Genomic DNA, 72,089 nt, shown 5'->3' with positions numbered 1-72,089 from the left:
GTTGGACGACGACAAGCCTGGACACTTAATTTTGGTCGCTCCCGACAAGGTTGGACGACGACAAGCTTGGACAACGACAAGCTTGGACACTTCTCAATTTATCCTCTTGCGCCAGACTCGAACGAATTCCTGAGGTGTCCAAGCATGTCGTGGTCGATCCCGACAAGCCTGGATACATCTCACTTTGGGTCGTTGACGACAAGGTTGGACGACGACAAACCTGGACACATTCCTGGGGTGTTCAAGCTTGTCGTGGTTGATCCCGACAAACCTGGACACATCTCATTTTGGGTCGCTGACGACAAGGTTGGCCAACGACAAGCCTGGACACATTCCTCAGGTGTTCAGGCTTGTCGGGATCGATTTTGGATCGCTGACAAGGTTGGCCAACGACAAGCCTGGACACATTCCAATGGGCCGATTTGGTGCATTCAAAGCACGTAGATCTGACAAATACAACTGTTTATTCACTTGTACGGGTGTACAAGGGCAGTTAGTGTTATCAATGTACAAGGGCAACTATTCTCTCTGATTATACTGCAGTGTTATTTTTATACAACCGTGATATTCATAAAAATCGTAAGAAGTACCACAGACATGAGGGTTCAAACCTATTCGAGCCATCAGGCTTTGGGGCCGCTACGTTTCGACGACACCGTATCGGTGCCAGCTCAGTTCGGCGAAAATTTTATGTACAAGGGCACACATCCCATTTAATAATTATTTAAGTAAATTATTTAAGTAAAACGAAAATTTTGTAAATAATAATAATCTCTTATAATAAAAGAAAATTAATTTAAAATAATTCGATAATCCTCTAGTAGAGGGCAGTAGCTGACTGACGAGAATCAGCCAATAGCGATATAGATGCGAGCCATGCAACTCTATATTGAAGGGGGGGCGCGGTGGCTCAGTGGTAGAGCGTTCACCTCCGGTGCTTGGGGTCCCTGGTTCGATCCCAGCTCGCGCCGTGTGGACATTGTGGTGGACAAACACCGTGCTCGTGGGTTTTCTCGGGGTTCTCCCGTTTCCTCCCACTTTCTTCATTCCACCATTTCACTCATTTCTCATTATCACCGTCTCCTTTAGCCTAACCGGCATAACCGTGGGACGTTAAACTTAAAGATTTCATTTCATTTCATTTCATTTCTATATTGAAGGTCATGTATGTATGAACTGGAAATGCCTTAACTGGTAGAGTTTGTTGGAACAGACATTTCAAATTGAGTCGTTGACGACAAGCCTGGACACATTCCTGGGGTATCCAGGTTTGTCGCGGTCGATCCCGACAAGCCTGGACACATCTCATTTTGGGTCGTTGACGACAAGATTGGACGACGACAAGCCTGGATACATTCCTGGGGTGTCCAACCTGTAATGGACCCGTTTGGTTTCCATTACAGTATAGGGCTATTTTCTTTGTATGTGTCATTATTGTTTACCTTTACCATTGGCAAAGGCATATTAGTTATTGTTAATATTGCATTCATGCCATTATTTTGTTGTTTAGTTATATAAGTTAATGTTGGGTTATATTTAATCTGTGCCGCCGCTGTATTGGCGTTAATGACCAAGAAATTATAGCCAGTTATCTTCGCTTTCTTCTGTTGAATTGAGATTTTCTGTTTTGTTTTCGCAATTAGTGATTGAAATAGAACTATTTTTAATTAACTTTATTATTTAGTTTTAATAACTGTATGTTAAATCTATTTTGTTTATTACAAACTAAATACAACTATTATTTAAAAAGTAGTTCACAGGAAACCAAAACAATATGATACGTAACCAAATGCAGTTGAGTTTGTTCCTCTACTCGCTATCTTAACTTAGATTTTAGGGAAATTGTTTTTCTGGCAACACTGTAATTTCTGTGGATTGCAACACTGAACATTCTTCAGGTTCGTATTTTCTGTTGTGGAATAGCATTATCTATGATTGTGGTAACTTGCATTTCATTATCTCCTTTCACTGATGAATAATCAAGCAAAAGAAAAATGGTAAATTTCGTATTATTTTTAGTAAGGCAGGCTCTTAATTGATGACATGTACTGAAAAAATATTAATTATATGTATTGGTGGATGACTCATATCGAGAACAGGAATGCTGTTTTGTAACTTAATGTGGAGAAATTTGGATACATGTATAAATGTTTGCATCATTATGATCGTACTGGTATAACCGTGTTAAGTGTAGCCGATGTGATGAGACAATAGTTTCCTATATACAGTGACGGTAATAAAAGCAGCCCAATAATCCGTGGTTGTATTTGATTTCCATCTTTATCTTATGGAACGCACTGTGTATTTATTCCTGATGTACTTTACTCAATTCTAGTTTCCCGCTTCCTTTCCTTGTTAGCCTGTCCTAAGTTGGCAACGAATCAGCTCTCGGAAGTCCGATGCTGCGATATTTCTAGATGATTTCATGATAAGCAACACATATTGTGGAATTGCCTGCACCGTACCAGAACGGTGTAAGAAAGGGCACTACAAACCTTGTCGTGGTCGATCCCGACAAGCCTGGACACATCTCATTTTGGGTCGCTGACGTCAAGGTTGGCCAACGACAAGCCTGGACACATTCCTGAAGGTGTCCAGGCTTGTCGGGATCGACCCCGAGATGCTTTGACATATCTCATTTTGGGTCGCTGACGACAAGGTTGGCCAACGACAAGCCTGGATACTTTTTGTGTCCAGGCTTGTCGTCGTCCAACCTTGGCGCGGTCCCGTCTTCTACACTTATCATGAGAGCCTAGCAGGGTAAAAGTGAGGGGAAAAGCGGGAGAATACTGTCCTGCACTTTCCAAAAAAAAATCTTCGGCGTCCCCACTTTCAAAAAAAAAAAAAAAAAAGGCAAAGATATGCACGGGGAATGGCGTGACATCATGCGTTCCCCTTCCTTTTTAGATCCACTTTTACCACTGGGGCCTAGGTTGCAAAGGACCTGAGTAAGTGCACGTTCATTGCACATTATATAGAGAACTTTTTGCCTCAATCAATGACAGATTTACATGTTTTCAGTGATGCATGTGGCGGTCAAAACCGCAATCATACAATGAAAAAAATTATTTCCAACCTGACCGTGTCAAAGCGTTTCACTACTATAGAGCAATATTTTCCTGTCAGAGCTCATTTTTTCACCATGTGACCAAATTTTCGCTGTAATCAAACGAGAACTCAAACGACACGATCGCATTTATTTACCAGCACAGTACAACCATATGATCGCGAATGCAAGGACTGATACTCCATTTCAGGTTTATGAGGTAGTCAATAAGAAATCTTAAACATTGGTAGCAACCGTTTTACACGAAAACTCCAGGCAGTATCAGGGGCGGATCCAGGATGGACTTCTGGGGGGGGGCTTGTAATACTGCTACTTAGAGCTACTTTTAAGAGCTCCAAACTCTGGGATGAGTTTTATTTATATATAAAATAAGAAAGTTTCCTATTCTGGGGGGCAATCACCCCGATCGCCCCCCACTGGATCCGCCTCTGGGTAGTATTATGGACAAATCAGTGAAATTCTAAATAAGTAAATACAGACACTTTGTTTATAGGGGAAAGGACCCAAATTTCGTCCCCATTTTTTTTTTTTTTTTTTTTTTTTTTTTTTACTCCTATTGGAACAATAAAAGGTTTAGACACATAGAGATTACATGCTATGGTAGTTTGGACACTTAGCTAAGACATGCCGTATTGGATTTTGGAGAGAGAATAATTAAATAAAAGAACTGCTCAAAATATTAAAAAGTACGAATTTTTGATTTTCAAAAAAGGGTTCCTAATTTCGTACCCCAGTATTTTGAGAAAAAATGTGTAAGTTTCATTTCTAAGTGTACAAATTGCTTTATTTATAAAGGTACTACACAAAAAACGCCAATACATAAGAAATAGGCGGAAACTGGAAAATAATGCATATAAAAATGAAAATTAGGCCTATGAGTTTCTTCGAAAATAATGTCCACTATTGTAATACCTTGCCGCATGCAACGTCGCTTACAAAAATCCGTTAATACTTAAGAAATTCTTGGAAAATAAAATATTACGCCTATAAAAATGGCAATTAGGCCACTAGCTTTTTTAAAAATAATGTCCACTTCGTAATAGCCTGCTACTTGCAACGTTACTTACAGAAAATAAATAAATAAAAACTGCATAAGAAATACTCAGAGAACGAAATATTATGCTTCACTAAACTGCATTGAGGATTCTTTTTAAGAATTTAAACTAGGCATACATCCACATAAATGATTTACTAGGAGAAGTAGAACATAATTCGTGACACCATTGAAAGCACTGTGTACACCGTATCCACTTTTTCCCCCTTTCTTGTCTGTGGAGAAGGACTTCCCAAAAATGTTACAGTCAACATCTTCGTTCTCGCTGTCTTCATTGTCAGTCGATACTAATGGGGTATCTTCGTCCTTTTCTTCTTCTTCATTTAGTCATCATCTCGGTTTCTTGTTCTTCACAGATAGAGTATTTGCTCGCTTCCTAGGTCTAAGTGATCTCTGCTGAGACTCAAGGCTTAACATAGAGGTGCTTGGTTCAGTAGACCTAGATATTTTAGGCTACTTTCTGCAGAACTTTCCAAAAGAAGTCTTTTCGTGTCCCTTTCTAAAGGTTTATTTACATCAGTAGATACTCAACTAGAAATATTTTTTTCTTTTCATCCATCTTCAGACGTTTGTCATGTGAGGAGATCCGGTTACAAGGGCATCTGAAATTAGATGGGAAACGAATCATCACATTCCATTATATTAACATCTAAATCGAGACGAGAGAGAAACATTTGTTCCAAATTTCGTCCCGGGAATAAGGGGACGAAATTAGGAACTCATCCATTCTCCAATATGACGACAAGTGCACATAGCACTCGTGCTTCAAACAATTACAACTTTCCAATCTAAAAATAGGTATTATAATCTATTTGTAGACAGAAAATTGTGGTGCGTTTACTTCCTTTGGTTCTAAGAGTGTTGTCACAACCAGGAAAACAAAACATCCTTCCTTCAGATAATTATTAAATAACAGAACAATCACTACAAAACAAAATGACTTCTCACACCTATACGTTCAGCCCACAATTTCCCCCTTTACGGAAATTTCAGTTAGGTGCCACCTGCTTGTGGCACTTATCAACGTAGATAAACCGAGGGACGAGATTAGGCGCGGGGACGAAATACGGTACTTTTCCCCTAAAGCAGAATCTCCAGGTTATGTCCAAGCTCATGAATTTATTAATGGACTAACAACTGACATTTCTCAATTACTAAAAAGTAATGTCACAAACGTTCTACTGCGAACGTCGAAGGCATACGATGGGCAAGTTCCAATCAATAAGAAGATCAACGATGTTTCACAAATCATCAAATACCTACCTGACTCATACAAACAATTTTATAGAATGATTTATTTGTTCATGGAAGACCACTGACCAAGAAACTGTAGAAGACGAAGATGCAGACGACTAAGACCCTCTGTAAAACCATTCTACTATGACAACGTATTTTGTTCAGTTGTCTATTGTGTTACTTTCTTGCTGTACGAACAGGGGTAAGAGTGAAAGGGAATGCGGGGGTACGTCGTCCCCCACTTTCTAAAAAATCTAATGGGCAAAGATAGGTACGGGGGGTGGCGTGACGTCATGCGTTCCCTATCTTTTCAGATCACTTTTACCCCTGTGTATGAATAACATGTGCTGTACAGAACAACGAACGGTGACGATAAGTGTTCGAAACCTAACCTACTACCTACGTGTGGTAGTTCGGATATATATAACCAGTGGCGTATTTAATTGGGGCTTCCGGGATTTAGCCTCCCCGAAATCTTATTTACTATTTTAAAGTGAATGGAATATCTTGCAGAATTTTCACGTTTCCAAGAATAAAGTTAGCAAAGACCCCCGAAAAAATATCGTAAATACGCCACTGCATATAACCAAGATTAACATACAACATTGCACTCAACATGCATATTTTCATAGCTTTCTATCATCACCTGCATATTACATACTGTACCATACACACAATTACAATTACGTTCAACTCTAATTGATTGGAAAAAGAGAATGTTTCCCAGTTTTAAGCTTTTCTAACCAATTGCAGTGCTGCAATACAAGGTGGTTCTTCTTGTTTTAGTGTTTGTTGGTTATTTTGCTACAAGTAATCAATTATACACTTCTTGAAACAAATGCAAACAACGCCTCTGGATGATTTTTTCTTTGTGTTTTTGAAAACTTAGGTCTAAAGCAGTTATTTCCCTTTTCCAATCAATGGTTCAATAATGATAGTTTTATTATGAAAGTGCAGAAGCAAATGTCGAGTTAAGAAGTTTTGACGAGGTATGCGAAACCAGTAGATTCTCCGTGGGTGCGCTCCTGGTGCTCACACCAGTTAATAGTAGGGGAGCTTACGGGAAGTATCCTGCACTTTGTGTTAAAAAAACAAAACATCCTTCCTTCCGCTCGGATACTTTATTCCCCTGATCCAACTAAGCAGGATTCGATGTGGCACCACTCCGACAGGTGGCCAGAATCCAATATGGCGGCTATCAAAGATGGCCGCCTCTGCGAATTCATCGTGTTGGTTTTAGAGGCCTATATCTCCTGAACTAATAGTCCAATCTTCACGATTCAAAAAGTAAACGACGTAGAAAATAACAGGGTCTAATAAATTAGTAAAAGCTTTTACCTAACACTGAAATTAACCCCTACAGAAATTATTTAATTTGGAACTTTGCATTTCTTATTATGGAATATACTCGTATTTTTTAAAATAACATGTAAACGGCTGGGATTATCGAAAAAGATGTCGTATAACTTTTTAAAGAGCATTAAATTATCTTTCGTTTGGTGTATAGTTCATTCAGATTGGTTAATAAACAACGAAGTAATGACAATTTAAAGATTCTCGTTGAGACGATTGATTTCCCCAAATTTCGAACGAGAGTTCATTTACCGTAATAAAACATCACTGATGGATGCGGCATTGTACGAAACAAATCATTCTCTTGTGATGTGTTCTTCATAAGTCCCATTTTCACCAGAGCACAAGGCAGCCTGACCCAGCAGGGTTATATGAATCCAATATGGCGGCTATTAATTATGATCCATAAAGATAAGTCTTTTTCGAAATATTGATTGAAGTATCTAGATTTATAAACAAGTACGACAAAGTAATAACAAACGTTTTTCTCTCCTCCATCCTTCTGCCTCACAGAGTAAGTATGGGAAGGAATGAACTTCAAATCATGTTTCGAAATACATCAAAAGAAAGAAATACATCTTAAGTAATTTTATTTCATTTCTGTTTGTTTTATTCTTTTGAAGGGAAGAATGAAGCACCAGAGATTTTTCATGGGCGAAAAGAATGGCTTGGTACATTCTACTAATCTTTCTTGCACAAATTCCTTGCACACATTAGGCCCTATTTCTTCTGCTGAATACAGGGGTTCAGATTCTGGAAGCAACATTAACAAGTCCACTATTTTCTTCAAACGGATTCCCCAGTTCGATGAAAACTTCTTTCATCTTTTCAACAGACGATATAAATCTTTCTTGCATCGACGAGTAATTTTCATGGTGCTTATTATCAGGATCGTATTCATTATATGACATTTTGAATTCATTAATTAGTCAACTAATTTCTGATCCCGCTGTCATCCATTTGACAAGAGCATTGTCGTCGTGTAAGAGACCAATCGCCCTGCCATCCCCTTTTATAATTTTGTTATTCTGTTCGTGAGCCTGATCTATAGCTATTGCAAAGAAAGATCTTGTCTTTCTTATCACAAAGTAACCCATTTTGAAAGCATTGATAATCTCAGGACGTGTTTCTTCCAACTTCTTCAAATCTAAAATGTGAACGGGAAGCCAACGAGCATAGTTTAGGTGGTCCATTGCGAAAAAACATTCTGCCATTAATTTTAGTGTTTCAACGTAGAGCTTAAAATTTCCTTGACGTATGGCTCTGATGCAAATTAAGAGTAAAATCACGAGACGGTAATATATTATCCAAAACTTAAACGTTGAACAAGAAGATTCCTTTTCAGTGCACCAGTCATTGAAAGATTGCCCTGATGAAGAATTCTGATATGCATCACCCAGCAAATGATGTAAAATTGTTAGAGTAATCTGATGAGCAAAACGAGCTTTTGTAATGTGAGTTACTTTCAATAAACTGTCAGCGGTTCCTGATGTTGCTACATCTGACTTACATAAAATTTCTATCCAACCACTTCCTTCTACCCATTTGCCTATAAGAGGCAGGAAGGCTTGTTTGATGTGTAAACCTCCCAGCATCAGAATTTGATGATCTTCGCCACATAACTCTGGCCAATTCCATTAATTCACTTCCCCAAGGCAAATAGTGGTTGATCCATTACAAGAACCGGAACTTGTCCTTTGTTGAGTTTGTCTGTAAGTTCTCGTACAACATTCATTTCGTGCGTATCATAGCAACAGATTTAGTCTTCCTTAAACAACGGAAGCAGGCAGCACATACTTTGCATTTGCAGAGTTTCAGTTTTCGAGGCATGGTGTACAGACAAAGTGCAAGTAGTATTATTTTTTAAGCATGCTTCAAGCCAACACTCCTCGTTTTTTTTCTTCTGCGAAAAATCCATTTCGTGGAAGACCTTTCTTATAAACTGCGGGTCTGTTGAGGTAAAACTGGTCCCTTATTAGTGATATAAGCAGGAGGTACTAGAGCATAATTAGCGGGGAAAGCAGGAGCAGTTCTCATTTTTATATTCACATTATCCAGTGAGACATGGTCACGTCGAATGCCAGGATTATCCTTAGAAGGATGCTGGAAAATAGAAATGCTCGTACCGTGAAAAGAATCCTTTGATGTTGTGCTACAAGGATTGTAGTCAACATTATGTAATGCTGCAACGGATAAAATGCCCCGACGAAGAGTGGAAGGACACACCATTTCGTCATTTTGATTTATCAAGCATTGAGAAAGACTTGAAGATATTTTTTGTACACATGTAGACGATATACAAATGCCTAGTGAATGCAATTCATTTATGAGAGATTTTTTTAGGAGTTTTAGCATAGAGAGGTAGAGGTGGCTCGCAAATTGCGTTTATGCCTTGCTGCATCTGTTTCAATATCGCCTGCTTTTTGATGGAAGTTGCTATCAGGGGTGACAAATTAACCACAAAGTAACATATTATTGAAGGAGGAACAGAATCTTCCTGGCAGTGATTCTCAAATTTTCCTGCAAAATGACTCTTGTGGTTTGCCATATCCTTTCGAAGCATCTTAACAACACGACTTCGTGCCATAGCATCTTCATCAATGTCTTTCTCCAGCTCACTTATTATGTCAGATCCTTCTGAAAGCAAAACATACTCTTTGCCGGACAGATGAGCTGTTAGCTCTGGCCTGTGACGAAGAATCCTTTCACGAAATCTTGTACTATGAACTTCTATTTCTTCTGATTCAGGCTTCTTCATAATTGTCATTAACCGTGTTTTGTACAAATTAAGAAGATCGCTCATTTTGTTAACAAGTCCTTTGGAATCGCTTTCTCGAATAGATTCAGTAATATATGTAAGTACATCGGCAAAAGCAAAACTTCCACATAATGTCCGATCGTTCTCTATTCATCTTCAGTATGTTTTCTGTCTGCCTTATTATAAAAGCTAGATGAACAGTTTGCATGATACTTTGCTTCTTGGGCAATCAAATCCCCGGCACTACAAATTCCTATAATTCTTTCATCGCCTAATTTCTCAGTGCACTCTGCGACACGAACAGAAGATCTCTTTGTGGCAACTAAGCAAAATTTTCTCGCAGGTTTAGCACCACGCTCATAGAAAAAAACGGATTTCGTCTTTCAGTGATTTATTTTCGGACTTACGCGTTCTTTTCTTTAAGGGAGCTGAGTCGTCTTCTTCTGTTCTCCGTGGATGATAAAATCTTGTGCTCAAGTCTAATTTGTCCTTACTGTAATGTTTATAACAATTTTTATGATATTTTTGGCTGAAATTTTTCGAAAATGTTTGCCACATCATTACCACTTGTGGATTTCGTTATCACAGGGCGGAAGTAAGTTGGTAAAGTAATTAATTTTGAAAAGGCTTCCAGATTCCTACCTAAGGTAAAATATCCTGAGTTTCGTCTGCTTGGATCCTTATTGTCTTTAGGAACTACAAGAAACTTGGTATCACCTTTTGGCAGAGTACGCACTTATTCTAATATATTACAGAACTCACCTCCATTGAACTACCTCCAACAACTTTTACCTTTTTCGAGGAAGTTGCTATCTTCCTACGATCATTAAACATAATTAATTTAGACCCACTTCATTTGAGACTATTTATCTCACATAGCCAATAAATTACTTTACAATACTTTTAGTTACAATAATTGTGGTATTTTATACCTACATAGAAAAGTGCATTTAGGACCCGTACTTAGTCTAGTGGCTTGCGCGCTTGCCTTCTGTGCACGTAATTCCGGGTTCGATTCTCAGTGAGGGTAGAGTTGAACGAAAGTGGTTCAAGTGTAATCGGATTCCACTATAATCAGTAGGTCCTCGTTTTCTTTAGCCACCAAGACGTACACGTGGGACGTTAAACTCAAACAAACAAAAAGTGCATTTAGTATTATCAAAATTAATATTAAATTACTAGTTTATCAAAAAATTTGGTACAATACCTACACTAGAAAACTAAACTGAAAGCGATATTTAAAAGTAAATGAAGACTGTCGAAGATGATAAAACAAGTATATAAGGATTAAGATAAATATGATGTTTTCATGAATATATAAATGACTTTTCTCATATAACCTAAAGTGAGAGACCATTCCTATCGGGAATCGAGTTTGAACCATCTAGTTGCCGGCCAGGTATTGTACCACTTAAACTACCGAGACCGTACACAATTTTTCTGCTGATGTTGATTCCTCTGGCTACCTCTTATAAGAAAATATTTCAAATTCCACGATTTGCATATATAGATTCATAGATTTAAATTTCTTTCTTGTAGTGAAGTGCTTTCGCTTTCAATACTAAAAAATTGAGTTTGTTTGGGAAACGCCGGGGTCGATCTCCAGTCAGTCTATGTATTGTCCAATGACGTTTTTAATCACCAAACATCAAGAAATCATACAAAGTAAAAGAAAACTTAATTAACAGTGCACTAGATAATAACAATCTGTATTATATACAGTGATAAAACTTACCCGAATAACCATTCTATTAGAACTGGAATAGGCAGGAACAGCTTTACTTGTCACTTCTTTGTATTGATCAAATGCAGTTTCAACACTCACTATCGTCAACTAAGTTAATCTGACTGCAGCCGTAGATGTGAGTCCAATCATCGAGACAAAACAGTGTTTCTTTCAGAAACAATGTTCCGCGGGGCACTACTGATACTATTCTATTTATTATTATACAGGGTGAGGCACGTAAAACCGGCCCGTCGTAATATTCTGGTATATTGTGTTTTTGGCAACACTTAAATAATCTACCTTCCTACCAAGAGATGGCGTGTCGAGGTCGGGTCGACTTACGTGACCTGCAGCAGTCACGTGCAGCCGCAGCCAGTGAAACTTGTCGAAACCAGTTGAGAAAAAGGCCTCGTTGTGTTAAGCCGGGTGAGTGTCAGTGTGTGATAATGCCGTATTCGATACCCGAGCGTGTTGCCATTGTTGAAGGGTTCATTCTCACTGGATCTTTTGTGAAAACAAAGAATTTGTTTCGGGAGAAATTTCCAGGACGTTCTGTGCCAGCAAAAAGCACCATTCAGGAATTGATTGAAAAATGGCGGCGTACAGGATCGGTTCAAAATGCTCCCAGGAACAGACGACCGTCTGCCTGCACACCTGAATTAAAGATGCAGGTATAGGAGATAATGACAAGAAGTCCTCGAAAGTCAGCCAGGAGATTGAGTCAACAGGTTCATGCGAGTGAGAGAAGTTGCAGACGTGTTTTAAGGGGACTGAAGTTAAAACCGTACCGGATAAGTGTTGTGCAAGAACTGAAGGAGCCTGACCTGCAGAAGAGGGTGCATTTCTGTTCATGGCTGTTGAGCAATGTTGCCAGTGGTTTCTTGGATCTACTAATGCTCATCATGAGTGACGAGGCGTGGTTCCACCTGTCTGGGTACGTAAATTTCCAAAATAACCGGTATTGGTCGACAGAAAATCCACACGCAATCCACCAGGTACCCTTGCATGATAAGAAGATTGGTGTTTGGTGTGCCATTTCCGCCACACGCGTTATTGGGCCCATATTCTGAGACGACAGTGAACAGTGACGTGTATATGGGAATTCTGGAGGAGTTTTATACACACTTGACCGAAGAGGAGCGTCAGTTATGTTACTTTCAGCAGGACGGTGCAACATGCCACACATCAGCTGCATCATTGTCCCTTGTGCATGAGATGTTTACACCAGACAGGACAATCAGCAAAGGCTTGTGGCCTCCTCGGTCACCAGACTTGTCCACGTGTGACTTTTACTTATGGGGACTGTTAAAGGGAAGAGTTTACGAAACAAATCCACACACAATTGAAGAACTCAAGACCAGGATCCAGGATGTCACCAATAGCATTACAACACAAGAACTGACAAGGGTATATATGAATCTCCTCAATCGTGCTCACATGTGTGTTGAAGTGGGCGGAGGACACTTTCAGCACCTGCTGTGAAGGTGAGTAGTCATATTCAATACATTACATTTCATTTATGTGTTGTAGTTAATCATATTCAATACATTACATTTCATTTTGTGTGTTCACTTTACGGGCCGGTTTTACGTGCCGCACTCTGTATTATAGATGTATTATTTTGGTCTGCTCCGGAAAGGGGGGAGCAATGCTCCGCAAAAAACAGGTCTGGAAGAAAAACTGAAAACAATAGGCTAAAAGATGACTTCTTGGTAACACAAAAATTGCGTAGGCGCCTCAAACTTCGCCTTTTTGTGAGATTCCGAACTATTCCCGCCGAAACATTACACGGGATTTACGTCGTTGTTACTTTCAATAGAAATACTTCGACAATAGTGCTGTTGTTATTACTCCAAGTTTTTTAAACACACAGTTCTATTTGATTCTTTTAATGTATTTCGAAACATGATTTGGAGTTCATTCCTTCCCATACTTACTCTGTGGGGCAGAAGGATGGAGGAGAAAAAAACGTTTGTTATTACTTTGTCGTACTTGTTTATAAATCTAGATACTTCAATCAATATTTCGAAAAAGACTTATCTTTATGGATCATAATTAATAGCCGCCATATTGGATTCATATAACCCTGCTGGGTCAGGCTGCCTTGTGCTCTGGTGAAAATGGGACTTATGAAGAACACATCACAAGAGAATGATTTGTTTCGTACAATGCCGCATCCATCAGTGATGTTTTATTACGGTAAATGAACTCTCGTTCGAAATTTGGGGAAATCAATAGTCTCAACGAGAATTTTTAAATTGTCATAACTTCGTTGTTTATTAACCAATCTGAATGAACTATACACCAAACGAAAGATAATTTAACACTCTTTAAAAAGTTATACAACATCTTTTTCGATAATCCCAGCCGTTTACTTATTTTTTTTTAAAAAAAATACGAGTATATTCCATAATAAGAAATGCAAAGTTCCAAATTAAATAATTTCTGTAGGGGTTAATTTCAGTGTTAGGTAAAAACTTTTACTAATTTATTAGACCCTGTTATCTTCTACGTCGTTTACTTTTTGAATCGTGAAGATTGGACTATTAGTTCAGGAGATATAGGCTTCTAAAACCAACACGATGAATTCGCAGAGGCGGCCATCTTTGATAGCCGCCATATTGGATTCTGGCCACCTGTCGGAGTGGGGCCACTTCGATTCCTGCTTAGTTGGATCAGAGGAACAACATATCCTTGTGGCACTTTTTTAACACAAAGTGCAGGGTTTGGCCAATTTTTTTGCCTTAAGCTCCCCTACTATAAATTCAGCATAATTTTAAATGTCTTTATTACAGTTCTCATATTTCTTTATTTTTTCAATCAAATGTCCCAAATATATTACACAATTCAGGTCCACTGTTAACTACTTCATATAAGACGCGAGAAAAGCAAAACAATAATATTTTCATTTCATAATCTATCAGCCATTTACAGCTTTAAATCAACTTTGAAATTTCGACACAGCTTAGTTTCACCTCCAGATGATAGATAACTTTGGTCGATTAAGTTCTAACTTCTTCCTAAACTTTCACAATTCGTCAGTGCCCTGAAAGATATACAGTAGTTTGGAATCACTCAACAGAATCCTCTACCAAATAGGGTAATGATAAGACTTTTCTTACAAGAAATCTTCCCAAAAATGCTTCAGTATCGAACAGGGCTTAGGCTAGTTTTAGACGGAAGCATTTATCGTAGCATTTCTCGTAGCAGATGTGCTGTCAAAAATGTCATATAATATTCTATGACATCAAAAGTATATGGTGCTTTTAAACGGTAGCATTTTGATAAGCATCTGTCGCGAGGTAGCAAACAAATCACTGGAGATGAGCGCAATTATGGCTCTGAAATTAAGCGTGAGCTAGCTAAAGCTATAGTAATTGTAACAACAGTTCTCGCCGATCATATTAAAAAACGAAAATCACAAAGAAGTATGGGGACAAAGAGCACCCCTAATCCAACTCATTTTTTGCTTACTACAATTCAATTTCCCACACAAAACAAAGAGCATGGCTATTTGGCACAAAGTCTTTCGCTTCTTTTTAACACACCACGGCGCTGCAATCGAACCAGAAATGCTGGAAAAAATGCTACGAAATAGAGCAGGTTCTATCGACAAGAAATGCCATAGGATATGCCATGGCATGGGAAATGCTATAGCATTTGCTACTTTACACGGTAGGATATCGATGATACGATTTTTGCTATGAGAAATGCTACGATAAATGCTTCCGTCTAAAACTAGCCTTAGATTCACAAGTATTGAGAAAATATTTTAGGAAAACCTAACACTAAAAACGTATCGAGGAGGATATACGGAATATATCCACCTAATTTCTTTATAGTTCAGCATATATTTACTTTAACTGAGAGGTGTAATGGATGGATATAAGCTATAGTTATGAAAACGGTTGAGCGTACATCTACCAAAAATTCTAGCAGTACATAGCTGATAAAAATTATGGACAAGAAATAATAAATACCAGCAAACGCATTTATAAATCAATCAGTATATCACCACACAACACGTTTTCACTTTTGAAATATATTGAGAAAATAATGTTTCTGCGCACAAAGTACAATCTCCGAAGTAAGTTCCGCCTCCTCCAAAGAAAAATACCTTCCTGCATTTTTTAGAAGTGTTACAGCTGAACGTACATTACTACAAATATCAATACTCGTCTTTTTCTATTTTTCATGTGTTAAAGATGAATGTTGAAAAAAAAAAATCAGTTCCAAAATTTCCTTCGGGTTCCCACAATACAGAGAGATTTTACCATTGTAGCAATGTTACAAAGTACAATATGTTTTGATCAGCTATTCGCTTTTCTTACAAACATTTAGTTTATTTAGGCAGGAAAACCGTAGCCTAAAGAAAAATCAGAGATTATACGCATTTTTAAAAGTCTTGAAAATAAATTAAAATTTAAGTTTGTTCTGCGTTAACTTAAGAATCTCTGCAGAAGGGTTATAAACCTCCCATTTCCCTTGGTACAACCTCGGAAAGCCGTAATTTTGTTTGTTCCAGTAATGTATTTTCAATTACAAGAAAATGAGAAAAAGAAATGTAGATAAGTGATTGAAAGAATGAGTTATATACTACTACCAGTAGCGGTTCGTGGTCTGTACAAGCACCGGTTGCAATGTTGCAGTATCAAAGGTATTAGGTACGCACAAGCAGGGATGAATTCAGGGGTAGCCCGGGGGTAATGTACTCCCGAAGAAAATTTATTCCCCCCGGAGAAACTCAAAATTTCAATCACAAAATGTAGAAATTACTTCACCCAAACTCCGCTTCCCCCTGAGGAGTTCACATTCCCCCATGTGAAAATGTCTGAATTCAACACTGTGCGCAAGTGTTCCCCTCTCCCAGCATTATTAAGTCTTATAAAAAAAAATCAGGAAATATGAAGAGGAAAGTCTTTAAAGCTCTATTTGTATATTATTGACTAAAGCATTTCTCTAATATTGATTTAATATATGCTATTTCCTTTTTTTTTTTTTTTCAAACAACCACTATCAATGTACGTCTATACACTATTTATATGGGTAATTCTCAAATTAGCGGCAACATTGAGAAATAAAAGTGCTAAAAATATATATTGCTTTTGTTTCAAGAAGTGTTTGAAACAAAGCGTAACAAAAATATATATTTGTTAATACCATTCATTTTCTTTCAGTAAGTTCAGATACAGTTTAGAAGTATGTTTTGATACTAAGCTGAGCTTAATCTCCATAACTTTAGTTTTTTTAAAAATATTGTTTTCACGTGAAATATTAATCCATGCTAATGACAAAGTACACACAATAGCCGATAGAAAGTGGTGTGCTACGTGATTTTGCAAATAGTAATAGTTAGAAATCTGCTCTTTGGTTAATTACGGTCGTAGGTGACAATTTGTGTTGTAATGTTTGTTTTTCTTTGCTGAAGTTTAAGTTAAAAATTACAGTTACTATGACTATTTGCAAAATCAGAAATTACACCAATTTGTATCGTTACACCATTTTTATAAGCAGTATTTTTAAACATAAAGATGAGTACATTCATAACATAAGATGTAAATAGTAAGTTACACAAGTAGAATTGACACTGATGATCAAAACTTTGTAGGAAGTACTTTTTCTATCGCAAAAGTAAACAACAGCATAATAATCTTTAACTTGACGTGAAGCAATATGAAAACAATAGTAACTTTCAAATGTACCGTGTCCTGCGAAAACGAACTAAGCGCCACTTTCATACTTTTAAGAAAATTACGTATAAAGGTTGATGTCCAACATTAATGTAGCCGTAATCAAAAGTGACTTTTTTTTTGAAAGGTGTTGAATTTCCTCTCTTTTCGATTGTGCAAAACGTTCTAATGCTTATCAGGAACCAATCGTCGCATTTACGTGGATTTTCAAAGTTTGGCGCTTAGTTCATTTTTGCATAACACGGTACAAATGTAAAATTGAGATATAACATTGCAGGAAGTAATTCTCCTGCCACAAAAGTGAACAACTACTCCACATTATTTTTAATCTGGCGTGAAGCAATATGATAATGAGAACATTTTGATTTAGAATCACAATCAAAGCAGCTTAAGCTTCGAAAACAACATGGTGCGTGAAGATCCATTCCACAAAACCTGATGAACTTGTAAGGTACCTTTTACTTTCAACTCTGTTGCTTTAGTAGCCAAGTGTTCTTCTGTGTTTGTAATTTCTCCTGAGGACACGGCAAAAAGTTGTATATCTGACATTTTTCTCCAACACATTCAACAGTGAATGGAAATCGTTGACATCTTCACCCTGGGCTACACATCGATCAGATATTCTTTTAATAATACCACCCACTCCATCAGGAACACCTTTTCCATGTCCAAACTTCCTTTCGCTATAGTTCCAGGTAATGACATTCACTTGTGGATACAAGTTTGGAAGTTCCTTCCCAATAATGGCAAACATTATTTTGTTGAGATATTGTGCGCTCGGACTACCCGAAAGGAAATGAACGGTCGTCACTTAGGGGAACATGTCTAGGCATTTTTTCAGAACAGGTTGTAAATGCTTCAGGATTGCTAAAGGATCATGGCGGAGGCTGTCAGAAAGGGAACAAAATGCTTTCTTATATTTTTTTGTGTACAGAATTCCAGTATGGAGTGTAACTTGTTGATGGGAAGCACCAAAGTGAACCGACTGAGGTTCAGCAGCATATTTACATTCATAATTCAGAGAAAAATCTATATGTAGTAGAAGTTCATTTAAGCCAACGTTATCTCTCAGTTTCTTCATGGTAAGGTACTGGTGTTTAATATTCAGAACATGATGAAGGAAGGCATCCAATGAAGATTCAAAAGATATCACCATATCTTTGACAGACATTTCGATTGAATCTTTACTTGTCTTGTGAACTGTTATCTCACCACCTTTGTTGTTACATTTTTCTCTTTCTTGGATATCCACTGCTTGTGAGTAGTTAGCTGGTCAGTAACATTATGATTCGTCAATCGTTTGCTTCGGCATTTGTCACAGTTTCTTCAAAGACACATTTCGGTAATCATTACAAGTCATATAAGATAATATTTCTTCCAAATTAGTGTGCTCAATAACATTTAAGGAACACGGCCTTCTAGCCAATAAGAGCATATTCTTGTGTTTTACACAGAGGCACGTATCTCTAGCACCAATTTTTCGAAGAACGATCCAGAATGGCTTTAACCTACAAAAGGTACTGTAACTTACGATAAATGAACCCTTTTGATTGAATTTTGAGTGCAAATTCTTCAAATTTTCGTTTAGATATCGTTTCTGTATTGTAGCGCCACTTTTTCGAATTGTGTCTTTTTTCCCTGGGCACAGTGTGGAATTTTCATCATTTTCCTGAATCTTATCTCTAACGAAGAAAGCTTTAGCACTTTTCTCTCGTTTATTACAATATTTCGAAGTACGAACTTTTATGTTAGATGTACACAATTTGTATGTTAAAAATTGCTTAGCCTGATTCAGTAGTCTGTATTTTCGTAGTATTCTTCCTGATATCACCTTTGTAAATATTTGCTTAGCTTCTTTAGTCTGTAGGTTTCTAAACCCTGTTTCAAGTTCGAATTGTCAAACTTCACCAAAAATAAGCCTCTTTCTCACATCTGGAGGCACATTTCTCCCTTTTAGAAATTTATTCACCTTTGTTCTTGGAGTTCCAGAATTGCTCTTCATCGTCTTGGAGTTAGTTCCCTTCAAACGCAGGTACCTACTCTTATATTTGGCTCTACTTTCTTTCTAAGTTTCTCATTTTCAATTAAAATCTTCTTCAGTTTTTGTATGTTTTTGTGCGATCACGTCTCACTAATTTACGACCTTTTTTCTTTTGTCCACTTTCAGAAAGTATAATGGAAGATTCTGGGTTACTTTGGAACAGGTGGGGTAGGAGCTGTAGAGGATGAGGGTATAACATCTACAATGTTTGCATTTATAGGTTCGTCAATACTTGTTGGAAGAGAATTATCTCGTAGTTGATTACGCAAAATTTCTTCCTTCTTCTTACGTTGTCTTGATAATCTCTGTGCAACTCTCCATACACGTCTTTGACGCTGGCGTTCTCTTTCAGTCATGTCTGCCACGAGTTTTATTCTCCCTGACAGTTTACTACGTTCATATATTTCGTGCTTCTTCTTTTGCAGTTGCTGAAGCCTAACAGGGTCGCTCCTGATTCTCTCCCTTCGTCGCCTTTCACATTCTCGTTTCTTCCTTAAGACGTTCTTTCTGCTAATGGCGGTCTTCTTCCTGCCCATCGTGTTACAGTGATACTGGGAAATACAATAGTGAAGCGCCAGGTGAAGATCACCAATACAGTAAATAAATAAAGTTTGAGATTAAGGGGTTAAAAAAAAATATAGGGCAGATATTTGATCTAAAAACAAGGAAACAGACTTTGTCCAAAATCTCATAGTTTTGAAGTTAGAGGCTGGCTGAAGCGTGGGAAAATGTATCTCCAAGACCTATGTTTCAAACACTATCATACATACGGAGTGCTGATTAATAAATCACTTAGGAAGTCATACCTATTCGATTTAAAAATGGATTTTCCAACTGTGCGATGTGTGCGCAAGGGATTCCCCAAAGGGATAATGAACTAACAGTATTTCATTATTAGTTATTGTTGCAGGAACCTCTTGTACACGCATTTTTAAATATAACCTGCAGGACTTCCTAAGTGATTTATTAAGCCACACTCATTATGTTGGATAGTTGTTTAATAAAGAGGTCTCTAAAATTCATTTTTTCATGCTTTCGGCAGCCCAAATCTCCGAAACTATGGGCTTTTGGCCAAAGTTCCAGAGGCATTCTTCTTTTAGCATCATGTATTTGCCCTTATTTTGTTTGTACACATTAATCTAATACGCTATGTATTTTTAAACATAAATCATCACTGTATTATCTATTAAAGTTTTATCACAAAGTAGAAGATTAGTGTTAAAGGTTCCTCGATTAATAAAACTCGCTATAAACGTTCAAAATTTACATTGGCATTCATCAAAATTAATTTTTCGGAACACGCTCTTTTATACTTGTTGGTTTGTATTTCTCATTTTGGTTTTTAACTATGGCTTTTACTGTCCATTTTTTCAGGAGTCAAGTTGTCAAGTAGCGAAATTTCTTAGGAACAGTCATTGTATCGGTCATAATTTATTTATTTTTTCTCACTGTCACTTCGATAATTATTTCCTGCTGTCTGCAAGACAATGATATTCAATAAATATACAAGGGTATGGTACACAAATGTATTTTTATAATTCTTTGGAAAACATATTCCCAGCACTTACGCATATAACATCTACTAAAATCAAGATACCACCTCACATGCAAGTTTAAATTTATGCTACTAGCTATTACATAGATCCAGAATCATTTTCCCGATAATTTTGAACTAAGGGGATCTGTTTTATTTATTTCTGAAGTTTGATCTAGAAAAGGAATTATTTCCAATTTACTCTACATTGATTTTAATAAAATGAGTTTAACATCTAGGGTTTGTATGAAACACATTAGAATATCAAATCAAAGTTCTAAGCCATTTTGAAAGAAAATTTCTGTGACGTACTTAAATGCTCCTTTGTACAGTACATAGTGTGCAATTCGCTGGCTACAGGGACACACTACACTTTAATCTTTAATTCTCTTTTAATACAACTTCAAACACAAAGCAAACAGACATCCTTTGTCATGTGCTAATAGAAAAGAGCTTTTATAGAAAACTCAGATATAAGCCCAAAACACCTAAATGGTTTTCTTTGGGTATAATCCCCACTGCCTATCCCTAGCCTTGACTCCTCTCTCTTGATCCCACTAGTTTTGAAAATTAAAATTTCTCGAATTAAAATTTAGTCAACATTTTCTATGTAATTTAAACTCCTACTATGAATTAGAATCCGCAAGTAAAGTTCTGGACCCTCCCCAAAAACAATTTCTGGGTATGTGCCTGTCAATCACTTGTGTATCACGTAACATGGCAAGTTTATTTTAAAAAGACAAATAATACTCTCAGGAAAGCAATAATAAACCTCAAATTAAATAAATTACAAGAGAATATAAATTAACGCCAAAATTTCCATGCTAATGACGAAATTGCATTTAATCGAGCCTTTACAACCACCCCTTCCACAAATTATTAAATATATTACTTGAATACTTTAAGTTCCTAATATATTAATTTACAGAAACAATATCGCACTGATTTAATAAATACTTTGATTTCCACAGTCTCCACACTATTGACAATCTACTTTGCCACCCTGCCGGAAAATCATACAAATACTTACGTAATGTCTACCTTGGGCAACAGTTTCCCTCCAACTGCACTGACCAACAAAGGATACACGAAACCCGTTCTAGTCGCATGGTTGCCAGGTCATATTCCTCTTTCCAGCGAACGGCATATCAATTTAAAATACGCCTTTGCTGACGACTGCAGAAATGGGAACAAAATTTTTAAAGTCTGTAAAATAAGAATATATAAAGACTCGAAGCTATGTTTGAAGCTCAGTAAAGTTGAACATCGCCTAAAAGTTGTCGCTTAATATCAAAGGCGTACGGATACAAACAGCTACTTTAGAAGAAAGAAAAAAAAAAGTGAAAATGTAGTTCGTTACAGCCATGCTAATGACATTCTCCATTTACTTTTAAATTTCGTACCAAGCTATTTTCTACAAATAGTACATTTTGAGGAAGTAATGTACATGGCATTGTTAATGTAACTGAATTACATATATATTTCAATTTCTGAGCAATTAGTATCCTTGGTTTAAAAAATATTAACTGGAGACAGCATTTTCCCCCTATTTTTAGAATTACCCATATACAAAACTTCTACATTCATGTTCAAGAGATAAATCGAATATGTAGCATGTGCTGTAAGCCATGAATAATGGCGTTAACCCAAAAAGAAGAAGAAAAGCAAGAAAATTGCATATATTCATGCACGCAGTTAAACAAAATTATTTAATTATATAAACTATGCATTATTTTAGAATGGAAGGTCCATCTTCTCTTCCATCTTTTGGGCTTCACATTTTTCTGTGACTTTATTGAAATCTGAAATGCTACTCGCCAAGTTTTTCTGAATAGAAAGCATCGCTACTGCAAATATTTTCCGCTTTCTTTTCTTTAGGGTACAGAAACACCTCTCTCCTCCGACAATATGCATTTTGTTAGCATTTGTTTGTATGAATATAAGGAACAAAAAGTTCATTTTCAGAAACCACGTATATTTGTCTGCTGTTCTACTGTAAGGAAGCATGAGATCTAAGATGTTTGCCTTCGGGAAAAAAAAAATAGTTTAACATTCCAGCAAATTAGGCTAAAGAAGACAGATGATTATTGAAAGTGAATGATTTGAGATTAAGTTTTTACGCTCTCCGCCGGAAATCGAACACGGGATCATGTGCACGAAAGAGAGAGAGCTAGAAATTAGACCAGTGGTAAGACATTTTCTTCTTCGAGACTCGATCCCCCCCCCCCCCTGGAATAGGATTTTTTTTATTTTAAAAATAAAACTTATCCCAAGAATTTTCACCTTTGTATTATAAATGTTAAATAAAATCTATTGACTTCGAACGACCGCCCTCCAAACTTTCAGCCTAGGTCCGTCCCTGCTACCACCAGACCTGTATTTGTTCTTTGCGAGTTCGTGTTTTGTGAATAACTTCTTTCTTCCGAGCGTCTGTGTATCTCTCACTCTTCAATTGAGCCAAGCGGAGGAATTCGTAACTATTACAGAAGCTGACCAGTTGCGGGAGAAGGTGCAACTGAAAGCGGGCAATACGGGAAGATAGGAGCGACGCAAGAATAAATCCACTTCCCCATGTTAAGAGTAGGAGCTCGCTGCCATATGCACGATGTTACTGCTTCCAGTGGCAACGATCTCTGCAACTGGAAATGTAAATCATTCTCTTTCTTTCAGTTTTTTAATTTAATTTTTTAAAGAAATGCATCAATACTATTTTGCGCTCAAGAGCAAAGGTTTATTTTTTTTTACTGATACACTACTTTAATACTTAAAAATATTTGAGTATTAAAAAATATCCGGGTGCATAACCATGCAACATATAGTACCAGCCGCCACTGACTACTGCTATGTTCTATTTTAAACTACAGTTCATTCTTTGAGTCTGTTTAAAGCGCTATATTACTGGAAATAAGTCAACAACAGCTGTCAACGCTACTCGTTCAAATTGATTTGAACAGTTCCTCCTATCAGCTGCCCGAGTTTCCCTTTTGTACTGCACACAGTACATTCTACAGTCTATTACGCTCGCTGCCCTGTTGCGAACGTGATGTGATGATGGAATCATATACGCACGGGGTAAAACAAGCAAAGAGTACAAACGAAACAATATAATATTATTCTAATGTTATTACATATTTTAAGGAGCAACAAACAGCGCACGATATTTGGTGATTCACGTACTCTTACGAACTGCACAAGGCGACGCAACTGGATGTTACGTGTGCTCACTAAGGTTCTGCGTATTTTATTATGTATGATGTGAAATAGACAGGTTTAACAGATTTTATGAATATCAGAAATTATAGAAGAGTTTTCCTTATATTCTCCGGAGTTCTGGAGAATGTCTTTATTCTCGAACCTTCGATGTAACCTCTAGAATTTTAATTCAGCAGAATTCTATGTATACCATATAACACCCAAAACTCTTCCGGTTCAGTAATCGAAGAAAAAGAAGGATTAAGAGTTAGTTGAAGTACGGAAAAAAGTTATTAATGGTTATATTCGTTCCCAGGACTTAATCTTCAATTCATCACGAACAAAGGTTAGTGAAATCTTATCTATTTACTATGCCGGAAGTCATAAACACACAACAATTTGTCACAACTAGTGGTGGGCACAAAAACAGGTTTTTGGAGAAACCCGAAACCGGTTTCGGTTTTCCGAAAAACCTGTTTGGTTTTTCACCAAAACCGATTTTCTCCAAAACTAGTTCGGTTTTCACCGGATTCGGTTTCGGTCTTCGAAACCGTTTTTTTTTTTTTTTTTTTTTTCAAAAAATTGGTTCTGTTTCTGACCAGAATAGTGTTCCCTTGTTCTCCGGAGTCCGATTCAGTTTCCACAGAAATAATTTAATGTGTTCCGAAAAGTTTCAACGAAACCGGTTTTGGTGAAAAACCGAACCGGTCTTGGAGAAAACCGAAATGTCGGTTTTTCGGATTTAGTTTCTTTCTACAATCCGGTTTTGCCCATTTCTAGTCACAACATTAGAATACTCAAATTATTTGGAACCTCGTTTCACATTTCATGTTTCCCAATTTTATCCCCAAAAGTGTGGTTTGGAAGAAACTGTAGTTCAGAATTAAGGTTGATTGCTGTGATGTCTTACGCCTACATTTCCACTCGCAATTATTTATCGGAATAATATAATTTTGCCAATTTATCTGATTCTTTTAGCTAAGATATTAGATTAACGCTCGATATTTTCACTTTTCAGATATATAGTTTTTCCCAGATTACAACTATTTTCACACATTTTATGCAAAAATAATACATTACACTAATCCTGTAAAGATTTAGTGGATATTACGCGCTGTGTGTGTCGGGGTGAGACCACTACATTTGAAATTTTGTAATGCGACTGCTAACAATGGCCCATTCTACCACATACATTGTTGCGACAATGTTCTACTATGCAGGAAATGTTATAGTTTACATGGAAAAGATCCATGACATATCCTCCCCAAAAGAGATTTTTCGGCGGCATTTTACTTAGTACAACAGCTTCACTTTGGCACACAACAGCTGAGATACTGATACACGTTTTGTTGCTTTGTGAAATTCAGTTCCACAGGTCTGCAAATTGTTTCAATGGAAACTGATCAGACTCTGTATACTCTCTATGATTTACGGTGATTTGATTTTGACAGAAACCTGTTACGCAGTTGTTTAGAATATGTGATATTTCGCGTATTTTAATTATACTTAATGAAAATTATTCACTAACTTTGGATAGTATTGTTGGAATGTAGAGCTAAGTAGCTGAGACAGTAACGACAATGTAACTGGAACTGATTCACTTAATATCTAAACACTATGAGCACAAGTTAGCCTCCGTATATGTGATCAATACTGCTAGCGCTCCACTTTCATTAGTGTGGTTCCGGTACTGGACGGATTTAAAGTACTGTACTTGAAACAAAAGCATTAAGTACTTTTCTATTTTCTCGGTAGAATCTGCGCTTCGGAAAAAAAAAATACAAAAGTCCTTGCGATTTACAGTATTCTTTTCGAATCTTTAATTAAAATTACAGTAGTTTGTCAAATTGAAAATAACGGTATCGTTAATGATAATCGATGTGCTGACAACATTGTACAGTTAAAACATGCATCATCTGGTCGTCTAAAGCCCTTCACAGGCTGCAGGCAATCATTTATTCATTATAATATTGTATGCATAACACATAATATAATAGAAATAAATTATACACATAACATCATTTCTATCTAATTTATTTTAAGTATCACATTGGCAGCCAATTGCACATATTTTTTACACAAATAAATAATATACACTTTATAATTAAACTCTTATTAAGTAAATCTATAATTTCTTTCTTACAAGAAACTAAATACTAAATATACGATATATAGAATCTGATTAGTTATTTAACCAAATAATTTATTTTACTATACAAACCTTTGGTCACATAGTTTACTTTATATGCATAATAATGACCTTACACAGGATACCAACAAGTATGGAGTATTAACAAACATTAAATTCTCTGATTGTACTTACTGCCTCCCTCAAAAAGGCAAATTACGTTCTGTAACTATTGTACAAAAGATGTGATATGATTATGTTTCTTCGATAAATGCTCTTCACAAGTACCGAGTACTATATTAAACTTATATACTTTTTGCTTGAGCTCTGGTACACAATAACTTTATAACAGAAAACAACAGACAACAATCAAAATAACAGAAGGAAGGACGAAGTATATTTCACTTAACGCCATTATTACACTCACGTCTGCTTTCAGTATGAATTTTGTGCAGCTACATCTTTCAAAGATCCTTCTGCTACATAATCTAACATTAATCTTAATACTCACCTCAATGCAAATACCAATTTGTAAGCAGTATTAATAAATATGTAATTTTCCTTTCTAAAAAAACAAAAAAGTTACAAGAATTGTGTCTCATTTTTTAAGGATTAGATACGCTTTTACTTAAAAATAAAGTTATATTCTCTATAAAGGACAAAGATTCTTAACATTGGATCGAAAATGTTCCAAATTTTAAACCCATTTTATGTTAATCGTTATTGATTACACAGAAAACATACACATACTTAAATCGACTGGCAAATTTGTTTGATGTACTGTCGAAATTCTAGATTTACAAAATGTAGAACATGCCATTTACTTATGGAACTTTCTCCTTCTCGGAACACTGAAAACAGTACTATCATATAGAGAACTTGTGAGTTCAAAAGTACTATAACTTGTAATAGCATTCTAGTTTAATCTCGCAAGAACTACCTCTCAAGGAAAGCTGTCTTTTTTTTTTCATATGCTGTTAGCTAAATAATAGTTTGCTATTGCAGTTCTAAATAAGTCAGAAGTGCCCTTAAATTGCTATGCTTTTAAACAGAACAACATTTTCAGTATAGTTTCATACTTTAATAAGAAACAGATTTATTTGCACAAATCAATGTTAACCTATAGATTTCACACTTTTGTTAATGTGTGGCAACGCTTTTAATGTTTACATGTTTTTCCATTCTTTGGCATTAATTATTTTACATAAATTACCAGAAAAGTATTGTATTAGCCAACAAATACGATATATTTTAAAAACTGCTTAGAAACAAACCTACTGTTGTAAAATCTAGCGGTAAATTTGATTAAATTCTCCATAAGAAGTTACTTAGATACATTTCTAGTACCGGACGAGACAATATACATCAACAGTTTACTTCTCATATCATGAAGCGTTGCTACAAGATTTCGTACAAAATGGTAATTATACATTGCCATAAATAAAGAGTAGTACAACTCCATGTTAAAACTACACTGTTATACGTGTAACAATTCTCTTCATGCATAGCCAGAAGAAACAAACTTCTGAAATAACGGTCGACAGAATCCTAGTTTGCCCACAAGTAATAATCATTTTATTTGCCTAAGATTCGATTAACTTTCAGTTATAACACTAGGACGTTTTGATTCAGATACTTATGCTGTATTTTTTTTTAATTTTTTAAATAATCTATCTTTATTATGCAACACAACTAAAAACAAAAACAGAACGCAAATAACACATTTTTAAATATATAAATTCCTTAGAGAAGGACATTCGTCAACGTTTGAAATTATAGGTAGTTCTTAGTGTACTGTATTTGTTTTAAGCACTACAGGGGTTCAAATATTAGAAATTTAAATACTATAAAACATGTTAATAATTTACTCAGTTACTATTACACAGCATTAAGAAAAGTAATTCAAACTCTCGTACTAACGTCATAAATCACTGGTGTTTATGGAATACCTATAGATGTTCCTTAAATTTTGAATTTTCAGATTACATCAAAACCTTATAAAATTAATACCCCGATTATTGTAAACCTATCTTAACGTAATTCATAGTTTCTTTTAGATCAGTTAATATATAACTAAGGTTTTGTACATCTTCATTGTGCAAATAAAAATATGCAAGAGCAATTCCACTAGCAAAAAATAAAATTTCGAAAAGATGATTTTGCACAGCATATAAAGTGTGGATAGAAAACTGCTTTCCCCAAAGCAAATATTCTTCATATATTGGGAAAAGCGATTTCGACCCATCCTGTATATATATTATTATACAAAATTTCATGTAAACAATAGATGCACAGTTACAAAAACATAGAAAAAATTGTGACAATACAGTGATAAAAATGAAACTCTAATCAATATATTAACCTCGACATAAAACTATATATTAATACTGCACATCTGAAGAATTCTCTCTTTAAAAAGAAGAAAAATGTTTTAACATTATACTTACTTTCAATATATTTACAAGGCAAAGTGCTCCCTTTGTAAACATTTATATGAACACAAGACTGAAAATATTTATAAATATTTACCAAGCTAAAGTTTAAAGTCTTACGCACGCTTTTGGTTTAATTGTTTTCAACAAAGGTACACGTACCACTACTCAAAATGTGTGTATCAGGTATTCTTTGTTTGAAACTATTAGTCAAACTTTCGGAAACTGCAGAACCATGCAACCTGTTTCAATCATAATCTTACATATTAAAAAAAAACATCGAACCATAATCCATTGTCTTTGCTAGTAGTAGTATTTTGAACCGTAATAAAACAACACATCTCATTTGAGTTAGTAGTACGCGATCCGAGTTAGTTGAAAAAAATAATTGCTTCATAGCGCATAGTCAATCTTAAAAATTTGGTTTATACCGATCAACACAAACAAAATATCCCATCTCTACATAGTTATGAATTTTACAGATGATCTCTTCATGAAATAGGTATTTAAAAAAATCACCACATATCATTTATTAAGGAAAAGTTTAAGTCCCGAAGTACTTTTCAAAATTCATTTTAAATTTCCTTAAACGTCATTTGATAAATACTAGCAAGAATATTTCAAATAGAACTTTGCGAAAATTTTATAAAAATTCTTTATTTTTAGCCTTCATTTTTTTTTTCTACTCACATTTTCGGCTTTGTATTTGTATCATTTCGATATTACTTATATGACTTACGCAGTAGGATTTTTCAATTCTTAGCATCATTACTCGTACTTGCTTAGCTGGCAACACTGAATTAAGAAGTGTGTTATTTTAATGTTTCGTTTTACAGTAGATTTAAAATATGTAATAACCTGACGTAGTTCCATTTGAAAAAATAAAACTTTATATTGAGATGGCAACACAGTTTACCTAGTAGTATTATCGAGTATGTCAAACCTTTTCCGTCTTCTAATATTTACTTGGTACAAAATTCAGTTATTTTTTGTCAATTAGTTCATAAGTTACAAGGAGGAGTTACTTTAAGTGGTTCACGCTGTACATAAGGCTGCATCCTTAGAAAGGTATACATAATATATATAGTGGTAATAGACTCCTTAGTCTTTTTCATGGCGATTAAGTTTTTTTTTTTCTTTCTTATCGCAGACGATAATTCTTTATCCTTCTAACAAGATATTCCAAGGACAGCCTTAATTACTCCTAGTAGAATCAATGGAAGACAAAGTAAATATAGTAAATCGAGAGTCACACTGAGGAGGAAGAATATGGATTTTCACTTATTGCTGTTTTGAACACAGATTTTTTAGCACATTTGTAAAAGAAGTTGGATGGGAGACTTCTCTCTCAGAACTGAAATGTTTCGGGATCAAAGAAATCAATATTGAAATTCATAGGCCCCACTTAGGTGTTGCAGTAGCAACCAACCCCAAAATTTACTACTTATTTTTTAATAAGACTACGCTATGTTAAAATAATTTTATAGTCTTCAACAATAATAATTTGCTTTCGTATCAATATAATGTATCCAGCTTATTTTCTTAAATTCTCAATATGAGTCTGGAACTTTACATCCAAGGCTTAATTTATTCCTCTGATGGTTGTGGAGTTGTATATTTTAACTAAATGGACAAGGAAACTTGACTGATAGCAAGAACATATTAAAACAGACTCCTTTTAACAATTTTCTTCCTGAACGAACTTCTGTCACAGACGTAACAAAAATAACGGTAACTGTAAGTAAATGTAGTTTAATACTCACTTTTACATTTCGACAGTTAATTTCCCAAAATTTCGTCCAGAAGTACACTTTCTTATAAGATATTTTTTGTAAGATATATGGTAAACATAACGTACCTCTTGGAAAAACGTAAATCAAAGTATATATATTTTGATTGATATGAAATGGTATAAAACGTATTTTCTTATTTAGAACGAACAGTTAAAGCGTACAGTTTAATCTCTTTTCTGTATAACCGAAAGCTCACCACGGAACATAACAGTGAACCTCTGGCGGGGCACACCCTGTGAATGTGGCATTCTCAGGTATTCAAAAAACAAGCTAACACTTGTATACAACTCTCACCTTAAGTCTAAAGAGCATAATCGTGGGACGTTACATTAAAAAAAAAAAAATCATTTACAAGCTTTCATTCTTTCTATTCGGGTCACCTAAGCACTTAAGAACAATAATCTCGCATCCCGCAGAAAACATGCTAAAATGACGAACATACTTAAATGTACCCAAGATTATAACAAATAATTTTGAAATTATAAGCACAAGCAATTTTCAATTAAGTTTATCTGTGACAAAACGAAAATAAGCACGTCTTAAAAGTTTATGTTTTCGAGTGAATTCTATATGTCTACTATATGAAAAGAGGACTAAATATAAATACGAACAAGAAGCGATAAAACAAAACAGTGACTTATGTATAGTTTGCGCAGTGAACTCTATGTATATCCAAAATTAGAATACACAGGGAACTACAATTGAATACCAAAAAAAAAAAAATCCTATTATTAAAATTCAATATATTGATAGGATAAGATTAGAACTACTGACTGAAAATGAAGTTTATAAAATGAATTACCACAAAACAGTGAAAACATAATTACATGCACTGAAAAAGTACACTAAATATACTTTTGCTAAACTGTTCTTAACATCAGGAGTGGAAGAAGTAAGGACAAAAGAAGATATACATTAATAATAATAATAATAATAATAATAAAAGTAATAGTTGTTGAACATCCGGATGGATGCAATGTTGAAATCCAATTAGAATGCTGAACGTTTCACGGCAACTTGTCTTTTTTTTCCTACTACTTTTTCTCCCCATCCGATGAAACGTTTAATCTACTTTCCTTAAGAGTGTGATTATGTTTTCACAACTTTTTGGTAAATAATCCGCTATAATTTAATGGTAAAATCTTAGAGAAAGTTTTAATAGGAATGATCAGAGGTGAATCTAGAAGGTAAAAACCTCGGGTGCCAGCCATATCCCAGACTATGATAGGTATATCATGAGTTTACTATAAACTTTTAAAAGTATATAAATCACCGCTTAAATTATTTCACTCAAAAAACTGGGGTTCTAGGTTCCCCCGGGCTAGATCCGTCACTGGGAATGATAATTTATAGTAAAGGTTATGCTATCGTAAAAGCAGCCTTTAAATATAGAAATAATTTAATTCAAGGTACTTCAAAGGTTCCATCCTTGAACTTTACAAAACAAATTCGAAATTCATATTAACAGCTAGTGGTGATTAAAAATGTATTACAACATTACGCTATACTGCAGAGAAGGGATATTTGTTTCATACTATCTTCCGTTACTTAAAAAAAAATACCCATTTATAAAAGGTAAATATAAAAAACGATAGTACAGAAAAAAAAAACTCAACCAACAAGAATTCATTTTTTTCTTTGTTCAACACTACAATATCAACAACAGTTTACAGTTCTATCAACAACTCACTGCCAGTTCATACTCTGGAAGCTCTGTTCTATTATCACTTTAAATCACAAAACATCAATATCATTGGTAACAATGTACACCTGACTGTATAAAACAAGTTTAGTTTATCATCTTTACGAGACATATACTCCTACATAAAAAGAATTCTTTATAACTCTTTCTATACTCTTTTAGTGCTGGAACTCTGCAGAACGTACCAGAAATGCCACTTTAATGAACATACATGCATTCTATTCAGAAAGATTTCCATTTCTAACTATATAGCTTATAATTACTTTAAAGAACGATTTTGTACGAAGGCTCATTGAATTCTACAAAATAATTTCAAAATTGAGCCCATGAGATGTATTATTACATTACTAATATAAATAATTTTACTTAAATATGGCATTTATGCTTATAGAACAATGCTCTGCTCTATATACATGAAGTACTAAGAAAGTAGTAAGAAATAGAGTACAAGATACTACTTAAGTTGCTTCTTGTGCAACTATGTATTTTACAATAAAAAGCATTGGTAAATGTTCAGATTTTGCTAGTACAGGTATTTACAGTGCTACAGAAAATTCCCTCCTTTATCTGTCTCTTACATACTAATCGGCTCTATAATTTATGATTTGTTAAGAAACAAATACACCTCTGCGAAATTAACGGTACTTCTAGTTTTAATATATTTAATTATAGTGGAGATAAAAGACAGGACAGGACAGGGCATGTAGTAATCTAATATTTTGGAAAGGATACATGGAATAAGTCTTCTACACAATGTGAGAGTATTATTACATATTCAAATCTATGAAGAATCGTAATTTGATATGTTGTTAATCCACGCTTCAATGAGTTGCTTAAGTGGCATATCACAAGTTAAACGAACACTACATTTGAAATATATTATATATACATAATTCCTTCTTTGATATTGAATAAACAAACCTCTCAACATGGAAGCAGATTTATATATTCTTAATACTTTTACGGCGACTTTATTTCCTGAGATAGGCTACATCAAACTTCATGACGAAATGTCACAAATTTCTGAAAGCAACTTTCAAAATTTAAATACCTGAATATAAATGTATCTACAGGGCTCCTTATGTAACAAATGAAACGAACTATTTCTGGTTCGTCCTTAAATTTAGTTTCAGTTTCATCACTCTGTATTTGATGGAAGTATTTCTTGCTTTTAAAATTATTATAATTACAGAAGGTTGATCAGTTTATATTCAATCGATTGGCAACGCTGCTGCCGCCTGTCTAGCTGCGACAGAAACATGAAACCACCGTCGTTATGAGTGCCTTAGCTTGACGTGTCGAAGTCGTGTTGATGCTAGTAAAATGCTACAAAGAGTGAACTGTTATTTTGAAGGGTACATCATGGCTCTTTTTCACGCACATTTTTCGTACAACCGAACAGTGAAAGTGTTGGGAAAGTGTAATCACAACTAATTACGTTGGCCACGTAAGTACAAAAGGCGACTACGCACAAACATTCACCAACAAAAAAAGCTCTCCGAGATTTCCAGCGAAAATGTCGTCTGAGTTGCTTCGTGAAATTCGTCGACTGGCATCCAAAGAGAATCCACCACCTCAAGGTGACATGGTATAGAGATTAAATTTGGTGCAGTCAATTGTCAGACATAACTTCCTACTATGTCATATTAGTGAACGTAAGACAAACTGCCGCAAACTATACAAAAGACTCTGGAGGGAAGTCCAGACTGGAAGACTTGTCACATTGGATGATGCCTACATTTATCTCACGTGTAACATTTTATCTCATGGTAACATTCTGGCAATTAAGTTCTGTGACACCTCTGGCAAGGGATGTCACGAGGTTTGTTTACTGCCAGTGCAAGGAAAATTCCCTGTGAAATCACGATTGTCACTAGATTCGGTTGCTAGGGAAAGTTGAAAGTACGTAAGGTGTGTAGAAACAAAGATAAATTTGCCTATTTCAAGGAATCCATCATGATTCCAATTTATCAGAAAAGTATCCCTCGTTTGTATGGAGCAAACAGAACAACGTGCAGATCCACGTGGACAAAGTGTTCACCCACTCTTTTCGTTTTTTTCATGACATAACACAAGAGACAAGAATTTGTGTTATTCCATTTCATGGCATTCCGTAAATAACTCTGAAGCCAGTCCAATGGATTTCTACGCATTTGGACTGTTAAAACTACGTCCATAATATTGCCCTCACAGGAATATGGAAAACCTACGAAAAAGAATGAGATAGAATTCCTATGCCTTGCTCCAACGTAGTTTGTTGTAGTGGAAATTGTGATGTAGACTGATATTGTAAAATGCTGGTGATCAATGGAAAAGCCAATGGGGTGACGTGCCTTTTCATAGGGTAAGTACATGTTGAAAATAGTTTGGATATAATCCAATCAATCTTCTGTGTTTTAGTAATAATGGAGCCAAGATTGAAAGTTTACTATTTTAAGTTATATTTTAGTTCAGTTTGAACCAAGAAATAAATACTGCAAGAGAAAAATACGAAGAAAATAATTCTAAATTCAAACAAACTTTAAGTAGTATAGCACATTTAGATATTTACATAAACAACTTTAGGTATTTTATTTCCTTTTCTTTTTACCCTATTTCACTGGGTTTACTTCAGTGAATGTTGGTGAATTTAAGAAAGGGGTTGTAGTAAACGTTTTATATACACACCATAGTTTATTTACATAAATTTACAAGTTCAAAATAACTTTACGACTTAAATGTTATGGTTTCCAAATATATGTATCATTCACGATACTCTGCAATTTTTCTAAAATTTCCTTTTGATTGATTTCCTCTGTATGTGTGAATTCTGATATCTTAATTATCTCCTACTTTGAAAAATGCAACTGCCCATAACGTGTTGAACATGATTATTTTTGTCTTGTACAAATTAGTACAGAGTAATGTACTCGTATTGCAGTTTTAAAGCTGACTATCTACACTATTTACCTACCGTTTCAACTGGAAAACAATATTCTCTTGCGATTGAAAGATTTTACAAATCTATTCATAGCTAAGTTAAAATACCACGAATATGCTTTAATTCACGCATAACGACAGAAAATAGGTCTTCTTATTTATAATGAACTATTTCCAAATAATAGTGTGTTAAACATTATGTTACGATGTATTACAAATTCTGCAGAAGGAAATATATCAGAAGCATCACAAAGTAACCTAGTATCCTATATTTTACATTTTTTTCAGCTTACAAATGTAGATCACTTTCAGCTATTTCTATTTGTAATTAAGATTAGCAATGCTAATTATTCTAGGTCACAATCTCGTCTCGTAGTAAAAACTAGAATAAAGTGGCATTTCTAGCAGGTCCTAAGTAGGCACTAAGGAACGTTAAAATACAGTCCAAATATTAATAAATTTATAAGAAGTACTAAACAGGCATTCCGATTACTAATATCTCCTAAAATCGACAACACGGAAGATTTCTTAAGTATTTACAAAAGAACATATTGATCGGTTTTATTTTTTCACTAAATCTATTAACTATATACAATATACAATTTCAACGTAAAAAATACTCTCTTAATCGACAAGAAAAGATATACAGATATACAACTTTACATTATTTAAAAAAAATTAACAGCGATGTATGGTAGGTTTGGTACATTCTAGACTGGAATATGTGCCTATAAAATAGGATACAAAAGCATAAACTATCATCTTTCGAAGAAAACACCGCAGAATAATTAAGAACCACAAAATAAATTTCATTCTTTCACTCTACCATTAGGGATCTGTTTCTCACTGTTCATAGTGTCAGTATAAACTTCACACCAAACGGGGCAATGATCACTTACTGTGCCACCCCAAGACCATCCTCGTGGAATAGCAAGATGAGAAAGTCCTTGACGGACAATGCCCCAATTACCTGCAAAGGGTAATATAAATCAAAACAAATCTAAAAGCTCCAAATTTCCACATCCTTATTTGTGTGTGTGTTCCATTTCTAATTACAACAGGAATTAATAGTATCATTTTCTTTTAAGCACGCACACAAAAACGGTTACCTTTACCTTTCAAATTTGATTGTTATATTGGCATAAATAAACTAAAACAAACTCCCCAGCATTAAGCTCCGAACGGCTTAAAATGACAGGAATGTAAAATATAATTTACGAATATTTGCTAATGGACGTTAAGAAATACACATCTATAATAAAGTAACAGGCATTCACTTTGTATAATTTCGACCCTTTCTTGGGCCTTCTTAAGTAATGTTACCTTTAGCTGCCCATCTTTGCTAACATATTCATCACAGAATTTCCCTGTGTTCTTCGAATATTTCAAGTAAGATTTTCGGATGATTCTATGTTCTTAAAATATTTCAGGTAAATCATCTTCGAGGATGAATATTTAGTAAAGAAGAGAAACTACAGGTAGCATTATTCAAGGCCCCAGAAAGTGTCAAGATTATATAAAGAATGAATTAATGAATGAATTACTTTCAGATACAAGATAAGTGCCTGTTATTTAATTACGAGTATAATTTACGAAGGTTATTTCTTGTTTTTTTAGTTTAACGTCTTACGATTATGCATCGAGGCTAAAGGAGACGATGTTGATGAGATGGATGATAATGACGGGACAACGAAAGTGGAAGGAAACGGGAGAACCCCAAGAAAGCCCAGGCACACGGTGTTTGTCTACCACAAAACCCACTGGAATCGAACTAGATACTCCGGGCGCTAGAGGTGAGCGCTCTACCACAGAGCCTCCGTGGCCCCCAAAGTTTTTATGCCATAGAAATTAACAACTACTTAAAAAATCTCGAAATATATATATTCCGCTTATTTCTAATTTATGAATTTTTTGCTGCTTTTCAAATTAGCACTATTATTATTATGCTATATATTTTGCGCAACAACATATTTGTGCCTAAGGAGAAAGGACAAAACCCAGTCTGGGCCTGACAAATTGTCCTTAAATTGCTTGATTCTTCTGCCCTTTGTGCTCAGATGATACTTATCAAATCAGGGAACATCGAATGTACTTAACGAGAAACTTCACTTCGAACTTCTGAAGGAGATGCATTACCTCCACTTCAAACTTATGAAATAAAGAAATAGTTTTCTTTTTATCGTCACTTTTATAATTATGTTGATTGAGCAATTCATCACTATAGATTTGATTTCGATTGTGACCTTTTCTATTTGTTCTGATTCTATCCTTACAGGCAAATAACCTTTTAAACACTTTCTTGCTTAAATGGACATTGAATTTTTGAAATGGTGTTCAGTCTTGCAATGCTTCACTGTCATATTATATATATATATACTTCGCACCCAGAACCCCACCATCTGCTCGATCTACGGCCTCCCACCACTATTTCAGCATGAATACATTTATGGCATTATTCTTTGCGAACATTTTAAGCCCCTTTTCCCTTCAGAATTCGCATTTCAATTGAAGTAAAATAATAGAAACCCATGTCACCCAAGTGCTAACTATATTTAAAAAATCATTTCAAATGGTTCACCCGTTTCCCCCTGATGATACAACTAACAATCTCGAAGTTATTATTATATATTAAAAAAAAAATAATACAAATTGCTCTCGCCTCTTCTTAATGCAGAATTTCTGAAAACGTTATGGCATATACCACTTGAAATATTTTGAATAAGAAGTTTGTACTCAAGTTCATATCTCTATTTTTAAAGGGTTTAAAGATATAGCCATCTTGTTATAACACTATTTTTAATTCCCGCCTTTTTCTTTCCTTTCTAAGTGAAACATTAAAAACCACGCCTTTATCTTAAATTTAAATCATAAATAACAATTTTTATATTTCTAATCTTAAGGGATTTCAAGATATGGACATCTTATTATAACAATTGTAACTCTGATCTTTAGAACGTACTTATATACCAAGTTTCGTATTCCTAATGACTTTCTAATCTTAAGGGATTTCGAGATATGGCCATCTTCTTATAACAATTGGAACCCCTACCTTTTCCTTCCTTTGTAAGAAATACATAAAACACTCCGAAACATCCTTCAATTATTTTAAATCAAAAGTCTAAATACCAAATTTCATGTCTCTAAACTTAAAGGATTTCGAGACATTGCCGTCCCATTATAAAAATTGTAAACCCATTCTTTTTTCTTTCATTTTGGGGAAAAGGATCAATTATTTCAAATGGGAAGTCCATTTATCAAAATTCGTGTCTCTACCCTTCTGATATTAAGAGATATGGAAATTTTACCATAATTTTTGCCACTCCTATTCCCTCCCCCTTCTTATCGGATCTCCAAAAACACTTAGTGGTATAGTGGTTTTCAAAGCTAAATCAACTTGTCTTATCAGCAGTAAAACTGTCATATGGTTTTTAACGGCCACGTGCGGTTTGTCAACCAGTTGGATGTTGCCGATATTACAAAAGCTTAGCCGCTCTCCCCGTCGCCAGGGTAAACAATGAAGTCGCGAACTATTCTTTCTGAGTGTTACAAACCAATAAGCAGATAAATAAAACAAGAATAAAATAAGAATAAAATACATACAGGTCATTCGACAAGTAATTTTCTCTCCTTTTAATATAATAATAATAATAATAATATGATCCGAGCCGTTTCGGGCTACTGTGCATTTTCGGTAATGCTTGGAAAATAGAATCGATCCTGGACCGCCCGTTGGACCGATATTGAATTTTTATCCGTATGAATCGGGTTTGCCCGATTGAACCGTATGATAGCCCAGTTTTTATGAAAACAAGTTTAGTCTCTCATGATTGTAAATAGTGTGTTCTTCCACTTTATTATCGTAACACAAATTGTTCTAATTACCACGTACGAACTCATAACGAGTCTTTCGGGTCAAACGGTCCAAACAGGCGAAACACGGGTTAAACGGGTTTATCAGGTCTAAGGATCGAGTAAACCAAACGCAATGGTTATCGGGCGGATACTGTTTACCTGAAAAGTTCAAGCACTAATTATAGGTTAAATTCAATCTTAAGAGCTCTAATTGTTTGCATACATTTTTTTTTAAGTAAGTTAGCCGACCAACGAACTTGCGGATACATAAATATAAATGCTCAAATCTAAATTATTGCATTATATTATTGCAATGAGCATGAACGTGATTTACTATTAGGAGTTAGCGTGATGCACTAATGTTAGTCTTTTATAAATATTATTATTATTATTATTATTATTATTATTATTATTATTATTATTATTCGACAGGCCATCTGTCTATAATGACAATTTAAAACTTTTTTCTTTAAAAAAAAAAGAAATGATTAAAAAGCATTCTATTAAGTACCTAGATCCTCATATTTATTAATGTATGCAGGTTAATATCTGAGTAATAACGCTATCATTATTAATTTCCTGTGTATGGTATCCTAATTTGTAGTTTGTCCAGTTTTTATCGTCCAGTAACGTGACGAATCGCATTAGAAAGAAACTGATCAATTATTGGCCTGTCTAACTATATCACAAGGCTAGAAATAATGTACTTACGAGCAGAGCAAACAGACAGTATCTTTATTAAGCCTACTACTAATATTATTATTATTATTAGCAATAATAAAAGGCCTAATGATAACTAAATTCCTGGTGCAACAGCCCTTAGAAAGCCTGGATTTATGGCACTCATTCCTGAGAGTTGATGTGTTGTCAGCAGATCGGCTACTCTCGCCATTAATGCTTGCTTTCTGGACTGCAGTTCGCTACTTCTTTTCATTCAAGTAGCTTCCAATTGTCCTCACGACGGTGGGTGGACGCCGCAGCGCCAACACCGTCTGGTGAGTACGAATAGTCACACCGATCTTTCCTCTGACCAGACCCAGGACTGCTTGACTTCGTTGATCTCATGTGGAGTGATATTCCAGTGTGGCTAGGACGTTGGTAATAAAATAATAAATACTTATTGAAATAGTGAGAAAATATAGCTAGTAAATATAATAAACTGACTCCATGGAGCTACGGTCCATGAGGGGCAGTGCCTACCCAATGTCGCAATACAAGCATCAGCTACGCCTTGAAAATATTCAAGATAGCAACATCTCGGTTTTCAAACTGTGTTGCTATTCCTTTATGCAGTGCCCGAGGTGGAAGATCTAATCAAACTGTGTTGCTATTCCTTTATGCAGCGCCCGAAGTGGAAGATCTAAGAAACTATACCCCGCATACTCCCCCTCTTCTATTTAGAGCATTGCCTTTACGTCATTTATGAAAAAAAAAAAAAAAAACAATGCAAAGGCTTGGATCGGGAGTAAAATTTAAAGAAGATTTGCTCTACTCGATAACATTTACATACTTCCCGACATAATAAACATCAAAGTAATTTGTGTTTTAATTTGTACAAAGTAGAATAAAATAGTTTTCATATATTGTCACATGACGTGGGCTGATTGCAAAGTCTAGCTACCGAAATATACGTTCTTCAATCACGCTGTAAAAGCTTCAGATGCCATACGGAACAAACACTGTACGATGCTACTATGATAACCGTAATGGGGTTAGCCATAGTGAAAACTTTATACAGTTCTACCTGAGTTGGAGCGGCAATGCCGAAATCTAGTTACAATGAAGGATTTATCGTAGGGACAAGTACACCCTTAGATCCTGCCCTTCGAGGAAAAAAAATTGGTTATGTTTTGTCACGTACTATACCTTACGTTATAAATCCTATGCACTTTCAAATTTCAAGTTTCGATCTTAAGCGGTTTGGTCTGGCCATTGCTCAGTCACTCACTCACGACTTCTTTATTATATATATATATATATATATATATATATATATATATATATATATATATATATATATATATATATATATATATATATATATATATATATATAAACTTTGCACACACGTTCCTCACATGAAACAAGATGGAAGTTTATCTTGCTGGTATATATATATAGAGTTGCGGAAACGTGGAAGTTGGTAGATAGCAGGACATTATATCGCAAACTGGTAAACACAAAATTTATTGCGAAGTGTTTCAATAACTCAGAATTTTTTTTAAGATTGAATTATTCCTAAGCAATTACATATCAGCACTCTTCTACTGTATGGTTAGTCCATCGATCTCTGCCTACTGTCTAAACAGCAATTGTAAGTACAGTAATGTAATATAATAAAAACTCCGCTTTGTTCTGTTGAGTTGAAGCGTTGTATTACGAAATATTCTTTTGTAATACGTAATTTTTTGCCGTATCCGGAATAAAACACACTTTCCAATGGTGAAAAATTCATCAAAAGTGGTTGTATAGTTTTAAATATTACCTCGAGCAAATACACACCTGCTACTTTTTAAACGAAATCGTTGGGCTGACGCAAGAGGCACGGGGCACAATAAACTAAAATTCATATTTTCTTGTACATGCAAAACAGTATTTTTTTATTGAAAAAATCTCTCAACTGAATCAAGTAATATTAGTAAATATATTTTCTTCAAATGGTCTCTGCGACGAGTGTCTTCCAAAACAAACAGCAACATTACTGCATGGTGCTTACTTCGCAGTTGTTTGCTGTCACGCACTGACTTCCGAGATTAATTTCGTAATGGTATTTACAAGTATTGATCACAGGTTAAAACTGAGACCGTTCTGCGTTTTATTGGAATGAGTAAACTTCATGGGACCATTCGGTTTCTTCTAATTGAAGAACCTTGCTTCGTCATCTTTACATAGATGTTCCTACTTGATAGTTTATTCAATCTATGTTTCTATTCAATATTGCAGTGAAGTCCTTAATTTATGAAGGTGATAATCAGACTTAATAATTGTCATGAGTAAATTAGTAAGAGGCCAAATAGTTACAATCTTTTCTAAAATATCACCTTATATGTGTGAATTTTCTCATGTTTATGATGTCTCTCTCTAAGGATTTACCGGTATCAATACTATTTTTAACGATGTCGCTGTAAAGTTCTTTGTCTCCGTTCAATCGATGACTTCATGGTTAGGAGTAAGATAATTCTGTCTCAGTACTTATGTATTACTCTCGCTCCTACTTTGCACTCAATAATAATTACGATAATAATATCGTTTTATTGGGTCAATTACATTCGTTGAATTTAATGCTCTTCTTGTCTTTTAAGTGTGGTTTGATATTGGAAGTGTTACAAGAACATATGCTCATGATGATTAATAAATGAAATAGTATCTCACTTTTCTTCTCATATTCCTTACTATAAGGAAGTCATGTGAACACTTATTTCTTGATTGTCAGCCTATGGCCTGTAGAACCTTGTCTGCTGCAAGTAAGTCCTGCGATGTTAATACTAACTATCTACAAGTTTCCACTTTGGTCAGTGTTGATAATCACAGTTACTAATGCAAAGAATATTACTTATTTTTATGTTATTTGTAATTAGTATGGTGTAATGATTTAGTAACAGAAAGCGCACCCTTAATACAAATTCAATTATTGTTCACATTAATTGTATCTCTATTGTATGTGAGCTGGCGCGTTAGCGAAGATGTGTCGTATCTTACTTTCGAGGACGTGTTACATTGAATTAAAAGTGCCATTTTACGATTCAATTGAAATAATTTCCTGGAAATACTTAAATATTGTAAATTTGGGGATTTGTGTATTTTGAGTTTTTGTTAGCTCCCACGCAATATTAATGCACTACTTTGAGTCTGCAACATAGTTGCATATTGCATTACAATAGCTTGTATCTCTTCTTTGTGACTCGAGTGTATTGTATATCTATAAGAAAGTAATATCTGTATTGAGGTTTCACACTTATTTTACTGAGTGCGATGGTGGAAATATTACTTCCCACATTCGAGATGAGTTACTGCTTCAGTCGACTTCAGTTTTAGAAATTATGTAATATACTTGCAATCTCTTTGTTAATAATTACTTATTCCAAAATTGTATTACGGCCTCTTTACGTGCCTCAACTTCAAGTGCTATATCGCTAGTGCAGTAACTGAATGTGGTACTTGCTCTTCTGGTGATCCCTATTATGGTGATTCATTTGCTTTCGTATCTTACAGTGGAAATAAGACTTTTACAAGTTGTCCATATTTTATCGAATTTTGTTAGATCGACTGAATAATATTCATCGTCACAATATCTAAATATTCGTAATTTTGTACCATAAATATTTTCAAGCTTATTCTTTATACAAACACGAAGGTACAAAGTTGCATTGTTCATTGATTAGATAGTAATAATTTACTATTTAACAATTATGTTTAGTATTCAACATTTATACAAGTGTACGGAAGCTGAGAAAAGGGAGATTCTTCTCGTTCATTATTGAAATAAAAGGACCAAGCTGAACTTCGAGTTTTACTGAATTATAAACAATAATCTAGAAGTAATTATTCTTTTCACTGTGGTATTTATTTCACATCAAGGTATCTTTACGTCCCACGCTTATGCCGGTTAGACTAAAGGAGACTGCGATTATGAGAAATGAATGAAATGATGGAATGAATAAAGTGGGAGGAAACGGGAGAACCCCGAGAAAACCCACGAGCGGTGTTTGTCCACCACAAAGTCTACACGGCGCGAGCTGGGATCGAACCAGGGACCCCCGGAGGTGAACGCTCTACCACTGAGCCACCGCGCCCCCATTAAGAACTAAGTTATTCAGTGTGTAATATGCATTTGAAAAGAACCTGCAACTTTTTTTTTCCCCTTTCATCAAGTCTCTTCGTCAGTTCTGATTGTCTTGCCCCAGCTTAACGTCCTCAATAGCTAGATTTTCCGAATTGGGAAGAAAGGATGGTTACACTTTCATTTTTTGTATTTTCCGTAACAAATCTCTCCCCCCCACACACACACACAGAGAGAGTAGACTCCCGAGTATCCGATGACGTGGAAGACCCGGGTTCGATTCCCGGCGGGAGCTCATGTGGTTCGGATTCCACGTTAATCAGTAGGTCCACGTCTCATATAGCCTCGCTGTTGAACGGGATGCTAAACTAAAATCAACTCAACTCAACTCCCGAGTATCCGACATAATGTGGCGGAAGGGCAGGCGGATAACAAAAAAGCTGGAGCTCTATGAACTCATTTATTTGTCCCATCAATACCAGAAGTCAAAGTTTTTATACAAAATTCACTGTTATAACATACTACGTATTTTCTCACTTCTTATTTGCCTCTCTGCTCGTAGTTTATAAATGTTTATGTACTGTACTGCAGGGCCGCAACCAGAGAGGGGCTAGGGGGGCCTGGCCTCCCTAACCTTCTCGTGGCCCTTCCAGACCTTATCACAAAATGATATTATTAATACAAAAGACACAATTTAGCTATTTGTAAGAGAATTTTTAATGACTTTCCGCCCTTAACATATTCATGCCCCTCAAACCTCTGTGGCTGGTTGTGGGCCTGCTGCACTGCACGTTTTAAGAATTTATTTGAGGAAAAGTAGGTTAAAGAATATTACAGTACAATGAACAAGGAACAGAACGCTGCCCATTTCCTGTCACAACTTGTATTTTGCACACGACACGTAGGAAGATCGTAGCCGTGCAATGCCTTGCCTTCCTCATTTAATTACGATAAAAGAGTCTCGAGCCGGATACTCGGAAGTCTAATGTATATACGTACATTAAATTGCATGTATTTAAATGAAACTAAAACCAACCAACTGGTGTAGCACTTAAGTTCCGCATTCAAACTAATATTTCAAAATAAATAAAATAATGCTGTTGGCAAATAAAAGTATTTCCAATAAGGGAATATTACAGGTAAAATAGTGTGCTTTAAAATAAGAAAGAACATCTGCATTACTGTAAGCAATGTTTCCATGAACATCACTTTACTTATGACCCAGAAATCCACTATATCTATTCATCCTTTATACAGGGAACTATAATTAAGCACAATCACAGATGCTTTGTATATGTCGGGCATACATCGGTGAGGTTGCATACTGTCAGAAGACATTCTGTAGATATACAGGTATTCATAGCAAAAGAATAAGTGGTCCATGATTGCTAATTTAATTTCAAGAAAGCTGAAATGATATACGAAAAGCAAGGGCTCTAAAAGTAACTTGCAAGTGCCTAGGAAATAGCTACCGATAAAAACCCTTAAACTCTAAATACCCTTTCTGTGAAGATTAGGCAAAGCGGAAATTTGTTAAAGTTAGATCAAAAATGTATTACAAAGTGTTGGAGGGTTATTAGGAGAACACGAAGGAACAATCAAGGCAATAAGAGAGAAAATTATTACTCACCTGTATACTGCCGTTGAGCATCAGTATTCAGAAAAATACTATCATACAAGCGAGCTGCATGAGGACCATTACTACTGGTGTTTGTAGTACTCGGAACTAAACTTCTACATTGAGACTTTTGTGTATCGTTTTCCTCTACAAGAAAGGGGATAAAAATAACTACAATTTATTAAATTATCACTCATACTTTAGGCAAGATTTATTTACAGTGATTTTGTATGTGTGAAAAACTTATTGAGGTTACTTCTTTCAGAGTTGCTCATAGACAGAATGCTTATGAGAGTCATTATTGGAAGTGCGCTATTACTATTATTTGTGTGTAAAAATAAAAGAAAAAGAAAGAAAGAAAGAAAAAAATAGCGTCCAAAATGTTATACGAAAAACGTATTTATACAAGACTAATACGTTTTAAAAGTACCCAACGAAGGAGAATGGAGGTACTGAGATACTAAAGTTGACTGAAGAAGAGAAGGAAAAGGCATCGCTTTTTGAGCAGAATATCAGGAAAATTTACCCAGGCGCGTCATAGATCATGATGGGTGGAGGTGGGAGGAAATAATATCACACCTATCTTTCGAAAGTGAATACTTATTTTGTAGATATTTGCTAATGGACTCGACTAATTTTGTATCCATTGGATACAAGGTTAGTAGTATTCCATTTATTTTGTAGATAGTTGGCAGACAATACTCAAGTAAGCAAAGCATCAATTTAACGTTGATGATACTATCTAACTGAGATATACAGATTGCGCCCTCCCATATATATCTTGGGGATTTCATTTATGTTTGCAATATCTAATAAGTCGCAATATATATATATATATATATATATATATATATCGACTTATTGTCACACCAACTATTTAAAACGGGAGAAATGAAAGTATATTACGTACAATATTTTCCGTAAAGATCGGTTATACCCAAGTTTTCCGAACGGAATCATATTTTCTTTTCTTCTGCTCGTGGATATCTCAGGTACCGCAAAATTGGTGTTCATAGCTGTTGTCGCTGTGCAAGCCAAGAAAATTGTTGGAGTCATGCAAATCTTCGTGATGAACCTGGTGTCATTGCTACAAATGCGGCGAAAGAAGCTGTTGATCTTGAAACTTGGAGTGAATTTCACGAAGCAGCGACAAATGAATTACGCTTGTCAAGTACATTGCTGCAGATGATGCGCCTGCAACTCAGGATCCCGATATTGATAATTCAATTGTAGAAAACCTGAGGGTGGCTACTACGAATGAAGATGAAGCAGATTCCGATGATGAGGTAGAAGTAGAAAATGTGAAACAACCCGTGTGTTCCAAAGAAGCGATCCAAAGTTCGCAAAACTTGAGCCGCTAACGTTTCAAACATCATTTCGATCACTTAAGGAAGTGCAAGCGGTAGTGCTACGAGGGCCACTATTTATATTTTGAATCTAACAATGAGAAAACAATAATTTGTCATCGAAAACTAGTTTATTGTTTTTCGAAATATTCTCCTTTATGATCGATACACTTTTGCATTTGTTCGAACAATCTGTCAACGCATTTTTTCCAGTTTTCTTGAAACACCTCGATAATGTGGTTTTTGAACGCATCAACAGCTTCTTCCGCCGACGAAAATCGTTATCCATGCAATTTGTTCTTGGCATTCGGGAACAAGAAGTCATTGAGTGCTAAATCAGGAATGTACGGCGGATGACCCATCAATTCGATTTTTTGAGTGTTTAAATAGTCGGTTGTTAAACGAGATGTGTGAGAGCTCGCATTGTCTTGATGAAGAATGATCCGACGGCGTTTGTTTGATTTCCGTATTGACCGAAGATCTCCAGCAAACAAATTGTTGTGTACTATTCAGAGTTGACCGTCCAACGTTCCTCTAAGGGCACAGTTGCCACATAACCTTTTTTCCCGAAAAAACAGGCGACCATTTCTTTCAATGTGCTTCCAGCGCGAACAACTATGGTTGGATTTGGTTAATCTTGAAACACCAATACAGTCGACTGCTGTTTGCGTTCTGTCTCATATGCATATATCCATGTATCCATGATTCGTCACCCGTAACAATTTTATATACGTCTTTTGAAGCACCGCCATTGTATTTATTGAGTATTTGTGTGCACCAATCGACGCGAGCTTCTTTTTAAGTTTTTGTAAATTATGTGGGATCCATCGAGAAGAAACCTTTCTCACAGCTAAATTATCATGTAATATTTTATATATGCTGGTAGAACTAATGCCTAATGCCTCAATCTCACAGTATGTCACATGACGATCTTGCAGTATTAGGTTTTGCATAGCATCAATGTTTTCTTGAATAACAACTGATTTTGGACGACCTTCGCGAATTCGCGCGAGCGCGACTGGCGGCCACGAGTAACATCGTTATACCAGCGTTTCACAGTGGCAAAGGATGGGGCTTCATCGACAAATGTGGAAGTAAGTTGATCGATGCACTTCTGTGATAATCTACGTCGAAAACCGTAATAAACCATTGCACGAAAATTTTCACGAGTTAATTCCATTTTTCTGTTGTCACGCAATCTTCAAGTCAACGTAAACAACACGAATAAAGCTATTTACAAAACATTTGAAGTACGCTATGGTCAACAATGTCGAACGTTTCTATGCAAACAAAAAATGGCGCCTAACTACAATCAGTGTTGCCAAGGCTCACAATATAAATAGTGGCCGTCGTACTAACAGCGGCAGCAGACACGATTCAGAAGAAAATTACAAACTTCTTCAAGCGTGCTTGAACAGGTAGGAAGAACTGCAATATGTACGATAGGATAGATAACAACCTAATTAATAAAATTACCTTCAGACTTAACGTTATACTGCTGTATATTCTTTTTAAGTGTATCTACTTGTTATCTAATCCTTTGTTTTTTCATAATTCGGAAAAATACAAGTATTTGTTTATAACGAAATTCGGATATAAAGAATTCATTGTGTTGGTCCCTTGAATTTCGTTATAAGTGAGCTGCACTGTATATATTTGTAATTGCACAAAATCCAGTGGATGAATTAAACAAAAATGTACTGGTTACTTAACAAAGGGAACAATAGAATAACTAAAATAATAGTGTTTTGGTATTTGTAATATGTATTACATTAACTACAGTTGATACAGTGTACCAAATTGTAAAATTCTTTTAAGATAGCCGATTGAAACATTACTAATAAATCTTATGAAACAATAAAAACCTCCATCTCCTCCTCCTCCTCCTACTACTACTACTACTAATAATAATACATGTAATTTCAAAATACTGTCTAGACCAAATACCGATAAACCAAAAATTCGCTCTTTAGCTCATCGCCATTAAAAGCAAAATGTTCCAGTACTTTATACGACAAGGGTACATTTCAGTTTAAAAATTATTATTTTCTGAAATCATCGTGCTCTTATATACTACAATCTAAAATTTGAAAAAGATTATGAACGAGATAACATTTTACTTTAATAAAGTTTGGCACATTTTTGTTAAGATTAAAAATCATTTAGGAAAATAATTATTTCTCACAGTCAATTCCTATTACTAAAATGCGCACCTTCTAAGGAAATGGCGCAAGCTAAGGACTGATGGAAGGCTTGATGCATTATAAAACTGAAATCAGCAGAATTCGAGGGGAAAAATCATATTGCTATTTACTAATCTAGAAAGAATATTTATACCAAATTTCAACAAACTGTTACTACGGTTATCAAAGCCCATGTCGATTTGGAAGTGGATTGAATCCCCCAAGTCTTAAATCGTATAGTCACGAAGCCATAAATCAACGCTAAAGAAAAGACTCTAAACAACTGTTTCATAAAAGTATAACTAAATATTGAGGACAATATATGATTTCGTGAGAAAAATTACTATTTACCTTTATTTACTGGCAAACCACTAAAGTCCCCTAAAATAATTAATACTCCATCTTGTTTCATATAGTCCAGCAAGAGCATCTCAATGCTGCCTGGACGATCAATATCCCTCTTACGAAGATACACGTTAAGTACAGAAACTGTTAGCTGGTGTAACTGAAAAATAAATAATTAAAAACTAAATAAATTACATGAATTTTATACTTATAGTGTATTTTACTATTCTACAAACTATTTTAAAAGAAAAAATATGACACTGGATATCAATATTGACGCATGAGGTTCCAATTTTGATTTCTGGGAAGAGGTTCTATACTTTATATATTTTTATCCTTGTCCAAACATTATCAGACTACCCTCTACCCTAATACCCGAAGTAAGGCGCAAAATGGAACTACTGACCTTTGCCTAATATATTAAAAATACGACGACAAAAAAGAAAAAGAAACTTGAGGTTGTCATGAAAAATTAAACCATGATAGATTCCAGTACTCAAACACATTTCCTTCACGCACCTATCAATTCACTACTGTAGTCATACAGATTAGGTAAAATGAATTCACGGAAATAGTTAAACATCTCAAACGTTCCATATAAGAAATATACAAGTATCCACTGTAATGACAACACACAAAGTTAGTAATGAGACTTCCATTATGGTACATGTTAAACTGAAATTAGATTTTATGTCTTCTTTCTCTACATATATATTACTTCCCGTAATATTATACACTAATCAACAGCTATATTAAAGCAAATCACTTAGGTCTAAACAAAATAGGTACATTCCAACCAGTGAACCATTACTTTCACATAATTTATCATTGTAACACCGCTTTCACATTCTCAAGAATCCACTACACTTCATCTCACAATCATAACGGACTAAAACTCATTTTGACTCACTGAACTTAATACATCAACTAATCTTATTTATGCGCTAATAGCTCATACGGAGATGCTTCATGATCTACGATCAAAAACTGTTTATTTATCCAAGCAATAAAAAATAAAGTTTTACAGTACATTTTTGACACTAATAAACTCTCAACATTGTTTACCGTAATTTATTACAACCTACTAATAAATGTTTTACATCCCAACCCTACATTCTTTTTGCAAACAAAAGCTTATCCACATGACAATATCTTTAAATCACTATTTTATACAGAAACAAGTCCACTCTTAGCATCCTCATCCATTTCAAGTTGCTTTTTATCCTTACATTTCCCACCTGTTGGAGTCCAATAGTTATACAGGACAACTTCCCATTTTAAAGCATTTAGAAGACTTCTTTCGGGCGGAAACCTATAGCTGTAGCTTTAGTAACACAACATTAGCACATTTCTAACTTGAAAACGCTTATGTCTTAAACTGATAAATTTTACATTAGGGAAGGAGGAAAAATCTTTTGATATCTAGCAGAAAACTTACCCTGAATACTCCAAGGAGAGCTTCTGCTGCTCTAGGTACTGATATGAGCTCTTTACTAAGTGGACTTTTCAACGCGCACAATTCCACACGACAACTGGTGTCGTATAAAAAGCCTAAACCACTTGACACCTGAAATAATAATAATAAAAAAAAACAATTCATTTAATTTCAACTTTTCCAATGATAACTCCACTGAAAATCCGTACTGATTAATGATAGGCTAGAAGTTAAAGATCTGCCGTCAGCATTTTTAGCATATAGCTCATCTCTACCCTAGCACATAAAATATACTCGTAAGAACGAAAAGTAAGTATAATGGAAATTCCTGTATTTTAATTTATTTTGTTCATTCGGAAAACATTAGACACAAAACAGAAGGCGTCAAACAGGTTGCGAAAGTAATTATTTCTTCTTTCATCCGTCTTGTATAATAGATATAAATTCTAGCTGTGTCTTGTATAAGATTCTGAAACTTACACAAAACCAAAGCTACTAATAACCTTACAAGTTTGTCTCTTTAAAGTTTTATTTTGAAACTCACCTTATATAATGGATTATTTGAACAGTCTGGAATAGAAAATTTCCACTCTCTTTGGTTCTCCTTCCATTCGGCTACACGACGGAGTGTTGGGTTATTCAGTTCATCACAGACCTACAAGTAAATAAGAAACTGCTTAAGGAAAATCAGTTTCATGTATTTAATATTTAGTTATGTACAGTGATTCTAAGAAAATACCGTAACTAATTATCTCTAATTAAATGTCTGAGCGAATGTGGACATTCGCATTAATATAGCTATTTATGGATATAGTTTTAATTTCTGTGCGGATGGTGGATATTTGTGAAAGATACGAATTTACTGATCATTCTTCTGAACACTGCTGATTATCGTCTTCTATTAAAATGAGATAGATGGATTGAAAACAATGGAGATTCATGGAGATTCCTGAATATCGCAAAAGGGAAAACTTACTATCTTCAAGGGGGGTGAATAACAATACAAACAAAATTGTGTTTTCCTAGATTTGACTTCAAAATCGTATAATAAGTATGAAATGCTAACATGATTTCATGTAAGTTCCCTTCAGGTGGTTTGTTCTCGTTTCTCAAGGGCCCTTTATATCCATTCTACATTTGTGTTTTGAACAAAGATGCTCATACCTTATATATATATATATATATATATATATATATATATATATATATATACATTGATCTGCTCTAAAGGTTGTTTTCTATTTTCGATCTAAAGCCTGCATTGGAGAATCCTAATTTGTGTGACGTAGTTGACTTATAATAGGAAAAGATCGTATTTAACGTTTTGCTTGAATGTTATTGATACTATATAAATATGATTTACAAAACTGTAGAGGTTGTTACACCTATTAGGTCAGGAACTATTGTTGAAATCATAACCTAATTGTCATAGAACAAACAAGTTGTAAATATTTGTTATTTCATATCTGCATATAGCGGACGGCGGATATCTTACATCCGCGCAGACCTCTCAAATATGCCCATCACTCTTTGAAAATTGTATCCCGTTCGAAATTCACACAATAAATCTTTCAAGTACCTAACAAGAAAACTACATGACCTTATTCAAGTAGTGCGAGGATATTATAGGGATAAGTATTTTCTATTTAAATATCTGTTTATGAATCGTACTTTACCTACATAACGGATTTCAGACAAGACCAAATATCACGAATTTCCAGGATTATCTTTAATCTTCGAAAATTCATTGTTTTCAATCCATGTTTATTAGTACTTTTTTTTCTTATATACATACACGTCTGTGAGCGATGCAGTACTAAACAGTGTGTATATACATGTATATGCTTGAAACAAAGGAATCCTAATTTAGGAATGGAAAAGGAAATTTGAATACGTTATCATCAACACTACAAGAATCATTTAAAAGGAAGGAAAAAGCAAGAATGAACAATAAAGAATCCAGCTGGAAGCCATACTGAAATGAAGAGAAGTTAATTTTGCGGATTTTTTAAAAGCGAATCTTCATTGTAAATACGCTCCATTTAAAATATAGCTAATCAATTGTCTCATCTTTTGGTTCTTTATGCTGCAAACCAAAATTAATTCTCAAATTAACTTTTAATAATAAATCTGTTTAATGTATATTTGTGCTGAATCGCAATTAAAGACTTTTTTTCTTCGAAAATTGGACCTAGTCCAAATCCCAACTTTGATGACTCATAACACGGGAACCATAGAGGTATCTACTCATCATATTTTTTAAGCGTACCTGAGATCGTCAACGCCTACCACCACGCCAAATATGGTCAAGATCATGTGAGTTTCATCAACTGAATACGATATATACAACTTTTAAAAAAATAATAAAACAAATGAAGGACGAAATGTGTAATAAATAAAAAGTAAAAGTAGGTATATAGGAAGGTAAGCCAATAAGTAACTACAATATTTTATATTTCTTTCCAGTAGGGGTTCAACAATAAACAGTAAAAAGTACAGTGATATGCTGGTGAGCAAGCTGAAGCCTGCAATTCTAATGAACGTAGAAGTCGATTGTCGGATATTGTTCTTGTGTCGCATGACAATGCGCGTCCACATACCACCGCCGACACCGCTCTATCTCTTCAGATTCTGAGTTTCGAGGTGTTCGAGCATCCTACATACAGTCTCTGATTTCGCTTCGCTCGCTCGCTCGCTCCTTCTGTTTGATCCACTTAACGATGCTCACAGAGGCTGTTGATTCAACTCCGATCAACAAGTGAAAGAAGTAGTGCATTCGTGCTTTGCTGTGCAGCAAAAACATTTCTTGCACAGGATATCGAAAAGGTTGTGCAATAGTGAACCAGGTGCAATGAAAAGCAGGGTGACTATGTTGAAAAATAAAGAATTATCTGGGTATATTTGGGGAAAATGCATGGGAAAATTAATGAAGCAGGGTGACTAATGAATTACATTATACTCTTATAGTAATAAATAATAAAAATTAATTGCAGATACTTATTGACTTACAGTAGAAAATGGAATGAATAGTTACAAAAAAAAAGTAAAGATAACAGGTATATGAGAACCGAGATTAGTATAGTACGGTGAAGTATTAAAGACCTATGGAGGGTTGATAAAATAATAAAGTATCTTCTAATCTCTTTTCAAAGGACATGGAAAGTTCTGGAGCAAGAATTTTGAACATGTACACACAAAAGTAGATACTGTACTCATGATTTAGTGTTGGATGCTCAAGAAATTCTATTCATTTACTGTTCTGGTGAGTTTCTGATATAAAGCAAATAGATTGGGAACTTGGGCGCTGCAGAAGCATTGGTGATTGAAAAAAGAATTACAGTTTCTCAAACCAAGAGACCAGACAGTGCATGTATTTAAGGATGTAAATGAATCGCAGCTAGCAGAACGGTGGAATCTGCGAGTTATCTTTGTTGCACGATGCTCGAAAGTCAAACTGAGAATGAATATATAGACCAAGTTTTATATCTAGCTTCTGGTATTTCTTTGCCAGAAGTGAAGTATTTTAAAGGGAAAGCTTCCGCAATTAGAGATTGGATGTTTGGGGGAGGGGTCTTTGGTACATGATTCTGGAAAGGCTCCGAAAAGTTTCTTCAGTGGGGACGACAAGCAAGATTCGTAAGCCTACGGTGAAAGATTTTTTTTTTCTGTTTTCTTGCATGACTGAATTGGCTGTGGAAATATGGGGGTACTCCAGAAAGATTTGTTTGTTTTTCAGTTTAGCGTCCCGTTTAGCAGCGAGGCTATATGAGACGTCGATCTACTGATTAACGTGGAATCCGAACCACATGAACTCCCGCCGGGAAGGTACTCCAGAAAGAGTATGTTGATGAGAGGATCTTCATGTGGTTGTTGAGGGATGGATATATTCGAACAGATACGGGTTCCCCGAATGACTAAGGAATATAGTAGGAAGCGTTTGACATAACTGCCCCATGTCTGACCTTTAAGTCAGAAATACTTCTGTTTCGATCTACACGAACTATCATTGATATCCATTTAATTCTCTACCTGTCCTAGAGTACACAACGCATCACAACAGTACATTCATCAACATATCATCAAAAATCTCCTAAGGCATTTTCACATACCTCAGATAGATGGGAAGATCATCTATAAAACCCTGCCTCACCGTACTTACTTAGTCATTACTTTTTCTTATTACTTCGTAATTTATACATTAATTTTTCAATACTTGTTAATACTTTCAATACTTATTTTTCTTTACATAATTATAAATTTCTCTTTCATTTATTATGACTTCTCCTTCCTGCACTCTCACCAGGGACGGATCAAGGACGGACTTCTGGGGGAAGGGGGGTAGTGGGTTGTAATACTGCTAGAGCCTTTCTATTTCAACTGTGCCCCTGCTAGCGCTACTGTCGATATGTGATTTCCCGTACCTCTCTCGAAAGAGGTGGGATAAGTTGCTGCGACCGACATCTTTCAATTGTTAGATGTGGAAGCGTTGCCACAATGAATTATTTCACGGGCTTCGCTGTGGTCTGTCTCATTAGCCACTGTAAGTAGCCTATGATCTTCACTCGTCAAGATCAAGCGATTGAATGACAAACTGGCAACACAGCTGAGATCATCCACTTCTTTTCCCTATGCAAAGGGAGGGTTTCCTCCATCAGAGGGTGGCGGGGGTTGGGCCGAAGTATAGTTCGCATAGTTTCCGAAGGCATAGGTGGAATGGACAGGCTCTACTTAGATCTACTTTCAAGAGCTCTGACCTCTTGGATGGATTTTATTCATATATAAAATAAGAAAGTTTCCTCTTCTGGGGGGGGGGAAGATCACCCTCCCCTGGATCCGCCCCTGACTCTCACATATTAACTCACCCATTAGTATTATCTTCCTTCACTAAACTTTCTCCATTTCAATCTGGTGACACTATTACGCTACTCTGCATTTCAATATGGAGCCCTAACTGGACGCTTCATAGCTATTTTCGGCTCTTTTCCATCTGATGATGCGCTTAGCGAAATGTTCTTATAATGTACCTTCTTTCGGGTTACGTGACAATGTTTTCACGTTCTTCTGGTAAGCACTATACGGCGAATAACACAACTGATAAAAATTTATTTCTACTTATGACAATACCTGATGTTGGCTTTATAACCAAACGAATGCTACACTTGCTTAAGATTTAACCTTCCTTAGCAAGTAACCACCGCAAATAAAATAAATAAATAATAATAATAATAAATAAAAACTCACTATGAAAAAGCTGAAATGACTAATAAGTTTTTGAACTAAGGAGTCAGGTTCTCTTCCTATATGTGATATCTTTGTTTCCACTACAAAACCAAGCTGTTGAATAAATACATTGCGTGATTATACTATGCTAAACTCCTTAATTTTATCTATCGACAGATTATAAAATGAATATAATAAATTTTGGACTAAACATGTATTTGCCTTGTACTCTTCTGACGTGATGACTATGTTATTATTTAATTGCTCCATATCTTTACTTAAAAATAAGCATTTATCCTGGATTTTATCGCTTTTGTTTTTCTAATAGCAAACTGAATCATTTTCAATGTTGTAGTTATCATCTTCACACTTCTCCCATATTTTCTTAACGTGAATAAAGATATCCACTTCCGTGTAATATACCCAAAATTCATTAGATTCGAGTTAGACCTGGAAGTTTCCTCACGTTTTCATTACAGCAAATTTTCGGCAATCCAGCTGCATCATTTTTCGAGCTGTATAATTTGGTTATAAAAATATCAAGTCGTCAAAAATTCAATTATCTTACGTATAACTGGAAAATCCACGAAACTAGATGAAACATTACTATTTTCCGCTGTTTATAAGAGTTGCCAACAGGTAGTTATACTTGAAGACGTCCTCAGATAGTGAATATAATCTTCTGCGTAATGTAACAAATATACAATCGGCATACAATTCCGGTTGTACTCGTGTATTGAGATAGATGTATATTAACTAACACTAGAAAATACCTTTTTTCTCGTTTCTTCTATTATTAAAATTACATTGACTTTGCAGATTTACCTTTTTCAGGGAAAGGGCATCTACCACCTCCTGTACAGCTATCACAGAAAATCTAAAAAATATAATCAAGTATTTAATGAACATTCAAAACACTATATAAACCATCAATCAATTTCATGTAGTATACCTTTTATCACCTAGTTCCCTTCAATGATTTCTAACTATTGTAAATTTGACGTTCTCTAACACAAAATCTATGTTGACTACTTGCTATTTATACAAAACATGAAAATAGACACACTTATTTAACACACGTTTTTTAGTAGTACTAAATGAGAAACTGTTACTAAAAATTTCTTTTTAAAATCTTAAACATATCAACTGTACAGAAATAAATTTTTAGGTTGATATGTGCCTTGTTCAAGAAATACGAATTAAAGATGAATTTTTAACAGCTACGAAAAGGTTTTCGATTTAATATTACCGAAATATTTAAAATAATAATGAACAGTGTTGACGAAGATAAAATTTATTTACAAAAAGAAAAAAAAAATATAATAATTGTGGGATTTAATCACACAGAACATTGTATATTGAGAACCTACCTATTTTCTAATATAGTTCTACATATAACTTCTCGTACTCCTGGATTATCAGCTTTATCACTGGTAAAATCTTGAAGATTCCAGGAGGCAATTCGAAAGGCTGACCTTCCATGGCGTTCGTAGCAGAAGTCTTCTTCTACTATCGGCCTCTCAGAGTACGCTGAGAGTAATTCGAAAATGTCTTTTCCTGCCAAAAATCCATTAGCAGATGAAACATACTTCACAGGTGCAGAATGAGCCTTCCTGTGACCACCTAGAAAACAGTACATTAGGAATATAAAGGAATGGCTTGTTGGTGCTCAAGCACAGGTACTGAAATTACATTCTTATAGTTGAAATATATGTACTTGAGTTGCCAAAATGAGAGAATTAACAGTAATTAATTATTCAACAAAATTACTTTTTGGTTTCATTAGTCTTGGTGGAACTTTCGTAAACCGCTATGTTCCTCTTCAAAACTAAATCCAATCGCATATAAAAACTTAACAAAAGCAGTCGCCTCCAACTATTGATTGTCACTACCTAAAAACAGCATTCTCTTTCGTTCATTTCTTAAAGTGCATTCTTTTTAAACTTCCAAATTATGCTATGCTAAATTCCGGAAGTATTACAGAACGGCTTTGTCCGTCTGTATGTTATAGGTCTCAGAGCAAAAAGATATCGAAAAGCGGCTTTTTGCAATCGATTCAGCGTTCCTAAAATAATTCCATTTCCTCCGATAACCAGAAGTGGTAGAAATTAACGATTTCCGGTTAAAACTTACAAAAATGGAAATAGACAGCGACAAGCGTTTTCTTATTTATTTTTTTGCAATCGATTCCGCGTCTCAAGTGAACATATCATTCCCAATACTTTCCTGAAGTCGAAAGTAGTTGAAGTTTACTATTACTTCCGGTTTCAATGTTGCTTTCCATAGAGCTAACACTGTTCGAGATATCGTGAAGATTTTTTGCAGTCGATTTGGTGTCTTAAGAATAGGTTTCATCTCCTCTGCTAATTCTCTATTCAAACCGGAAATAATAGAAATCAATCATTTCCGGTTTCAATGATGATCGTCAGAGAACAAAACTCTTTTGACTCGACGTCTCAAAACAAAATACCATCACCACTTAAAACACTACCAAAACTAGAAATGGTTAAAATTTACTATTACTTTCGTTTTCAATATTGATATCCATTGGGCAAAAATGGCAATAAGTATCGAAAATACTTTTTTTTTTTTTTTTGCAATCAAGAATAGGCTTATCTTCTCCGTTAAACGTCTATTCGCACCGGAAGTAGTATAAATCAACCGTTTCCGTTTTCAACATTGATAGAACAGAAACTATAACAGACAGAGACAAGCAGTTTGTTTCCAATCGATTCAACGTCTCAAGTGAACATACCATCGCTACCCACAGTACTCTACAAAAACCTGAAGTGGCTGAAATTTACTTTTACTTTCGGTTTCAACACTTATCTACTTTCATAGAGCAAAAACGCTAAGTTACATCGGAAAGCGGCTTAGTGACACAAATTCAGCGTTTCGTGAGTGAGTTTTCTATCGACTTTTATCTATCTGTTCAAACTGAAAGTGGTGAGAATTTACGATTTTCGCTTACAACAGTGATCGCATGATGGACAAAACAAATAGATATCGAAAAGTAGTTTTTGGTATAGATTTAAGAACGCGTTTACCTGATTTTATTCCTCTACTGTAATCGGAAGTGATAAATACCCTTAGCACTTCCGGATACAATATTAATCTACATACTGTAAAGCCGTAATAGATAGATTTATATATATATATATATATTTTTTGATTCAGTGTCCGAGGAACAGCTCTTCGATCTTATGCCTCAATTGCACCAGTTATACTTTAATACTTCAAGTATGAATATTGATTTTGCTTACTTTAGAAGTCTTCCGTAGTGAAACAAAACTCGCTTATTTTCTCTCTCTCTCTCTCTCTCTCACACACACACACACACACACACACACACACACACACATATATATATATATATATATATATATATATATATATATATATATATATGAATGTTATTCTTCTTTGAATAACATTAGAAAGAAGAACTTTTTTAGTTTCATCTGGTTGTATGAACGTTCTGTACGTTGTACTCAAGTACAAGGAAAGTATGTAGAAGACCTGAAAATCTTCATCTTAAGTTTTCTGGTATCTATTAATTCTGTCCCGGAACTTTTGGGCAGACGATTCATGTCACCCCCTCCCTCCGAAATCCTGGCTAAACGGACCAATATATGTTCCAGTAAAATAGTTTAGGATGATCGAGACCCTGGTGTGATGACAACAATATTTCATGTCACGGATCCTCCCTTAACGAAATCCTGGCTACGTGCCTGATCAGCATTAAACTGTCGAAAATATTTCCACACGCCTTGACTCTGTTTTATTATTTCTGACGGTATCTATAGGTTCGAAAAGAGCTACTTGTATAGCCCGAGAAAGGTAAACTACGTAAATTTTACGTGTACGAGTTGGAAACACTGATGTGACGTAGCAGGAACTGTGTGTAGAAATACAAACCTCTAGATATGCTATCGCGGGTTAGTTGGCTTGAAGTTTCGATGTTAATCACTTCGGTAGGTATTATGTTCTCTGTGCCAAACGATTGAGTGTGGAACCTTATACGTAAATTTGGCGTATGTTTACCTTTTAACGTAAAATCTTACACGTAAGTTTAGCGTGTGTTTACCTTTAACGTTAGTTTTTACCTTTAACGTTAGTTTTTACCTTTAACGTTAGTTTCCTTGCAAGCATTTTTTTACAGGTGTTTACCACCAATGAACCATTGTCAATCGTAAATATTTAATTATTACTACAAAAATGGACGACTGTGGTGCAATAAATAGCGAGGAAGCTATTTTACGGATATTAGAGGAACCTCAGATTCACAAATGGAGAAAGATAACGCTGAATTTGATGTGAGATCAGAAGAAGCAGCAGATGACTCCGACAAAGATCCAGATTACTACCCCAGTGAAAATGATATTGAACAACATTTTGTGTCAGCAATTTGAACTGTTGAATCTGAAACCTCAAATTCAACCAAAGAAGCGGAAAGTTTCCACATGTAGCAAAAACGAAAATAGCAGTCTCGCCACGCATTCAAGAGAAGAATCTGGATAAAATCAGAAAGAGAGGGCAATATATTTTAGAGATGAGAAGGCAAATGAACTTGCATTTCACGAAAGGCAAGTGAAAGTTAGTGGTGTTACTGAATTGCTAGGAAAGAATGGTCCCTGGCACACGAATCCAATGACAGATTCAAGTGGGAAGATCCCAAGAAGGAACACTGCCATAACTGCAATAAGCCAGTATGTGGTGAACATCAGATCAAAACGTGTTATAATTGTGTGTGATTTGCACACCAATCTGACATGTAATGTGAAAGAACTATTCAATATGAATTCAATATTTCCTAGTAACAAAAATAATCAGTGATATATCTAGACTTTCTCAGAGGTTTGTTCTTAAGTGTTAATAATGTTTATTTTGCTCTTCTTCTATGTACTTCTAAGAGATTTTAGATAATAGCAGCGCCGTAACTTAGATTTTTTCTGGGGAGGGAGCATTAATACACGTATTTGGGCTCCCTAGAAAAAGTTGTTTTTCTAATTCTTGGGCCCCCTCTCTTTCCATTTTCTCTTACTCTTTATGGGCCCCCGGAGCCTGTGGGTCCTCCCACACGGCAAGGTCTGCGGGGCCGTTACCTACGCCTCTGGGCCCGTTTCATACATGACAAATTAATTAAGGGGACAATGTTGACAAATCTCAAAGCCATATGAATAAAATTACTTCTAGGACCCCTAATAGTAGATATTTGTTTACTGAAATGGGCCCACGACTCATTTTTGTTTTATTTATCTTTTGTGTGCTGTTTTGTTTATGTAATGTAGAGAACCTGTTTGATGCTTCATTCATAATTTCATGTTCGTACCGTATATGGAGTAAGAAAATTTTGTCTTAAAATGGGGCCCCTCAAACGGCGGGGAGCTTCCCTAGGTTGCAGTTGCCACCCTCTGCCCCCACAAATTACGGCCCTGGATAATAGTTGTGCTGTAATACTATGTAAACAGTAAAACTTCAATTTTGGAACCTTGAATAAAGCAACAATAATAGTTTCTATATGAATCGTATATTTATAGATCATTATTTAGTGTGTACGTAAATATTACGTATGTTTACCTTTAATGGGTTGATAGTAAAGTTTGCCTTTCTAGGGATAGTATAGTTTGAGGAGTCTCTGGGTTTAAACCTTTAGTTGTCACTGCCTGTGAGATATCGCCCTTCACATGCAAGTAAAATATCTACCTATATGTCAATGATAAGAAAAAATCTGAACTCCTACTCTGACAGTAATATCATGACATATGACAAAATACTTAGCGGAAACCTTAGAGAACCTCATACATAAACACACTATTATCAAACCTAATTTCAAGTGCGAGACGAGCCAGGTCACATATACACATAAAATCCCATCATTTTATTTATTATGTTATTGTTTTCGAAAGTTTAAATAAATAGATAAATTACAATAATTTAACTCACGTTTCTCTGTACTATTGGTGAACTCATTATTTGAGTTCATAAAAGAAAAAAAAAATAATATAGCACAGAAATGAAATTAACGTTTTCCAGAATTTCACATTTTAAAGTTACTTAAAGCATTTCCTGTTGCAGTAAATTATTCTCCTAAAGCGCCTCGAATTTCTTATGTAATACATTCTCTGTCACAAATATGTCGGTATCTTTCTGATGTCAAAATTAAAGTGTCTTGAAAAGCTTTGAATTCATTGGCAAGTGCATTTCAATGAAACAAAACTAATCACTAAAACCTTGCTCAGGCAACAAACGAAGAAAAGTGCATACTAACCTGATATTTTTCCGTTCGCAATAGGATGGAAATTTTGAGTTTTCCCACTATCTGTTTCACTGACTACATTATCACAAGTTTCCAAAAACAACTGACACCGGATTGCATTCACCAGCCTTTGATTGATTCCTTTCACCTTCACCAAGTCGTCCAAACTTTGGAAACAACCCTTTCGCTCTCTATATTCCACTATATTAGCAGCTAATTCTTGATTCAGTCCGTGAACTGTCATAAGTTCGAAAACACTAGCTTTGTTCACATTTAAAACTTTATTATACGGAGAATTCTTCGTACTGCGACTGTTAGATTCTGTACTGGGGATGCTATCCAATGACTGGGCTCGAGAGGACGCACAACTGAAATAAAATAATAATAAAACCTGATCTGAAATAAATAAAAAGGATATTACACAATTTATATGAAAAAATAATCATTCATATTCAGTTCTCTAATAACACAAATAATGCATTCAGATTAGAAATTTGTAATTCGAGATCTTAGGTTGAAATTTTCTTGTTCCTTCCAACTATAATATTGACATTACCTTCAACCTTTTGTAGCATGCTTATTCTCAACATCTTTCACTATTGTGTCGGCAAAACTGCATCTGCACTCGTCCTCTGGTACAGTCCGCAGCAAAAAACCTGCAACATGAGCATGTACGTTTATTGTGAAACTACGCCTAACAGCGCAGGGAATCAATATAATCGAAGTGGAACGAATCACGCCAGGAGAAACCTCGGCGTCCTCCCCTGCACACTTATTTTGGAACAAAAGACTTCGTCGTTTTACAATAAACTTACAGGTTGCTCATGTTGCAGGTTTTTTGCTGCGGACTGTACAACCTGCCTTTTTGGACATCCTCCTTTAAAGTCTATCTCTGTCCTCTTTTAGACCTCATGACCTCAACTAATGATTTTCTGTCCTATACAACCTTACCAAATCCCTCTGCTTCTTAAGACCTCATCGATCTATGATCTTATCGACCTATTCATCGAGCTCTCATGTCTCGGAAAAACAAATATTTCTGTTTCTTTAGTTTGACCTTCACTTCTGAGAAAATTCAATCGTACATTATTACACCTCCAAGTTCTGGTGGAGCTTCCTGAGATCGAATTCAAGTTTCCGCATTTCAAGAGAGCGATTTTCCAACACATCTTACTTAACCAAAGAATATAAGGTCAGTTCCATGAGCTTATTTTCTTCATTCTTATTTTTGTTACGCCTTTAAAATTGTATGGGTTTTTGGGATTTATTGTAGGGAAATTAGGTATTTTTTCTATACATTTACTTCAATCCTTTCTTGTCAGCCTTCCATCCCTTCTTAAACCATTTTTCTGATATCTTTACGACCTTCCTAATAATTTTTTATCTTTTACTAAGGTTTTTTTTCCCCGTAGGGATGGGCCTATTCCAGAATTTCTCGATTCCGGGCTCGATACCGACTCTGGGTAAAACAAGCAATAACAACACATTTGAATCCAAAAACATTCTATTAGCCTCCTCTCTGGGTCCAATCTGTTTCCTTTTTTGTCACAAATTTGTCCTGACATGGAAACAGTCTCTCTGAAAACACTGTTGCTGGTGGAGCAGAAAGATATTTTCTTGACAGTTTACTGAGTCGAGGAAATGCAATCCTCTCCCTCTTCCAGAAGTTTCCAACATCGGTGCGAGGACTTGACAGATGTTTAAAGTATTTAATATTTAGTAAGTAGTATACTAAAGTATATACTTTAGTATAAACTTTAAAGCATATATATAAATTATAGAAATTACAGTATAATATTTCAAGTTTAAACAAATAATCTGTACATTTCTTAGTGTTTTCGTAACAAACCATCATAAAAATACATGGTTTTGAGAGTTTTCACTATTTTTCGTCGGAATCGAACGGAATCGGTATCGAACTCAGTAGCCCAAAGAATCGAGAATCGGAATCGGCCCATCCCTAGTTTTTTGCAGTTCATCTATACAGTGCCTTAAATTACAGTATATAGACGTAAGCAGAGGTGTAGTACGCAAGGGAGAGGTTACCAAATTTTACCCCTCCCCTTTCTAAGGGGAAACTAGGAAAAATATGAAAAAATACGGTAAATTCATATTAAGATGTAGATTTTTTTTAAAATATCACACATATTCTGCGGAAGATATGAGCTTAGATGCTTGAATTTCCCCCTTCCCTCATGAAGTTCTGTATGACAATGAACGTGAGTATTACTGTTAGTGTCTTTTCTCATTCCAACTGTACATTTTTACTGTAAGAATTACCTTGTATTACGATAACACTTTTATTAATATATTATTATTTCAATGGAGATAACTTGCAAAGTTCCTAGAAAATTTACAAGTTTGGGTAGATTTTATTGCTCTGAATAGTTACACCTCTCTATGTAAACAACAAATGAAACTGCAATACGAGGGCTGCTATATATATTTCTGGCCTAATAATGAAAATACGAATATTTATCAACGAAAATGGTTTTATTGTTTTTCAAAATATTCTCCATCAAGATTTATACACTTTTGCATGCGCTCAAACCAATTTTCGAAGCACTTTTTCCACTCCGATTGAGACACCTCCAAAACATGGTTTTTGAATGCTTCAACAGCATTTTCTGGCGACGAAAATCGTTGACCACGCATTTTTTTCTTGATGTGTGGGAATAAAAAGAAGTCATTGGGTGCCAAGTCAGGGCTGTACGGCGGATGACCCATCACTTCGACGTTTTGGCCGGTCAAAAATGCGCTGGTTTGAGCCGATGTGTGAGAGCTCGCATTGTCATGGTGCACAATGATTCGTCTTCTCTTGTTCATTTTTCGAATTTCTCCGAAGACTTCAGGCAAACAAATGGTGGTGTACCACTCAGAATTGACCGTCCTACGTTGCTCAAGCGGAACAGTCGCCACATGACCAGTTATGCCGAAGAAACAGGCGACCATTTGCTTCGAAGTGCTTCTTCCACGAACAACTTTCGTTGGATTTGGCTCGTCTTGGAAGACCCACACGGTCGATTGCTGTTTTGTTTCGGGCTCATACGCATAGATCCATGATTCGTCACCTGTGACGATCTTATAAACGTCTTTTGAAGCACCGCGATCGTATTTTTTCAGCATTTCTTTACACCAATCCACACGAGCTTTCTTTTGAGCGATTGTCAAATTGTGCGGGATCCAACGAGAACAAACCTTTTTTACGGCCAGGTGTTCATGCAATATCGAATGTATGCTGGTGGAAGAAATGCCTAGGCATGCCTCTATCTCACGGTAAGTCACATGACGGTCTTGCATTATCAGTTCACGTACGGCATCGATGTTTTCTGGCACAACGGCTGTTTTTGGACGACCTTCACGGAATTCGTCTTTGAGCGAGCGTCGGCCACGATTGAATTCGTTGTACCAGTTTTTCACAGTGCTATAGGATGGTGCTTCGTCGCCATACAAAGATTTAAGTTCATCGATGCACTCTTGTCGTGATAATCCACGTCGAAAGTTGTGAAAAATGATCGCACGAAAATGTTCACGAGTTAATTCCATTTTTTTGCCAAGTTGATTTCTTCAAGTACCTGTAAAAGAAAAAAAAATTGTCGTAAGTCAAAAAGTTCTGAGTACATTTATGCTACAAAATGTCAAACTTTCCAATGGAAATGTCAGATTGCACCTGGCAACACTTAGTGTTGCCTAGGCCAGAAATATATATAGCAACCCTCGTAGTAAACAATGTACGCTACCTTTGAGACATTCGTCACTTTTAAACAGGGTATTCATGAACCTACAGTTTCGCTGTACTGATACACTCTGAAATATAAAATTAGTTACAGATCAACAAAACTGAATTACTTCATACCAAATAATTATCACATAATAAAACTTTAAAACAATACCTACCTCACATTTCTTTTACGAGTTACACATATTTCCGGTCGAATGAGATCAAGTTTATCTGCACCAATGCCGGTAACTAATGCTAAGTCTTCTACTTTATTGAACTTCCCAATAGCCTGTCTGTATTCCACTATATTCTGAGCAATGCTACGTGTAATTCCAGGCAAGGTCATCAGTTCTTCTTCAGTTGCTGTATTTACATTCAACTGATCGATCTGCAACAAAATTAATATTTTTTTCTATAGTAAAACTGCCCTTTTAACACATCAATAATTTATATACAATTAAGTAAGCAAATAACGAACTCCGTGTTTCTAATATGTCAGTTTATAAATAATATAAATACATTACAAGAAAATTCTTGCGATGCAACCTCCGCTTATTGATGGTGCAAAAGTTGAGTAAAATACAAGAGGAGCAGAGATTCTTATTCTAATAGAGGTAACTTAAATTTAATGTTTGAATCTCATGATATTTAAAATTACTATGTAGAAGGAAACTTTATCTACTTAGATATATTACAAATTAACCATTCATTCTACTAATTCGCTAAGCCCTGATGTTTGTAATAAGCAATCTTAGTAGTACACAAAATGCTTATTTTCTAAATGAGCGATTTATTATTTCTTGATCTATTGTAATTGAGAAAATAATCAAACATAATGATAACATGAAATAAGTACACTAAGAGATCTTTCGCTGAAACATTATCAGATAAGGAGAGGAAAAACAGGAAGAAAAGACAAATTAAAGATAAAGCTGAGAAGCCTTCACGTCATAATATTAGAAGGCTGAAAGTAGACGCAGTTTAGTAGAGATGGATGAAGCTAATGGGGCAAGTAAATCAATGAAAGCGGAAGAGTAGTAAATTTTACATGCATTTTTTCTTTTCAAATAAAAGCTTTCTGACCAGGATAATACTTTAATAAATAAGTGTATTCTTAGTAAGAATTTTTTAATTATCTAAAGTTACAAAGGTGTAATGAACAGAATTCAAATTTTTACTATTATTACTATCCTTGTACGTTTTACCGATTTTACTTAAGAACAGATTACAGGTAGACACTATATATAAGTAAAAGACTTTTGATTTCATAGAGTATGAATTTCTTATTGATAAATTAACAAACATAGACCTATCTCGTTTGTACATTCGCTGGTTTGTGAGCTACCTTGCAAACAGAAAATTCAGAGTGAAAATTGGTCAATAACGGTCATGGTTTTATAATGAATAGCATACTTCAGGGATCTCCTTTGGGACTCATCTTTTTTCCTTGTGTATTAACTATCTGTCTGAAAAAAAAAATAAGTACTCAAATATTTTATTATATGCCAATGATTTTAGAATTGTTTAGAATAGTAAATAGTGAGTGCGATAATTTTTTACTACAGAAAGATTTAGATATTATTATTACATGGTGTAAAAATAACTTATTAAAAATTGTGAAAAAAGAACTTAATATATAACATATACTAGCAAAACTCAATACTACTGAGTAAATATGTAGTTAATGGAGTAACGTTGCATAAAGCTGCACAAATTAACGATTTAAGTAGTGTTCGACAGAAATATGAAATTTAGCTATCGTATTAATGATATAGTCCAAGGGACTAGAAAAATAATAAAGTTCATTTTCAAACAATGGCCTGAGTTGAAAAATTCCAGCTCATATGTATGTATATTTATACAAGATACTTGCAAAATCAAGATTAGAGTTTGGTGCAGTTATTTGGAACAGTATATGTACAACTGGCAACAAAAAAACCTGGGCCAGTCCAGAAATGTCTTATGAGGCTACCAAGTCGTAAAACGAATAGAGATTACTTCTCATATAGATATGAATGTCGGAATCAATTTTGGGGATTACAGGCATTAGTTGACAGGAGAAAATTTATTGAAAGAAATTTAATTCAGAAAATATTAGTCAACAGATACCATAGTGAATACTGCTTACATAATATAGATATGAGGGCCCTAATGTACATAAGAAATGGATCAACATTAGTTCTCTTGAATCCAAAATCTGCAATTTTAAGATTGTCCAATTCTTTTAATCTTATCTGAAACATCTATTTATAATCAGTACAAAAGCATAAATTTTAAAGTTAGACAAATATTATGTGTAGTATTTCTGACGATGTATCTATTTTGCAACTAAAAATATTTGGTATTAATTTGACAAGGAAATATTGTTTAATCTGATACTGTACTATTTTATTATTCTTTATTGTTTCAGTATATAGCTTATATCGTATGCAATATGTGTTTATTTTTGTCTGAGAAGGTCTGTATTTTTACCATTAGGTTGTTCATGGCACAGAAATAAATGGTGTTGGATTTGCAGCATTCACCTAGCGTCGTGAGGATATTGAGGAACTACTTGAAGGAAAGAAGTAGCGAACTCCAGTCTCGAAAATCAACATTAACAGCGATGGAAGTCGCTAACACATCAACCCAAACGCATTAGTGCACAAGGTGCCTGACAGGCTCGGGTCTCCTAAGGGCCCTTGCACCAGGAGTTTAGTTTTACTGCACTCCTACAACCTACCAACCCCATTAGTTTAATCTTTCTATGTTAATCTTCATCTACTTACAGCCTGGAAACACTATTACGTGACTCTGGATTCCAACATGGCGCCCATCTAGCAATTCTCAGGTTTTATTATTATTATTATTATTATTATTATCTCTTTTCAACCTACTTTTTAGTTTCCCTAAGCAGGATTGAAAACCCGTGACATTATGTCTTAGATTGTTCGACCAAACACATCTGCAAAGACATCACGTGAATCAGATGTAAAGAAGGAATGGAGAAAGCCTTTTTAAAAAATTACTAAATAGAAACCTTACCAAACAAAACCAAAAGACAGAAAAAACCGACAGATATCAGCGTGACAAAAGCAAAGGAAGCCCTGATAAAGAAAGACCTGGGTAAAGTTCTAAGACAACATTATAATGATAGAACAATTCGAGCAAGAGGTGAATATATACCGGTTCTACAGGATGTTGAGACGAGTCTGGAGACAGAAAGACATCAAAAGATTCCGGAGCAGTGTGCCAATCTTCAAAAATGAAATGAAATCTTTCAGTTTTACGTCCCACAGTTATGCCGTGCCACTCTTCAAGAAAATAACCATAGCAACAGTAATAATAGCAACTATTGCGAAATAACGTAAAGCCAATGTGTCACAATTTATGTAAGAATTTTACAATACTGAATCCAAGACAAAATCAAGCAGAATATGCGCATACATTAACATGGTTTCAAGAATGAAAATCTTATATTTCCCTGATGGAAACAAAAAATCTGACGTAACAGACTTCAGGCGCCAGGTCAACCAACCGGCTTGTGGCACTCATAAATGCTGGCTTCTAAACAAGAGTTTGCTACTTCTTTCTTTAAAGTAACTCTCCATTTGTCCTCACGATGCTGGGTAAGCGCCGCAATGCTAATACCATCTGGTGAATACGAACGGTCACTCCATCTTTCTTCAGACCAAACATTTTTACTTAGCTGATTTCACGAGAAGCTGTATTCCAATGCAGCTAGGGCACAAGCTCCCTGAGAGAGCTAGTTAAAGCAATAAACAAGTTAACCATACTATATATACAGAGAAGCCATAAGACAAGTACTTAAAAAGTACATATGCCAAAAACTTCAAGAGGATCAAACAATTCTCTCACGATTATCCATGTAGAGCGTTAACGCATCATGGGGAAAACGAATGGTTTGAGGTGAAATGTAGTTTGCAGTATTCTCCTGAGCTATTCAACGTTGTTATGGAAGGTGAGTTATGAACAAAGTTTAAAAATAAATAAATAAATAAATAAAATACAAAAACTTTTATTTTCGCAGAGAGATGATGGTACTCGGAAATGTACAAATGCACGAAAGAACATGGCTTCTGAAAAACCAACGAGGAGACAAGACTTCAGAGTTTCAAGAAACAAACATCAACTAGGCTAACCAAGTACGAAAGAAATCACTGAAGCTACGAGAAATTTTCACGTCTAGATTCAAGGGACAGCAGATGGACGGATGACAGCATAAATTACAAAAATACTAGGGTAAGGAAGAGTTTACGAAAGCGTGGAATTTCTGCTTTGGGATTGGAACATATCTAAGCAAGGTAAAAATACTCTATCCAAGCTGTGCAAATATGGTTAATGATGAATGAAGCAGAATCCAAAATGAGATTGCTAAGACGCATTCGCGGAAGAGTTAGCCACGATCAAACAAGAAACATAATGAGAAATACACTCAAGCAAGAAGAGTGTCCAAGAAAAAACAAAAATCTAGAGTACGCTAGAAGGGTAAAAAAAAAAAAAAAAAATGAATGAACAATTATCTAAGAAACTTCTGTATTTGAAAATCATAGGAAAACAACCACGAGAAAGACCAAGGAAAAAACGTTAAGACGAAATGTAACAGGAGATGAAAAGATAGGGGGAAGGCACAAATGAAGATTGGTAGGATGAAAGAAGTCATCGGAGAGGTCTCGCACACACCCACAACATGTAGGATCGTAAATTACATAATAATGATAAAAACCAGATGGCATACCTTGAGATCTGCATCATTGTAGTTAAAGGTTGCACTTAAGGGTCCCTGCTGAGTATGTGGTCGTCTTGGGAGAACCGACCTTAAGGATGCTCGGAAAGACTTTCTTCTACCCCCCATTGGTACACTTGAGCATTGTCCCATTATTTGTTAACAATTCTCCACATCATTGTTTGGTCTGAAATAAAGAAAAAATATAACAATAAAAAGACATGCATTCTACAGTATATAATAACTACCAGAATCTATCAAAGATTTTCAATGATAGGAAAACTAATCGTAATAAATAAAATGAAATATTTATCTAAAAGAAACATCTTCCCGGAACTTTCTATTATCGAAACTATTACACACAAAACAGTATAATGAAGGCGCTTCAATTATGTTCGAAGTCGATTAGAACAAGATGAATGTTTGACAACATAAAATACATAATACATTTAAAATATATAAAAAATAAAGGATAACTACCTAACTGAAATTTTGTAGGTTTCAATTCAACTTGCTTATCAACTATAACAAGAAAGAATTATTTTATGAGAGTTGTTTGTCACAACCAACTATTTTGTTTTCCAAGATATTTCTTTACGAATCTACAAAGCATTGAACTTGCAAACACAGAGGCTGATAGAAGTAACAGTAAATCCTCTAAAATTGGCCACTTCTGTTTGCGGACTATGAGAATACACGATAAATTATTATTAGGGACATCTGGATATATCTTTCACATGAAATAATTTTGAACATGAAATTTGATAAACACGCCCAAATATAAATCAGGAACGTAAGCACAGGATGGAATTATGGTCTTCCCCAAAATCTGACCACATATATTATTATCTAAGCAAATTGTATAAGGCATATCGTATTTTATGAATCAATATATAGTACTTGAAATACCAGTCTTCCACTATTGTTTGTGACGACGCATTTAATTCACTAAATTGATGTTTATATTTAAACTGTTCGTTATAACCAAAAAAGAAGCGACGCCGTATGTTAAAATGAGACTGATAATATGACTTTACTAGCTATTTAGTATAATTGCATATTATCTATTTAAAAAAAAAAAAAAATGTACTTATTACTCCATACATTCAAATATATATTAAAATTTAAGACTTAATATTAATCGAAATAATTTTTCGAGGAAAAGGAGTAAAACAGAAATTCGTACGTGAAAACAACGACACAAAGTAAAATAAATAAATAAATAAATAAAAGCAGCACAATCTAAATAACAAATTTGTCCACAACTATTTACGCTAGTGTTCTACACTAGTTTACAGTCATCTGACGGGTAAGCCACGTGGACTTATTGCCCGGGAGCTGCAAAACAGAAACGTTGGTGTAAATAGTTGTAGGTAAGTTCCTTAGTAATATTACACAACTACTCGAATCTTACCTTCCCACTAGATCTATATTATATCTACAGAAACGTTGAAGCACAAATGAAGTACAATCTTTTATCTAATGCAGTTTTTATTACATACCCCAATATTTTGTCCAATAATATGTAGTTATCTCGGTTCGTCTGCACCCAATTAACAATATCTCATTGTTCACTTAACACCGCAGAACGTATGTACTAATATCATCGTATACTTGCACTTACACATTCACCAATTATACTGTCAATAGAATATAATTAAATCTGTTATCGCTTGAGTCATTCAAGGTACAATTGTTATCTTATCTTTTCACGAGAACTAAAAACTCACATGTCATTTCTAATAATAATAATAATAATAATAATAACTAGAAGCTTATCCACTAGACTTGGGTTTAAATTTTGATTTCTAACTTTAGTGTGGATCTAGAGGTCTCAGTCAGCTTAATATCTGAGGACTGATATTGTCAAAGGCACAGTCCGGAAATATGAACAGAAGTCATAGTTTTTGTTTGGCTTATCTTAACATACTTTTTATACACCGAGGATATATAAGACGTGGACCCACATCTCAACGAGG

General features: G+C 35.1%; 1 protein-coding gene across 4 annotated transcripts; it reads right to left on the bottom strand.

Annotated features, from left to right (window-relative positions):
- Positions 1–21,516: 21,516 nt before the first annotated feature.
- Positions 21,517–70,263, bottom strand: LOC145685251 (endonuclease/exonuclease/phosphatase family domain-containing protein 1-like). 4 transcript variants are annotated; one of them, XM_081757625.1, is made up of 10 exons: positions 70,123–70,263; positions 65,561–65,772; positions 61,676–62,031; positions 56,775–57,027; positions 56,230–56,281; positions 50,729–50,839; positions 50,188–50,316; positions 48,756–48,909; positions 44,888–45,046; positions 21,517–21,665 (listed from the first exon to the last, which is right to left on the bottom strand). In XM_081757625.1, exons 1-10 carry the CDS (start codon positions 70,261–70,263, stop codon positions 21,613–21,615), a joined length of 1,620 nt encoding a protein of 539 aa, XP_081613751.1. In that variant the 3' UTR covers positions 21,517–21,612. The 4 variants fall into 4 exon arrangements, with proteins under 4 accessions (XP_081613751.1, XP_081613742.1, XP_081613754.1 ...); XM_081757616.1 differs by lacking the exon at positions 21,517–21,665 and adding an exon at positions 25,670–35,595; XM_081757628.1 differs by lacking the exon at positions 21,517–21,665 and adding an exon at positions 25,670–30,428.
- Positions 70,264–72,089: the final 1,826 nt, after the last annotated feature.

The sequence above is a fragment of the Thermobia domestica genome, chromosome 1 (genome assembly GCF_964235325.1).
Source record: "Thermobia domestica chromosome 1, izTheDome1.hap1.1, whole genome shotgun sequence".
NCBI lineage: Eukaryota > Metazoa > Arthropoda > Insecta > Zygentoma > Lepismatidae > Thermobia > Thermobia domestica.
This window is presented reverse-complemented; position numbering and strand designations above follow the sequence as displayed.

Bases quoted from the DNA above. Each gene is read 5' to 3' on its own strand.
- LOC145685251 (XM_081757616.1), bottom strand. From the start codon at position 70,263: ATGGGACAATGCTCAAGTGTACCAATGGGGGGTAGAAGAAAGTCTTTC. The intron at 62,032-65,560 runs GTAGGTATTGTT...ATTTTATTTCAG, and splicing joins ACTCGTAAAAGAAATGTGAG to TTGTGCGTCCTCTCGAGCCC. The intron at 48,910-50,187 runs GTAAGTTTTCTG...TTTATTTTTCAG, and splicing joins CTCTCCTTGGAGTATTCAGG to TTACACCAGCTAACAGTTTC.